The sequence below is a fragment of the Corvus hawaiiensis genome, chromosome Z (genome assembly GCF_020740725.1).
Source record: "Corvus hawaiiensis isolate bCorHaw1 chromosome Z, bCorHaw1.pri.cur, whole genome shotgun sequence".
NCBI classification, from domain to species: Eukaryota; Metazoa; Chordata; class Aves; order Passeriformes; family Corvidae; genus Corvus; species Corvus hawaiiensis.
Window position 1 is genome coordinate 56,435,092 of NC_063255.1, and position 72,089 is coordinate 56,507,180.

A 72,089-nucleotide genomic window follows, 5' to 3' on the forward strand; every position below is an offset into this window, starting at 1 on the left:
GGGCTTAAAGGAAGGTTTAATTCTTTTATCTCTGGAGGATGAGGATAAAACCATTTTCTGACGCACACATCATTTTTTGGTGACATCTTAAAGAAATGTATAGAAGAAAATGTGAGAGTGTGGGCATGTCAGTGTCTTACCTAACAAGTCCCAAACCCAAATGTAATTGATAATTTCCTATTAAAATGATTTGCTAAACCCACTTATTTTTTGTGTATGTTGCAGAGGGAAGGTTTGGTTGCATTAATACTTATGGTGTATACGTCTTTGACTTGCTTCACAGCCATTTTGCCTATTCACTAGGGTGATAGCTAGAGGCAATCAAATGGTGGCCAGTTGTACAATGCTCCGTTGAACAAGGTTCCACAGAAATGACATCTGTTGTGCATGCAACCCATCTTTCAAGAACTAAAAGAGGTGTTACTAACATTTCACTTCCTCATGTAAATCTCTAGGTTCTTTAAATTCTGTATGTATTCCATCATAAATAGCACAGTTTTCTTTGTGAAGACACAGCTTGATTTGTTTATTAAGGACATGTTGAAATTCATGCATCTGGACTGGATAAGACATTTCTAAATCTCTAGGGCCCAAATAAATATTGTTCTAGGGGAGGTTCATTTGAACCAGCAATGGAGAAAACTGAGTCTGCTGAAGGCAAATGTATTTCTTATTTCTTGGCTACAGTATTAGTAATGGAAGTGTGAAATTCCACTTTAATGACATGGTATTTGCAAGTAACTCAAAGCAAAATATTTGTGCTACATTGTGTTCACCTTACTCACTCCATTAGTCCTACCACCTTCAAGGAGACTAGTGCTGTGTGTACAGCAAGTGGGATTTTGATCTTTATTCTATTTCAGTCTGCTCCAATTTGGTTTTGCATGATGACAGAGCAGAGAGACATGCATGCAGTAAGTTTAAATGGCATTGAATTTCCCTGGTTCTAACTGCTGTTGATCTTCAGGTTTGTGCTGAAGTCTTGTACAGCAGTTTTGTCTCTACAGCTGAGGCTGGTGTTCTGTTCCCAAAATGTATGGGCATTGGAGGAGTCCCATTTTCCAACCTGCGTTGGCTTTACCTTTTTACCTACCTGAAGACAAAACCTCATTTTCTGCAGGGTCAGTGGTAAGATGATATTATGGCAATATTGAGGGGTTTGAAGGCTAAACTAGACAGCAGTGCTGCAAGAGAAATCAGAAAAGTACCTACGTTTAAATTAGCAGGAGGGAAAAGGTCAAATCCATACACAGTTTGGTACTGACAGAGAAATGTATGTTTATAAATGTAATGGATACCAGTGGCCACTCAGTGATTCCCTCTGCTAAAAAGCACCTTATACCAACAATTACCAACACAATGTCTGGTATAAGGCCAGTGTTTTGGAGATTGAATGCACTTCTGAGGAGCGAGTTCTTGCCTCAGAAAAGCTACAGCTTTCTTATTAAATAATAATTTACAAAAGATTTTAACCCCTGTGGGTTTCTACAGTATCTCGATATAAGTTGTCAAAGATTTCTTTTGTAAGGCGCTTTCCAATATTAATCTACTTAGTCAGTATCTTACACTGCTGCATATGTATGTGACGGTTTCTAATTTCAGCTTTAAATATGTATAAAATTTATTCTGACTTTCCTATCACAGTGCTCCTCTTCAATTTTCAGCAGAGTGACTGCAGTGGGTGACTACTGCTAGAGCACACTGAGATAAGAGCAACTGCTGCTGAGCCTTTCAGTAGCAAGTGCCTCTAAGCCAGAGCAGCAGCTTGGATGGGCCAAGACAGCTGACTCAGGCAACAAAACTTGAAAGATCATTATAATAAATGAATTCAGACCTTGAGTGGGCTGACAGTGCTGGATTTACAAATCCCTTCTGAAACACACAGGATTGATGCTGTACTTTAATTAACCATGTTGATTCACAACTTCCAAAAGTAGATGTTGTAGCATGCAGAGATTCTGAACAGCACCTTTGCAAGAGCCACTCCTCAGGCTGGTAAAACTAATTCAGATTTCCAGGTTTGCTGTTTGTCCAGCCTGCAGTGTTTGGTAGCTTCTGGTAAAGAATTTTTTTTGTTGTTGTATAAGGAGTTTCATTCAAAGCTTTAAAGAACCTTGGCAGCACTTAAGTGAGCACAGCTCACAGTGCAAAATGAAAGTTAGAGCAGTAAATGGTCAGGGTGTGCCAACAACTGCAAGTTTGGAGGTTTCAAAACTCTGAGGTGCTATATCAGTTAGTTCACATTAATAAATAATTCTGCAGATCTAATATGAGTGATGCATACTGAAATGTTTATGTTCTTTTGGGTCTGATGAACTTACAAAAGAGTGATGCCAGCATTGTGTCAGCAGTGACAATAGCTGCACTATGATTTTCACATACGTATCTGGGACAAAGAAAAAAAAAAAGAAAAAAAGAAAAAAAGAAAAAAAAAGAAAAAAGAAAAAAGAAAAAAGAAAAAAAAGAAGAAAAGAAAAAAGAAAAAAAAGAAAAAAACCCCAGCTGCTTCTTTTTTTAACAAGACTATACTAAAAGTCTATAGGCACATGAATTATCTTTCTCCTCTGATTCCTTATCCACTTTATTAATCCCCATCTCTCTTGCTCCTTGAGCTGGCTGAGCATGTGCACTATAAGCAGAATGCAGACCCTACGTCCTGCCCCCGTCAGGCATCCTGTCTCCAAAGCCTTAGAGCCATTGAAAAATACTTCCACAAGTTTGACACTAGCTTGGGCTTTTGAAACTTGTCAACATACACATAATTATTAAAAGTGCACCATAACTGAGGTAAAAATACAAACTCACTTTGAATTACTTGTCATCGCTGTCTTCTAGATCAAGTGTTTCACAAATAGGACAAAAGAGAGATGACAAAAAAATCGCTAAAAGTATCTTCAGTGAGGATATTGCTTAACAAATCATATTGAATGTTGACCATCCTCTCATTTAAACACTACTACAACCATCGACAAGAAGGAACATCGACAAGACAGGGACACAAATGGTTTGGGAAACCCTCACATACCAACATGTTCCCATATCACCAGGAGAACAATGAACTTAGAATGCAGTATCTATGGTAGCCATCTGTTCCTGTACCTTGAGTTGGCTTCTTGCAAACACTGCTCTACCAGGAGCGTCCCTTTGGAACTTTGCATAATGAACAGTGGACAGTGAAACAGGGAGTTTTGCCAGAAAGGCTTCTTTCTTAAGATGTACACACAGCCCCTGACAGGATGATATACTCCCCTCCAATGGCATTTGCATTGCGTAAGCTCTTTCAACAGTTTTTAAACAGGGAGGGAAATACAGTCTGCTTGTCTCAAACACCAACTGGACACACATAAAATACACTCAGGATTCTGTACAGAGTCACTGTATTTTATAAAGGATTTAGTTTCACACACTCTATGGGGTCAGAAAGCAACACTGAAAGAGAAAACTCCTTCTGGGATCATGTCTTCTGCATTGAGGATTATCACACACAGGCAAATAGTGCGTGACTCATACATGCTGGTTTTTGACTCTGGGTTAAACTTGGAACATAAATTATGTCAATCTGCTGATATAAATCTTCCAGGAATCATGGTTGTCTTGAGTTATATGGCATACTGTTTTCCCCAGCTGCAGGTATATTTGAATTCAAGTAGGGTCTCAAATAAATATTTAAAGGTGAAAGGTATAAATGAAGACAAAACTCAGTGACTAAATGCTGATGCGATGGTCCTTTTTCATGGTGTAAGAACCAGAAGACTGTCATGCAAATATGTAGGGGTGTTTTGAGTAAAAATAACACATGCTAACACAGAGTATATTGAGCTGTGAAGGAAGATCTCTCATTTGAAGAAGTTATGGTTTAAAAATTTAAAATATTTTCTAATTGAAGACTGTCTTTGTTGCCAGGCCACAATTATGTCTCTATTTTTAAGGATATTACTAATGCCAGAAGAAGCAAAAGAATTAGGAATCAATTAATTATTAATAGATTGCAATCATATTTGAAGACTGTGGAATATAGAAGGCGTGTAATAAGAATTGGTTAGGAATAAGGATGAAGAAGATATTGTTTAAAAATTAATTTTTTTTTTGAGGCTGTTTCCTTTGTGCTTTTTGATCATAGGCTAAGTTACAGCCATCTGTCTGTTTCTGCATCTATCTAAATATGTGCCTGAATATATTTTTGGAGGTAATGTCTAATTTACTGGGCCAGCAGAAAGCCCCCTCCACTCTAGATTCATTCACTTCTTAAAGCTTCAGATAAAGAGGTCAAGGTCATAGCTATGCGAGCTTGTAGAATAGGAATTGAATCACAGTTACTTTCTTATGTTGAGAAATGTAGGCAGGAGTTTTTCTTTGTGATTCGTTTCTTTTTAAGTGCATTCAGTTCCATCTCTCATACTTGAGAATATTTTTATGCTATCCCTTTGTTTTAGATCTTCCCAAGCACAACTTCTTGTTGGTGCAGAGAAAACAAGAATACATTTAAAACTGCCCCTTAAATTTTGAGTGCCTTGTACTAAATTTCAGATGATCCAGGGGAAAATTCTCTCAATGGATTCTTGGAAGTAGAATCAGTCCAATCGCAAATAAAACTTAATTTTTTTAAAAGGAAGAATACCTCTTAATGAATAGCATTAAACAAGGATTTTTGAAATTTCAAGTTCCACCTATGTTGTAGAATTAAATTTTACTTGGTAGCCAAATGGTTCTCTTTGGTATAAAATAAGGATCAATTATCTGTTTGTAAACAGTCATTTAGTATTAAAGCCTTTCATCATCATAGATGAAGTACTGAAGTTAACCTGTTGCAAAGTTTGTCTTTAATTTAGTCATATATATCAAACAGGTCTGAAATGAGAAAAATAATTATGGAGATTAAAATTTCAGTTTTTTTGAAGGCTGCCAGTTGGAAACCATGCCAGGTTCATTGCTTAGGTATACAAACCTAAAGAAATTAGGTTTTCCATTAAAGAAAATGCTACCACTAGCAAGCAAAACCCATAATTGACATTGCATCTAAAGTTCTTAGTGATAGAGATATAGCAGAAGTGAGAATTTAATTAGTAAGGTATTCTCCCTCTATAGTTCCAAGCAGACCACTGAGATTCAATAAAATTGTTTCTGACTTCAAAGGAGGGTACTATAAAGGACTGGGCACTAGAGGGTCATCAGACATACAAGACACACACTTAGGTGAATTTACAGTGCCTGTACTATGCATTGTTAGCTGTGCTATATGAAACGTGCATCACAGTTGTTTGTAGAATCCACAGCTTAGTGGCAGCCAAGCCCACCAAAACTACACTATCTGACTGTGCTAAATATTCCTGGAAAAGTGTTTCAGTGCCAAACCTCATAAAACAAGCAGCTCCAAGAAAACACATTCTATGGTGTGCATGATTATTTTGCTGTACAATTTCAGATAATTTGCCAGTGAGATTTAGGCATAAGCAGACCAATCGTTTTTAAAACTTCAGTTCAGGGCTGGTAGAAGTACGTATTAAAATTAAGTAAGAGAATAATCAGCTTATCTGCAAAGCTCTTTGTTCACTTACTTCTACACAACAGCTTCTTTTCCTGAAAGAAATCATAGCAACTGAATGTTAGATGCTATTTTTATTTTGCGAAATGAAGCATAATTATTTAGAACATTTGCTAAAAGAGCACTTTCCAACATAAGAAAAATATATTCCAGTACTGGTATAATATCTGCAGATATTCTCTTATTCTGACTAGTACTGCCTCTGTATATATTCAAAATAACATTAACCAGAAATACGAATGATTCACAATTGTGTTACCTCCATAAAAAGACTCAGGAACCTATTAAAGACCAGAAGTCCTCAAAAAATCATCCTGTAACCCCTGTGAGGCTGTTGGGTATAGGATGTTATTCTGAGACTCCACCACCTTGGTCTATAACTGTCTTATAGCCCACATGCCAAAACAACACTAATTTAGTTTTGATACACGTGGTCATGTAGTTCCTTGGAAATTATTACTGCTTTTATTTGCTAAACTGGGGAGAATGACAAATCATGCGTGTAACACCCCAGAACACTTAAATGTGAAGGGTTTCACCAAAGGTTCCTTTACTGTGGGTCAGTGCATGGGAGAAATACCAATCAGATATTCTCAAGAGGTCAAAATTACACAAAACTTTACTGGCAAAATACAGAAAATCAAGGAACTTTGGCCAAAGAATTAATAAAACATCCAATTCAACATAAAACAATTTTCAAAGCATTAATCTAGTTCATTTAACCTAGAAACCTTTAAACCAGTCCAATGCTACATTACCCAAAATGTTCCTTGAAAAGAGAATTAGAAGGAGAAGAAAGAGAGAAACTTGGAAAAGATATAGAAAAACACACATATATCTATGAACTCCTGGGTTCCAGTGACAATGAGGCACAAACTCCAGAAGGCTGATAGGATCAAGACCATGTACTTCCCTCATGGTCACCTTTTAAGCCCCAGGGCCTCTGCGGACTCTCCTCCTCGGTGGTCACTTGGCCAATCAGAAGCTGTGTTAGGCAAGATTGCCAATGATTGACAGGCACTGCAGGGCTGGAGGCCTGGGGGCACGGCAGTGCCCCACCGCCTTCCCCCATAGGCATCCCAAAATGTCCAGATCCATCCATCCATCCATCCATCCATCCGTCCATCTATCCGTTCACCCATCCTTCCAGGCTCTGATAATGTGGCGCTTGTTTCGTATGTTCAACCTTGGCCTGGATTCACTGCTTATATTTACAGTCTGTGTTTCACAGTGTATGCTGCTACTTCAACATTTTATTTAGCAAAATAGAAATAGAGGTACGAATAAAAGCACCAAATATGAAGTATAGCCAGAAGGTTTCAACAGAAATAACATCAGGGCTACTTCATCTTTACAGCGTTTGAATCAGTGACATTGCAACTGACAAGGTTTCTGCTTTGAGCATTTAATTTTGTATTTTAAAGTACAATTCAATACAACATAAAAGGGAGGAATGTCCAATTCAGTCACACACATGAATCCAAAAATTTAAAGTGGTATGAACACTACTGTACCTTATTGTGTTTTTCATTTGAATATATTAGACCATACCTGTGACGTGCATGTAAAAATAGTGGTACTCAGCCAATAATATATTTTGACGATGTCTGAAAATTAGCTAATACTTAAATTTTTTTTTGAGTTGAGAAAAAAATTTTAAATTCGTGTCAATTTAATAAATTATACTGAAATTCAGAAACTGATCAAAGCATATGAGTAAAATTCCAAAATAATTCAGAAATAACTGAAAAATCTATTTGGTTGAGGAATCTTTGTCCAGTATATTATGATATTCAGTTTCATACATTAAAATATACCGTACAGAAGGTGCTATTAAATTAGATAAACCAGATGTGAATGTAAGAAGTCAAAATTTTTGAGTGATTCTGAATAAAGAGAGGACTATAACCTTCTTATTGTTATCTGTGTTTGCTTTCAGAATACAACATTTTGTCACATAAACTTTTGATTAGCTACACATATGGTGAAAAATTATTATTCTCAAACAAGGTCATAATCCCCACCTCCTTGTTGAAGACAATGTGATTACTACATGTGTTTTCACTTACCAACTCTGAGGATGTAGAACCTGCCATAAAAACAAAATGCCTGAACATTCTTGAAAGATTTGTCTGCAGTGTATTGTGAAAAAATAGAGAGAGAGATTGACTGGAAATAACAAGGCAATAACTTCATGGCAATCATGAAGGAAGAGAATGGGGTAATATTCCTAGCCTGCTACACCTTGTGGTGTCTCCAGTGAGATCTAATCTCCCCGTCTGACCAGGTCTATTGTAGCATCATTTAAAAAATCAGAATAATTGGATTTACTCCTTGTAAAGCTGGTATATAATAAAATAAAATCCAGATTGCAGAGGGGTTATTTAGTGAAGATTCAACTGATCTGCCAGAAGCATGAACTTCACCATTGGTGGAGATGTCCTGGCTGTCTATCCCTGTGGCCCTATATAACAGAATATCTGGACACTGGAGGTGCCTGAGCTATAAGAATAAATGAATTTGCCAGAGGTGAATTGACTATATCCTCTGGGTACACCTACTTTGTGTCAGCTGCTCTGTCTGTGGGAGTTTGTTATTAAATTCCATCACCTCTCTGACATGGGAAGTAGGTATGGTCATGTTCACTTTGATCCTAAAAAGAATACTCAGAAATATATGGCGACTTGTAAAACAATATTGCTTTAAAGTATTGAATGAAAATGCTTGGGACTGTTTACCTTAGACAGGAGATGTATGAGAAGAGACACTATGCAAACATACGATGCAATATGTGCTCTGGAGCACACAGATCCATGCACTTCCACTCTTTCTTGAGTGTGAGAGAGCATTTAATAATGCTAAAAGGTGGAAATTAAAGAATGATCAATTAAAAAACATTCTTTCACACAAGATACATAAATACTGTGAAATCATGTCACAGAGGCTCTTGGAGGACAGGAAAGTAATAGGATTAAAAAAAAGATTAGACGTTTATACGCATACCTGGAAGAGTCAGGGCTATAATTAAAGATACAAAGCATTTTGGAAAGGCTATTAAGTCTTGCATTCAAGCCTTATACTGTCCTCTATTAATGAAGGTATTTCTACACAGACTCTTGCAGGTAGAGATGCCTGAGTCTGCTGATACCCTGATGATGCTAGAAATGAAACAGCTTCTTCCACTTCAGCACAGTTAGAACATCATGGAGCTAAGGGAAACTGAACAGAGCTGCCAGCTTACAATAAAGAGCAAAACTTACAGATCTGACACTTTGGAGCACCTGAGGGTGGTACCAAGACCCTGGGTCTGAATAGCTTTTTTAATGTTCCTGAGTGCTAGTGTTCCCCTTTCCAGTTGTATCTTTTCACAGACATCATTCCTATGAGATTTGGCTTTAGCATCTGTGCAGTGTATTGCAAAAGCAGAGCTATCCCAAAATTTAAGAAATTACTGAACAGGCAAATTCTGGAACTTTTGCTGTATTATATTTTCTTTCTTAGTGTTAGGAAATTTATTAATGCCACTTTTGTACACTGCTGCAAAGGTCAAATAGCTGCTATGGTAAACACTACATTTTCAAAACTTGGCTTGAATTTATCAAAAATCAAATTAATATTTAGTTGCTTCTGTAATTTATTCTCAGTGGGCTTCTTCTGGGGTATTGTATAGACAAGGAGAGTTTTTTCTCTCTCCAAATTGTTACAACCATGTGCCTGACAGAAAGGAGGAAATATAGTCACACAGACATGAAAATAAGTAATGTATAACTTGTTTTCTAGGTTTGATACTCTTTCCAGCTGATGAATCTAACTGTATAGAGGATGGGCACTCTGTTTCTCTGGAGGTGGTAAAGAGTGATTATTTCTTTCTTTGCACCATCTGCATCTCATCACTGGAATTCAACACAGGCAATGAATGATCTGGGACCAGGCTGAACCATGCTTTTTCCTGCAATCCTATTATAGGTGTGAAGGTAGAAGCGAGAAACCTATTGTAATGTCTGTTGGCTGAAGATATTGGACAAGACTTTGAAAACTGGTGGTTCAGTTGTTGGTTTAGGAGTCTAAGCAAGACAACTGATTTTCAAAAGATAGAAGAGTGTTTCACCGTGCTCTTTGACATGCCCAGCTCTCTGTAGCACCCAGACTATAACTCTTGATTGTAGTTTCAAAAACAATTGGATAACTTGGGGTCTTATCTTCCCTAGTCACCTCTGTGAATATCAAAGAGTTGTAAAATTATTAAGTTTGGAAAAGACCTTTAAGATCTTCAAGTCCAACCATGTGCTTTATGCTTCTACACTGTTGTTTCCTTTGCAGGAGGACCTGATAAGCAGTGTCCTGCATACTGTCATTAATGTGGGATCAACTCCCCATCCAAGTTAACTTTGACATCCTCAAGCAAACAAAATAATGGGTATTACCCTGGCCTTAGATCTACTGCACTATGTTAACAGCACATGGCATTGTACTGTTAGCTGATCACGCTGTTGATTCATAATTTCTGTATTGCAGAATTAGATAATTCCATTTCATAATTGTAGATATAATACATGCGTGATGATAAAAGTGCTATTTAAAAATTATACCAATATTACCGCAGTCCTAGGGTATTTCACTGCGTCCTGCAGCCATAGGGAGGAGGAGAGAAGATCCAGCAGGCAGGAATTGTGCATTGATTTATTTAATTATTTTACAAACTCTTTTATAGACTTTTTTCTTCATAGTCTAATTGGACAAGGAGTGATTGGCTAAAATCCTAAAACATCCATTGTCAAAATATTTTTCTACAATACTATAGACAAGACTTCTCAAGGTTACAGGTGTTTGGTTGTTTACATAACTGCTACCTCTTCTGTGAGAGAGAAAAGTCTCTCACAGGCTTAGAAAATAGCAAGAAAATCCTTGCTAGCAGCATTTTTGTATCCACATACCATAACCATACATTGAGGTAGATGAGGCTTTTAATATGGATGTCTTATATACAAAGGATATAATAAAACATAAGGACTTCTTTGGAGAGTACTGTTTTTGTAGATTATAAACCAGAAGTCACACTAATGAATAAGTGTGATACACGGCATTTTGTCAGTTTACACTGCATTCAGATCAAGCTTCCAGCTTTAACCTGTCAGGGTTAGGATAGCCCAATGGTTAAAATACTAAAGTATTCGTTGGATTCAGTTCCTGGAGCTGTTTCAATCTCTGTGATTAAACTGGGGCAAATATTTTAACACTTCAATGTTTAAATTCTTCATCTAGAAGATAAGAGTAGTAAAAACGTTGACCTTCACAATGATGAATATATATATGATATAAATGTCTGTGTATCATTTGAACATCACAGTAACTGGGAGCAAACAAGCTACTGGGGACATATTTACTCAAATCTGCAGTAACCATGGCAAAAGCCATGATGGCAGAACAGTCAACAAGGTCTGAATAACTCAACACAGAAACATCCCAGAAAAGAGAGAGAATGGTAGCAGAAGAAGACAAGGGACTTTTTCCCTCGAAACAAGATAGTATTTAAATGCATTAGTTCAAATTTGGGCAGTGTTGACCTACTGGTGGATCTTCTATGCGACATGGATGATCTCAATCATCAGAGCTACAAAAGATGAGACCTTTCATGAACATTAACTTTTTTGTTCGGTTTTTGTTTTTTTTCCCAAAACATGGGCACATTTGGCACACGTGTTCAGCCAGTACCTCAGATGTGGATGTGATTAAACACATGGCTTGTAGTCAGACTGCTGGAAGAACATGTTCATAGTGAATGTCCTCAACTTCCTCTCAGTTTCCAGACCAGACTTACATTCATGGATACTAATTAGGATAGATTAGAATGTCTTGATGCTTTATTGAATGCAACACAAATATAAGAAATGATGGTCTAATTACAATTTTTACAGGGGTCTCTGCAGCTTGGTAAAGACAAAGAGGTGTTTAGAAGACCATGGAAGAGATTTGTACAACATATTAAATATCCCATCTGGAAATAAATAACTTTAACAGTTTTCACTATGAATTTGGCCACAGAACATAGCTTTATGACAAAGCCCATAATTCCCATCTATCTACTTCTATCATGTAAGTGTATAACTACCACAGTTGTCTGTGCAGGTAAGACACTTAAAGAGCAGTAAATAATGTCAAAAACTGTTGTGGCCAAGGGAGGCCCTCATGACAACTACCTTGTGGGGGTCTAAGCTTCATTTTCTCCAAGTGTACTGCCAAAATTAATAGGAAATTCTTGAATATGTTGATTGAAATATTTTGGTGTATAGGGAGAGGGATCCAGTTTACAAGTGAAAAAGGACAGAAACCAGAAAATCCTCGGCTTGCTTACAAAACCCCCTTTCCCCTTTTTGGAGCACTCATTGCTTTCTCATGGGTTAATGTTTTTCTTCCTACTGATGCTGAATGTAGATAAGACTTTTCTTGGTTCAGCCCCTGGAACTCACTTCGCTGGCGAACTAACCCAGGGGTTTCTCTCTACACTACATTATAGCAAATTGCCTGATTTATACATACCTCTGGCCAAATACCACCTTAGTAAAACCAATATAAATCCCAAATAGTACGCCTTATGTTGGTGAATATGGCACAGGATTTGCAAAGCAATTTCAGGGTGGCAACATAGCATTCAACCAAGTCAGGTATTTTAACACCATATTTGAAAATATACTTGCTTTCTATTGATACTTGTGTTTCTGTTGCCTTCTATAGCATGTCATAAGTAACAGAAATGTTTCTATACCTGCTTTAATAAACATTCAATAAGCATGTCTTGCATATTATAGCTGCAGTTATGTGAACTTAAGTCTGTCATCAGGCAAAACTATTATACCAAATTACTGCATGATAGTTCAAAAAATTTTCGTTATAATTTACATTTACTTATTTATTTTCATATTAAATACAAGCAAGAATTGTTGCAGTTGTAAGTCTTTGTGGAGGTCAGTATTGGGAAAGGCTACAAGAGCCTGGTGTTTTAATGGTACTGGCAGATTTGTATTCCTCTGACTGTATGTGATAGAGATAATGCACATCCAAGCTCCACTAAAAATCTATGTCAGATGCAAATGGATCATATTAAAACAAGGACATCATTTTTCAAATGTGAAAGGATTTAATTCCCAATTTTGCACTGATCAAACCTTCTATCAGAGTAAGGCAGGGGATCTCAACAAAAAGAAACCCACCGAAATGTAAATCTAGCAGAGCAAATACTTAAAATAAATGGCTCTTAGTTGAGTACAGTTCTCCAAAATGGACTAAAGGATCAGGTCACCGAGTTCCTCAGGACAGCTTCTAAAATCTGAAATACTCTGGTGTTCACTGTCAGGAAACGTCCTGATGGAAGCTCCTTAAAAAAGGGGAACCCTAACTGATCATTCCCTCTGGAAAAGTACATAAAAGTCACAGAAACAGTTTAAAAAATAGTAATAAAAGAATAGGTTATTTACAAGTCAGTCTTTGACCAAAGGCTAAATCTCCATCTGCTGATGTGGAGTGGCAGTTCTTTAAACCTTAGGCTAACATGTAAACTCCCAAGCTTTAAATATTTTTCCTTTGAAATGGGGAGTTTAAAACCCTTAGTAAAGCATGCACATGCAGCCTTCACACTGAAGTCTAAATCAGAAGTTCTTACTCTGCAGAGAATTTTGTATTGCACACCTGGGGCATAACACACACTAAAGGCTCTATATGATTCACCTGACCTCCCCACATAACCTTGTGTTTTTAAAGCTTTTCACTTAGCAAGAACAGAAAGATCACTTTTAAAGATAAAAGGGAAAAAAGACAGAATCTAGAAAATGGCATTTTTTGCTTTAGGAGTAAACAGGGGGTGGCTAAATCTGATTGTTTATCTCCAGTTTTATAACAGCTTTGCCAAGGGCTTGCTCACAGATCTCCCCTGTTATTGGCATGAACCAAAAAGTGTCCATTTTTACAAGCATATGTCCCAGTAATGAGTCCTAGGGCTTCCCCTTGCAAATAACATCTCACCCCCTGTTAATGGGACTAAACGACAAAAATGACTGATGCAAACCTTGAAAGGTAAGATGTTAAACAGACACATGGAGAATAGGATGGGCAGTTTACCATACAGACAGCTGTTATCCTTTTCCAGCTCAGAGTTAAGCTCTCTCAACCTCAGAAAACCCTGTTGATGTACAAGTCAGTTTGAATAGATGTACAATTTTATGCGGTTTGTTCTTTGCATTCAGTAGCAACTGTTTTTGGCAACTAATGGACTGCTAATGAAAGGGTCACTTCCAGCCCAGTAACTATCAAGTGAAAAAATAACAGAACTTTATTTTCAATTGATAGGAAATGTGCAAATAGATCACCTTTTATCATTAGAAGAAGAAGTTATCACCTTTTAGATGATAGGTTGTTCCTCACCTTCACTTCAAGTATGAACAGTAGTTTTATCCAGCCTATAGCTCTTCTATGATTAGACCACAAAGCTGACAAGAGAAGGGACAGTTATTGTCCTGTTATTGAAGGGACAGTTATTGTCCTTCCACTGCACTCAATACTGCTGAGCTGTCCTGTGTTAGAACAACTTCAAGGCTGATAGTGCAACAGTGGCAAATAAAAAAGTGAAGCCAGCCCTGATATCACCATCTGGCATTTAACTATGTTTCCAGTTACAGAAGCCACAACACGGGCTCAGCTCTTGTACAATACAATATTATACAAGCTTTATATGCACCCTTGTGTGATGCGTGTGGGTGGTTGAATACCAGAGATTCAGAATGCTCTTGATTTCAGCCCAGGTTATTTTGCCTATGGCATTCTTTGCTAGTGGTGCAGAAGCTGTCCTACCCTTGGCAGCACCAGAGTTGGGAATACTCCCTGTGCCTGGTAATGTTGCATGAAAAATTAAGGATTGAAGAAAAAAACGTCAGGAAAGGGGCTTTAAACCCCTTGGCATTCCCTCCAGTGGGCGACAAATTACTTTAAAAAGAAGAGCCACAAGAAAAAAGATCAAAATCAGCGACAGGCTGCAACTGACTGGAATTCAGCAAGGCTCAGGGGTAGGAATGAGAAAGCTGTAAACTACCTTTGCTGCTCTCTTAATTTAGTGCTGATCTTGCTCCAGCTTAAATTGGAGAATCCTGACGGCTGCTCTGAGTTATAGGGTTTGCCAGCATGCTCAGGAGGTTTTCTTCTTTCTGCTGTTTGTGAAGTGAAAGTCACGCAAGGAAAGTACCTTGTGTCAATCACAGGCTGGGATTTCTTTGATGCTGGCATTTACTGAAAATTCTATAGTGTTTTAATATTTCACAGCTAACTTGTGACAGTGGCAATAGCAATTAAATTAAAGCACAAGGAAGTGTTTTGCTTTAGATGTACCTTATCAATCCCACTCCTTCCATACATCTCTTAACAATTTTGCCATCGAAATGCCAAAGACATGGTTAAATAAAGGCGGCTGCTAAAACTCTTTATGCTGATGAATTTGATCCTGAGCACTCTATCTCTACTCAGCACAAATGCTAAGCAATTAATTCTTAGCCATGACTTATGCCATTGGCAATTAAAACAGGGTCTGGCACAAGAATTTTTGAGAATAGAAAAATGCAATGTCTAGCAATGTGTCACCACATTATGCTGCTTTTGATCCAATAAAAATAGGAACTGTATGAGTGAAATGGATGAAGAAGGGAAAGAATAACAGACATGAAGGTTAAGGCTGGTCATCACACACAGTTGACCTCTGTATTATTTTTTCTGGTAACTTACAGTCTGCCTACTCATTGCCCTGCAACACATAGAGTGCTAATTTGATTATCATTGGTACATGCAGATGAAATACAGCTTTCCCTTGGCTCATTCAATCCTATGCCTCATTTCAGCACTGAAATCAATTCATTATCCAGTTTCAGGATTATGCTCTAATTCAAAAACTCAGTTAAGCATACAGAAGGGTCCTAAAAGCTCTGTGGTTTTAGGTATGTTCAAAAGGCAGTGGTTTTGGTGTGGTATAAAAATGCAGTTCAGTGTGTTTCAATATCAAGGATATTGTCAGGAGAATGCCAGGATCCAAATGTCATTGATTTCATGCTGCAGTTTGAGTAGCTATGTACCAGCATATCCTGTAGTTAGCTTTCAGTTGTAGCTTCTAGACTTCCAGAAGCAAGGAAGTTGTGTTTTCTGACTGTTGGCATGAAAATTGAACTAGAGAATTTATATTTGATGCTACTGGTAATTCCCAGCTCTAAAATTTTTGGGTGTTTTCTTTTTTTCCCCTGCAAGATCTGGATTTGGATAAATCACAGGAAACATTGTTTTTTAATTATTTCACAGGATTGTTTGTGGAGGCAGGGTGATATGGGAATCTCTTCCTTATTTATGTAGTTGTTTTCTTTTAGAGATTAAAAGAAGCACACTTAATTCACCAAACCCTTGTGAAAGGCTCTAAGAGAGTCAGCCTTCTGGAATTTCTGCTTATGTTTCTTAAGGAAATAATTAGACTTTACACTTATATAGCACCTTATATGTGAGGAAGAAAAAAAAGGTAAAGAAAATCAGATTCCTGAGATTTTGACAGAAGAAACCAGAGGAATTCTCATGGGACTCTGAGAGCTGCTGAGCAGGAATATAAAATAAAAAGAGTGAGAAGATATTTCTTCAGGTTCTGCATCTTAGTGAAAATAGAAGTTCTCTGGGGGCCTTCTCTGAAACTTGTCACAAAACTGAGATCTAGCCATCCTAGGCTAATGACAGTCATCGATGAAAGTAGATTTTCTTTCAACTGGCAGGTTGAAGAAATAGCTAAGAGCAAGACTGGAAAGATATTTTTTTATTTTCAGATTTTTGGTTTGCTGTTAAATGATGATGATAATTTTGCAGAAAGCATTCAACTGATGCCACAAAACAGAATTTTCAAGGGTGACCAGTCTGTCATGATTATGATAGTTCCAGGCTAATCTATGAGATTGCACAAAGAAATAATAACTTTTAGGATTCCCACTTAGATGGTAAGGAAACTTGTGGCTTCTTGGAGGTTCTACCTCTCTTTTGATCCCATTTTGATCAAAATGCAATTTCTACGTTGACATAAGAAAATATTTTCCCATTCTTAAAATTTCTAAGTATAGTTTCAGAGCCCAGCTAATACCTTAGCTTTTACAACAGAAATAATTAAAACAATAGGCATTGGAAAATTGGTACTACATTATTTCAAAACATTTCAGAGTTTGTGTTTACCAAGAAGGGTTTTGGATTTTTTAAACTTAGTGCCTGTTATCACAAGTATAACAAATTCAATTTCCCTAATTAATCATCACTCGAAAAATTTACCATTTCTAGAACTACTTTATTTTAACTCCACTCATTTTTAACAGCTTTTACAATTCAGAAGAGTTTGATAAATAAGTACAATGCGCAATTTAAAGGTGAACATTATTCTGAACCCCCTGGTTGCAAAGTAATATTTATGTACAAATATGTATTTAATTTAAAAATATTGTCCTACAATAACATTTAGTGTCATATAATAGTTAAATTAGCACCCTAAGTTTTGTTTATGAGACAATTTTGAAATTTTGAAGTTAAAAGGAATTGATAAACTATTTCAGCTATTCTACAACTCATTGGATATGATACAAAACATATGGTTCCTTTAAAAACATCAAACAGGCTCCACCTGCAAAATACAAAATACATACTGCTTGATTCTTCCAAGGTTAGCACTGCCCCATCTGCTGTAGAACTAAAGCAAGATGTGAAATCAGACTGTAGGTTTGGATTCAGAGCCTTGAAAAAATGAGAAATCCTGTGTTTGGGACATCTGCATCCATATCCAGTGTCACTAAGGAGGATTTTGATCTGTCCTTTGTACCTGATGTGGTGTAAATTCTCTCTAGTACACCACTTTTGGGGATCCTGGCTTATCAGGATAAACACAGAGCTCTGAAGAGTAATCTTTGATATGCTGTGATGGATTACCCCTCCTTTTTTTGTGTTTGTACACAAAGGTGTGTGAGACTTGAGTGGGAACCTCCAGGATATTGCTTTATCAGGCACGTGCACCTTCATTCTACAACACTGGAAGAAAGCACTGATGCAGACTTCCAGTGAGAGGTAAGACATACTCTCCTCAAAAGACTTCTAAATGCCCACCATTACTTTGCTGTCTTTTTTCATTTTTGCCATTTTAGCAAACTGTCCCTCTTAATTCCTTTTTTTATTTTCCTGATACCAAACTCAACCATCAGCAAGAACAGATTATCAGTCAGTCAAGGGAATTCGCTTTTGGCTCCTCTGAAGTGGAACCTTCTTCTCACCCATTTCTGCTGGGCTTTTTTGGCCTCTGGAGGTGTGAGCTGTCATGGGACGGAAAGGCTGACATGATTGTGGGTTTTACTGACGGTCTGCTGGAGAGAACCAAGCAAGTTTTCACACATACTATGTCATGCTGATCTGTGTCAGAAATAGAGGGTCATTTACCCCTCCTCCACTGTTGTCTCTTCCAGGTTCTTTGCTCCTGGGTCCTATCCTTTGGTGGGCTCAGATCCTCAGCCTGCTCACTTCTCTTTGTTTCTTTCCATGTTTAACCTCGTTCGTTGCACAATGGCAATTTCCTAGAGTTGGGAAGAAAGATATTGATGTTGATGCACGGGTCACTACCACGCCCCCCAAAAATGCAGATCTCGGCCTGCCTGTTGTGTTGCTCCATATATAAATGAACCAGTGTTTTGAGAACTGCCATAGCAAAATGGGTTTTGTTGATTTCTGATCTTTATCTTAATGCAAATGATGTCCTATTGAATATGGAAAGCCAAATGAAATTCAGAGGTGCCTGAGTACCTGGGACTCCAAATAACAGCAGCAGCAGCAGAAGAAGCATCAGGACAAATAACAGTAAATAACAACAACAGTACAACAAAACTAATCCCTTTTAAACCCTTTTTCCCTATTCCTTAGAGCACTGTAGGTGCACAAGTGTCAGCAACACGCTGTTCTTGCCTGGCTTTGGTTGTGATTTGGTTGTGAAAAGTCAGGACAAATTACAGTCCTGACATCATCAGCTCCCTGAGTCATTGGAGTTGAGGAGAACTTTCTGACATGCGCATGTTGGACAGAGGGACTAGTGTGGTGAGGAAATACTGAGACAATAGCATGCTGGATTATGCAATAGTATGCTCTGACTTAGGAGTGATAAACACAAGAGTTCCTTTTCTATGCAAATGAGGTTGAAATGTGGCCAATGAACCTAACACTGAGCTTCAATAAAGCAATGAGGTGTTTTAAGGGCAGGCAGTGTCTCTTTTCTGTGTGCAAATACCCTGGCTCTGAGCATGAGGCCTTCACCTCTATGCCTGTAAGGCAGATGCTTCCTGGGCTTTATTACTTCCCATGAATTGATGGAATAATGTTAGGTCTCCTCACATCTTACTGTAATTTCTGCATATCTGTTAAGCACCATCACATTTTACTGTCATTTCTGCATATCTCTTTCACCTCTCCAGACATGGTATTTCAAAACCCGGTGTTTCAAACTGGAAGTGTTACATCAACACTATTTCACCAGCGCTTCAGCATCATTACTGGAACCTGTTTCATAGGCTTGGTGTTTCTGGAATTAATACTTGCAATGCAGAAAAGGTTCAGATGTGCAATCTGAATAGCAAGAAGCACAGAAGACTTTCAGATGCCCACATTGCAAAGGAACCAGGAAAATAATTTTCCAATGTCATCTAGTGAATGTTCACCTTAGCATCTTACTGGGGTCTTAAAGCTGCATGACCTGGGGTCTTCTTACTAGTGACATTGACTCCAAAAGCACCAAGATCAGCCCCTTTCACCTAGATCATAGGAAGATCTTGTGTCTATTGTTTGACTCCCAGAGTTTGGAAAGAGATGTCAAATTTTCTGAAACTGACATTGGTTTTATAAAGCTTAACCTACCCAAGAGACTTGTGCACACTCCAGATCACTCAGTTACAGTCAACTGTTTAGGGCATGTTTCAAAGAGCATTAGTTTTCCTCCCATCACAGACATAAGAGGTAGCAAGTACACTCAGCAAGAGCTGAACCCTTTCTACCATGCATTCACAAACATGAGAGACCTTTGAAAGAAATATTGCCTACTAGCAAGGGCCAACAAAAAAATGGCATTTCTCAGGCACTGGACCAAAGAGAAGAAAAGTATAACAGATTCCCTTTAAAAACTTGTCTGGAAATGAACTAAATTTTTTATGTGAATAAATATCTACTGAGTCCAAAGATGAAATTTTTAGGTACCTTGAATAGAACAAAAAGAGTAGATCAGCTAAAAATTGATTAAAAAAAAAAGAAAATTACACTAAAATATTTTTCAAAAGCCAGCTGAGTCCCTGACAAAAAGAACTGAATTAGTTAAAAGGAATAATCTGATAAATAATACAATGATGGGACCCCAAGTTTATCTGTTTATCAGATTTCTATTGTAAACTATCTTCTCCTTATACCTCAGCAAATCCTTCCCAATGGTTAAAGCAATTTCTCTCAGCCAATAAGTGACCTTCCTGCATTTTTCTATGGCTCAGTATTTCCTCATATTTCTGCCATAACTTTTTAGTGCAACAGTCTGAAGTTAGAACAGCAAGAGACAGAGAAGCTATTTCCTCATTTGGAAATGTACAGGTTCCTTTCTCATTTTTAGAACTTTTTTTTAAAACCAAAATTTCTATGATTTCAGGTCAGCAACAGTGAGTCTTTGAATAGCAGATGCAACAGCCAGACCTGTAAAAATAATCTGACAAGAAAATCCATCTATTGTTATTTTAAGTGCATATATACTTAATAATAATAGCAACAACAACAACAGCATCATATGAATTATTTAGAATTGTGACATGTATGCATCTGCATGGCTGTAAATTCCTAGTTGCTTTTACACCATTTGTGTTCTGGTTTTATCCGCTTTGGAAAAATGGGCTGGAGTTATAAAGAGGTTGATGGTTCCAGCCCTGTCTGCCTGGTGGTTTGTACAGATGAGGATGGGAGCACACCCTGCCAGAGAATCTAATAATTTTTTTCTTCTTGGGGTGACCATTGTCTCCTGCAGGTTTTGTACAGAATGAGTCATTAATTAAACCTGGATTCTTTGCAGGTCGCCTATTGCAGGGCTGTGGTTTATTCTTGCTTTTTCTGCTCCTGCAAGCAATATTTTAGGGGATTTCAGGTGATGTTATTTTCGTGATTTCACATTTTCTTCACTTTTCCTTCTGCCACAAGTATTCCCTCTAAGAGACAGAAAGTGAAAGCCTCCGTTAAGAAAAACACAGCCACCTCCAAAGTGCTAAAACTGCAATAAACCCATCATCTCTAACAACAGTGGCATGAAAAGATAAAAACCAGGCTGCCAAGAATGTAGTAACCACCCATTCATTCACTTTTAAATGCTCTCCACACTTCAATGCACAGACCTAATTACTTTTCTGCATTCCCAAATCCACTTTGCAGGGCTGCAACTAGAAACCTGGCGTTAAAATATTTTAGACTCTAAGGATCAAGACTAATTATGGGCCTAAGCTGCACCTCTTGGTTTCCTTATGAAGCAGCCTGCCCCTTCCCCCATCCACTCCACCTCCTTCCCTTCTTTTGGGATGTTTTAAAGCATGCTCCACTAGAAGAAAGGCTGTCCAGTCTCAGCCGGGGGTGAAGTAAAGAGAGAATAAAACAAAAAGCTACTCAGTCCAATTCAGTAAGCTTCAATGAAGCTGGTATATTTAATGTGGGCCCAGGGTTTGCCTACAGAATTGTGACAGAATGCAATATTCTCAACAAAAAAAGATGTGTTTAAAGTCGGGCAAGGCCCCATAAGGCTGTTGTTGGTGTTTAAGCAGTACACCGAGGTATTTAGCTCTAAGGGTTTCTAAACATTCCAGCTGAGAATAAAACCACAGCTTTACAGTAGCTTCTTAAAGGTTTGGGGGGCTGGGAATGTTCCCTCCCCCTTGCATTGAAAAGTCAATAAACAGTAGGAAAGATCATGTCATAACAAGGATGAAGCCACCTATTACAGGGTATAGTGATGGCTAATGCTGCGATCAGAAGGACTAATCCCATATATTAAATGCTGTAATTATTATAATAATATCATGTTTATTTTAATGTCCAGGCATGGGGTATTTTTCATTTTGTGCAACATGAATCCGCTGCCGACCATTGACCCTTCCTATGGCTGGTGCTTGCTAAAATACGGAACTATTAGATAATGACATCATCGTTGCAGGTAGCAGCCAGCACTCCAAGCACGTTTTCTGTTACATGTATTTCATATTTCCTGGCATTTACCAAGCTGCTTTAGGTCATTTTGTCTGGAGCTGCAGTCCTAAAAACTTTCATTCATGATAAACCTTTATCTGCAAAAGTTGACACAATTGTTTTTCCTCCATGAAGAACTTTTAGATCCACTTATTAAATAACAGTAAAAACAACATCATCATCATCATCATCATCAACAACAATAATAATAAACTGAAACTATTTACTTATTGCAATGTAGGTGGTGAGTCACTTTCAAGGATCTTCTTGAGAAAAAACCCCAAAGAAATAATTAGTTCTCTGATGTCTCACTCTCTTACCTTTACACAATTCAGGATGGGCTCAGATTAGTGCAAATCATATAGTTATGGGCACATAAATGTTTTAAACCCTGGTCCAGTTTAGGACAATTAAAAAAAAAATTAAATAGTCATCCTCAGCTACTGATACGAGGGAAAGGGTTAAAACAACAGGACACTGATAGGCAATAGCTCACATGAAGTTTTAAGAAAAATAATAAGGGAATTAGCAGAGACTATGTACATTGGCTTACAACTATCAATTAACCTTCCTATTAGATAGGTAATTTAGTCCACTCAGTAGCATCAAATATAAGAGAAAAAGGTGGCCAAAACAATAATTATTTTCACTCAAAGGCTTAAACCCATAATTCCCAAGAAATAAAAACAGAGTTCTTTTCATAGTGTATGCTTCACCTAAAGACTGCAATAAGAGCTAGGCCCTAGCTGTGACCCTTTACACTTCAAGGTGAAAAAGTAGGTTAAAGAAAGTAATGACAATAATCACAGGGCTCTTCTACATAAAACAGCCTCTGAGTGGAGGTCAAAGATCAAACACTTGGGGCACTACCTGCGTCACACAAAGATCTCTTCTACAATAGAAATGAAGTACAAGACTGGCAGAAAACAGCAAGAAGACTAATCAATTCTAAAATTATTAGGAAAAAAAGAGAAAAAAAGAAATAAAAAAGGGGATTTGAGGAGTCTGGATGAGATTAAAAAGAAGTGTGGCCATTCTCTCCTCAATTTTTTTGAAAAATAAGTCTGAGGATTTCCTGCCCTTCACAGAGAGCTTCTACCACGAATGAATGTTAAATATTTCCATTTCATCTTCGTCCCCACCTACCAGCTACATTCTTTTGCACTATCTGAAATGGTCCTTACCTTCCTTTTTGTACCAGTTTGGGCACTTTTACAGAGAACCAAAGATGTCTATTCTCTCAGTATTAACTGTTGTTAAGCTTTTGGATTATTTTTACACCACAGCAAGTAAGATCCCCACTCTGAGCTTGTGTGAGTTACAGGAACAGATTTGATATTACGAGTCATCAAATGACATACTTCTCCTGCCCTCCTTCACTTTGACTGAGAGTTCAAAGGTACTGCACAATTGCATTCAAGAGCTCTCTGGACTTGCTGCATATCCTGGGAGTATTTTGTCAAGGATTTCACAATAAAGATATTCCTTATTTTCACTTGAGAAGATTAAAGCATGAATCCATTTGCCCAGTTAAAAGAAGTCTTTATTTTACAACCAGTTTTAAGGCTACATTTTAGCATGCCAACGCCACCCTGTTGACTTTGCCAGTCAGGTAAAGGCTTTCTGCCTTTCTTAAGGCTGGGTATATGTAAAGATTTTGTTGGAATCAGAGCAAACTGCTCAGCAGTGAGCAGGATTCAGTGCCAGCAAAGCGGTGGGAGCTGCTTCATGAATGCACTGCATGCATGCACATTGAGGTTACTTGCCTGGCTATTTTTTGCCTTTGGTCTTTCTTTGAGTTACAGTTGTCTAGGTATGTATTCATTCCCCCCTTAAAATCTTGAGAGAGAATGGAGATGTTTATCTGCTCTACAAGCTGGAAGGTGGACCCACTCTTCATCCTTGAGTTTTGCTATGACATATAAAACTGATGAGTAAAGAAATTCAAATAGTGTGCTTGAGTACAGAGAGCTGGCCATCAGCATGATACTGTGTGTTTTTGGCTGAAAAGGTAACCACCAACATAATATTTAAGACATAACAATGATGAATACAAACAACATGTAGCATTAATTGACCTGACTTCTCAATAGATAGCAGAATGTAAAATTTAAAAAGATTAACAAATATTAATAATTTAATAATAATTTAATAAATTCTCTTAAATCAATAATTAATTAATACTTTCTGGCACCAGAGTGTAGCGCTATTTTATGGGAAACTTTAGAAGACAGGTATAATTAATGCTTCCTATTCTCTAAAATGAAACAAAATAATAGGTGTATACTGTACAATATTCCCCCCCACCTTTTTTTTTTCTTCAGTGGTAGTAATGACAAAGGACTTCTCTCATTCCTTTCTGCTACTATGGAACAGTCAAGAACTCCTTGCATGTCTGAACATTTTATATAATATAATCTAATAATTCACTATAGCATCAGGTCACAGAAGGTTGATTCATCTATCTGACACATTCAGCTATCTATAAGATACATGCTAACCCTTATGCCCATACTGTACACAGCACATTCTGTAAAAACTGAAGGAAAATATGACTTGATTTTATTTTTCCTAACGGATCAGAGAGGTTGCAGGAGTGGAAGGCAGAAACATAGGTGCATTGTTCTTGTAATATTTATGTTGAGCCCTGAACTGCCTCCCCAAGTTTTTAAGCTAGACCAAGAGGATCTGAGACATGAAAATATGTTCATTTATTTTGTATTTTTGCAATATTGCTGTCTAAATTTTCTTCACATACCAGTCTTAAATCATCCTCTAATGTATGTCACCACAGATATATCCCTGATTTTTAATTGCCTTTAATATGTTTAAGTCAAATATTTGCATTCATTGTCAGATATCAGAATTCACTTCCTGGTGACGTAGTTTCAATTAGCAATTATTGTCTCATTGACTCCTTAGAGCCTCAATAGTCCCTGTGCTAGAAGGTATAATGATGACTACATTGGCCTATTGTTTAAGATCTTGGTCAACTAGCAATAGGTCACCGAGCCTCATACTATTGATGTGAGCTGACTGAGCATGAAGTTAAAATTATAGTTGCACAATGATGGTGGTGTTTTGAGTTGCAATGTTTGCAATTAGCCACAATGTGACCTTCCTGTTTCATCCCTTAAAAGAGGAGTCACGTTATTGATTGTTATTCCTGGCATTGCTGTAGTTTATTAGTTTTGTCAGATTTATTTTATATTTAGTTATTTGTCACATGAGGATTATGTGGCTGTCATGGTGTATGTGCCACACATTTTTTATTGCAGCAGATGTTCCTGAAATAGATGTAAGCATCTCTGCAAAAAAGCAGCCACTCTGTGCCAAATTCCAGCTTGTGCTAATGTGAGAACCCAGTAGGCTGAGAGAAAGAGTATAAAGAACCTTTATCCATTGCTGCTGCAATGACAGTTTCTGAGTTTTGAAAATGCACTACTGATTGCAGCGAGTCGCAAAGAGAACAGGGGTGACCGAGGCCAAGTCTTGGGTTTTCCCCTCTCTCTGCCTTGCTATATTGCAGAGCACAACTGGTGCCACTTATTAGTGCAATGCAATCTCTTCCTGAATGTAACATAACATTATGTTAAAATTCAAAAATATATACTATGAAGTACTTTTGTCCACTATGCATAATCTTCAACAAGTGGCTGCATTTTCCCCAAGGTGACTCTTCTGGGATGTGTTGAAAGTACCTGACTCTGAATTCACATCTTGTCCTACCATATTTAATTCTGTTATTCTCCTGCAGTCTGCAAGGTAATGAAAATATTTCAAAATTGTCTTTTGTTTTCCATCTGTATTGAAGATGCAACCAAAGCATCTGTAATCAGCACATACCAATTTTTTTCTTTAAACTTAAATGAGAGATTTAGATAAGTTTGTTCCTAAGAAATAATCTTGAGAAACTTTCAGAAACAACTTTTCCCAAAATTAATAATTCACTTTAAACCATTTTAGAATCTGAATTCAACAGAGATCAGTTTTTCTAACACACCAGCCCCTGCCCCTCCAGCTTCACCAACGATTTTTATGTGTCACACTATCAGGTACTTTACTGAAGCCTAGTTAGTGATTTGTCTAATTTCTTTAGTCCATGTGAGTCAATTGTCTTTTCCAAAAGATCTGTCTGGCATGAGCTTCTTTTGGTTAGTCAAATTGCACATTTTTCATTTGATATAAACCTGTTTTTCATATGATAGACTAAAATCTGTTCTGATGTTTATGCCAAAATAAAAATAAGGCTACTTGATAAAGCAGTACTTCAGGACTGACCAGGGACAACCTAGTTTGCTGGGAGGACTAGTAGAACTGATTGGACTAGTAGTCTAGTAGGCTTTGCTATGCCCATTTCTGATTGGGGGGGTGGAAAAACTAGTTTGAACTTCAAGGGAAGTTTTAGCGATGAAATAGAGCTCATGACCCTGAGCATATAATTCATTTGTCCCCCACATCCTGTAAGTGAGAGCAGAAACAAAAACTTTTCTAATTTTACATTCAGCTGCGCTTCCCTGTTTTTCAAATTCTGTTACTTTAGTGTGTACCATCTTTCTGGCAGGTTTTCAACATCTTCTGGGAAATGCTGTCTTTTCCTGCAATGAAATACTGTCCAATAGGATATGTTGCTATTTTTAGGATATTTTTAGCCAGAGAAAACTTGAGAAATTTTGGCCAACAATGTGATTTTCTGGCCCTGTCTGGAAATACTGAGCATCCGAGATCAAACCTCTGCTGTCCCTAACTCAAGGTGTGGTTTAGAAAATAAGGAGATGAATACCAGGTTTAAACTCCCACAAACCATCCACATTTAAGCTTTTTAAGAATCAGATCTGGTGTTGGACAAGGTCTTGTTTCATGGAGGTGCAGTCAGGCATAACAGGCTGAAAAGGGAATGCAAGTGAATGTAAAATATAAAGTAAGAGGGGTAAACAGGAAGTTATACTGGGTAAGTGTGGGATAAGATGTTTCACCTGTCCTGGGTTGCAGTGTATTCTATTACCATCCCCATCAGCCGTTGAAATCAGGTGGGGCAGTGTTTCCTTGCCTCCTCCCCTCGGACTATCTTGCTGTTAATTGCCCATCATTGTCCTGCCGCCTGACTCAGAGATAACTCCCTCTGGACTATCTTCTGTTAATGAGCCTAATCAACACTTGGCCTCATGACTCATTACCCCATTGTGAGATGCTCCACCCAGAGGGAGGAACCAAGCATCCCATCGTGGATATAAGCTGGGACTCTGAACACCAGAGACAACCCTTCCCACTGGATTTCCAGAGGACAGGAGCTACACAGCCACCACTGGACTTTCTGAGGAAGAGCAGACCCTTTTTTCTACAGGATCACCGCTTCAGAGGACTGCAGCCACCATTCTACCAGACTGCTACCACCACCCTGCCTAACAGGGACTCAGGTTGTATCTTGACTCTGTCAGTTTGAACCAGTGTTTTCTTTTAGTTTTTTTCTTTCCTTTTCTTTAACTTCCCCATTAAATTGTTATTCTGACTTGGTGCCTCCCACTGGTTTGTTTTCAAACTAGTACACACCAAGAGCTGGGTATTGGGTCAGAAGAGTTTTTGTAACCAGTTACTTCAGTAGAGCATTTGTGAGTTTTAACAATTTTTAAATAGGCAAGTGGAGAAGCAATGACAGCCCAAGTATATGCACAGTAGTCTCCCTGATAGTCAAAAGTAAACATTCCTCAAAAAGAGAGCATGCCTACCTGAGACCTCACAAGTTCCACTTGCAGTATTACTAATCTCCGCAACAAAGGAAGATATCTTTAGAGTAGAAATTCTGCCAGTGAGACTCACGAGGTAATGAGGTAATAGGCCATGTGTTGTGTGACAAACAAGCTCAGGTTGGAAGGGAGCAATGACACAATCCTCTTTGGCAGCATGGGAGGCAGAGAAATTACATTCCTCCTGTTGTCACTTAAGCTTTTGCATTACTTTACTTGTGTTTGCTAGGATATACACAAGCCTATGCCAATTAAGATGAATAGGTGTTTTCTTAACTGAATTGTAGCATTTTCTAATGAGTTTATATTAAGGATTTAGTGAAAGTTCTTCAATTATTGCTTAACAGTACAGTGCATTTCATTTTTGGCTGCTAAGTTATTCATGTTCAAGTGCATTTCTCACATCTGCCCCCAGCTTATGATATTTTTCTTTTGTCTTTGCGTCAAGTTCCAGGCAGATGCTCCAGGTACACATGCATATCTTTTTGCACAGATTTGGTATTGCCATGCACAAACAGCCACCCTTGCAAATGCCTTTCCTTGCAACCTCTGTGAGAGAAAACTTTCAAATGACATTCAGACAAATAATAAGATTCACCTTTTTTATCTCATATGGACACTTTTGTATGTTGGGATTCAATACCAGTTGCAGATGCTCAGCAGCTCTGAAAAAGTAGGTAAATTATGGAACATTGAATTATTGGAATTATAAAAGCTCCAAAGAAATGCTTGTAGATTGCTTGTGGAGCCAGCTATAAAACAATTGTTATATTGAAACCTCAAATGCAACAGGATATTGTCTTAAACACAACAAAGGCAGCAGATTGGAAGAAACCTCCTCTGGTACACAATACTCCATGAAAATTACTACATCTGGACCCTGGTGGGTATTGCTTTTGAGAGCTGAGGACTGCTTTCTGCAAAGTGCCATCACTTGTAACTCTGTGCCGCTTGTTTACAGAAACCGTGTTGTCAAGTGATCCAGTGAGTCACTGTAAGAAAAAGTAAAACTCTTCCCAAGCTCATGCATGCTACCATTCTAACTCTCTTTGGAATACTGCGCAGCCAGATCTTTCCAAAGTTGGTCACTGTTTTCTAATTTCAAGACATATGTAGTCCTCTATTTTGCTGCTTAGGCTAACAACCATGCCAGGCTGCAGCACCAAGGAAGGTCAGGGAAATACAGGAATCCCATACTATCAGTAGGATGTTCAAAGTCAGCCCTGAGATAAACTGTTCTCCATGGCTTCCAGGAGCTCTGAATATGCAGTCCTAAAAGAGCCTGGCCAAAACCTAACCCCTCCTCTGCTGACATGAGAGTGCTCAAGAATAAATGGCTGTGACAAATAATTCTGTGTTGTCTTTGCTGATCTGGTGTACAACAGAGTATTTCCAGCCAGAGTGGGCTGAGGATGCCCCTTGTGTCTACTGACATAGGGTGAAAGCAGCAGCAGCATATCCATAATCTCAGTGACTCTTTTCCCAGCCATTCACTCACGGGTAATGTGATGAGCTCCTGGGAAGATGCTGAAGGACCTAGGTGCTCTGTCAGCCTAGATTGGAAAGGGTAAAGGAATTCTGTGCTCTGCAACTATATTTGTTCCTTAATTTTTGTTGTCGCTGTCATCTTCCTGATTAATTATTCATGTCTGATAAGGCACAGGACAAAGAGCAGTGGCCTTTAATTGCATTCATTTTTTATTTGATAGTTTGTAAAGGAAATGATGGTACAAGAAGGATACCCTCATGTTGGGACAATGCATTCCAAAATAGGTGGGTAGCTATGTGTGCAGAGACCTCGGGCAGACTTCATTTTCATGTAATTTTTCAGGTGGTTTTCAAGAAGGGTAAATATCACACCCATTGATTCATAGTCTCATGTTTGGGTTTTTAAAATAAATTCGCTTACCTGCACACAGGGGCCATTTGCAGAATAAGCACCCATCACATATCTTTCATGTGCAACCTTAAAGGTTTCCAGTAAGGTAATTCTCATGCTAGGATGAGCTATCTAGCACAAGTTGTTATATCTGCTTCATTCTGCTAACAAATTGGCCTCTGCCTGCTGAAGACTGCCTGACTTATACTTTCCCCATCAGCAGAAAGACTCATATCGTCACTGGGCCCAAGGTGAATTGCTTGGAGACAAAGTTAGAATGAATTTTTTGCAATCCCATCCCACCAGGCATTCAAACCACTTTGTCCTGGGGAGAGAACACCTTTAATGGTCATGTTATAATGTCCTTGTAATGACTTATAAGGACAGAGCATCTCCTCCCTGCAAATCTGCTCCAGGTGAATGTATCAAATTAGGTAAACCAGAGTAAAGTATTTTGTTTCTCCTACCTTTTGCTCAAAATCAACACAATCACCCAGATGAAGAAGAGGTATAGAACACCACTGAGGTGGTCTGGAGATGATGATCCCCATGACTGTTAGCCTCTATGGAATCAAATGTGCATAGCATATAATGCATGCTAAAGCACCCAAATATTCAAATTCACATACAGCAGTGGGTTATGTGGGTAGAGCAAGGAGGGGAAGTAAGGAATTGCATGCTTGTCTGTGGCTTCTGGTCCAGAAAAACATAAAGATGTTTCCAGTCAGTGTCAGTTTTCATTTGAAGAGTTGCTTTTTATTTATAGTTTTCTTAATCCCTAAAGCAAAAGAGTGTAATATTAATTTAAAACCAAGAAACAATTAAAATCCCCAATTACAATTAAAAGCTACAGAGCTAGATCTACAGAGCTACAGAGCAACTGCTCTAGCTTTGTTTATTGCACACATAAATAATCATACTTCAATTGACATCTTAGTGTCTATGATCTCTTCCCAGATTAAGGTTGCCTTGAGACTGCTTGATTTGTCTACTGTAAATATGACGTGAATTCCTCTCAGGAAAATGAATTTCACATGCTGTTTTTGAAGTAAATTATTTTCTTCTAATATACCTACACAACTGTCACAGGGAATTGCACTGCAGATTTAGTGATGTTAAGTGTCAATTGTAATTTGGTGACAACCATTTTATTGGCTATGCATATTGCTCTGCGAGGACCTACTTCTCAGTATGGAGGCCACCGTATCATTAAAACCCACTGATCCTTCACTGATGACATAATTTGACTGGCAGAGAGAGGAACAGTGAGGGGCTTGTTTCCACCTGCATGGAATCTGCTGTGTGTCAGAGATGAATTTGCCTTCAAATTAGAAACAGCATAGCAGACTGGTGTCTGTGATTTTGCTTGATTTCTTTTAAGGAGTTTTACTGGAATGGTTACTGAGCAGCTGATACACGTCTGTTTAAGTATGCCAAACATATATACTATGCAAGCTGTAAACAATTCAAATATTTTTAGCCACAGAGTTATCAGTGAAACACTTTCAGCTTAACTGAGCCATATACTTTTTCTCTCCCCTGCCCCTCCTTCTGTGCCCTCATCTATCCATGCTTTGGTCTGCAAGTCTGCCTTTGCAATAGGCTCAGAATATTAAATTTTTGTGTTAAAAAAGTGGAAAAAATGTGTTAACATAAACCCCATGTTTCAACAGATAAAATAAGTCATACAAGCTGTGTAAAAATTTAGAGTAAGAACAGAACCACAATCATACGTTCTGAAAATTTTATAAACTGACAATTCAAGTTATGTGTTTTATGCTAATACACATAGTGGTAACTTCTAACAAACTGTGATTCACGCAAAAAGAGTAGAAAAGTTGAAGGTATTATATATGTAATATTTATTTTTCACATGCATATCTTTATATATACATTATGTACTTATTCTGTGAAAGAGGAAACAGATTCTGAGACTTCCTTAGCAAATTTAAATCAATATAGCTGCCTTTCTATCTCCAGTATTTAATTTTTTTTTTTTTTTTGCAGCACAGTATTGCAAGGAACAAAGCAAAGTATCTTAAAAGGAAGTGTATCCCTAGTCATTTCACCTCATTTCACACCTATTTGGCAGCTTTTCTTAGCCAACTGATTTCATGGAAAATGCTGACAATGTTCACTTATTAGAATTGTCCATATGGTAAGTTGTGCTTCCCCCTTTAGATTAACTTTATTAACTTTAAATGTAGAAGATAACTTTTTTTTAAAGACAACCAATATTCCTTGATATACACTTTTGTCCATCTCCCATTTTTCCACAGTGCTTATTCTATTTTTTTTTAAAAAATATTTATTGAACAGTAAACAGCATAAATTATTCAGTCAATTTCAGTCCAGTGGCATCAGTAATACTCTAGCAGACATGCTACTTATGACAAATGCTTTGTGTAAGAGAAACATACCACTGAGGTTTAATCAGAAGCTCTAAACATTTCAGACCTGCTCAATTTTATTCTTGGAAAGAAGCACTGGTTTTTGCTACATCTTCCAAAGCTTTGGGGAAATGTTCATTTTACCCATGAGAATAGGGAGGCCATTTTTACCCACTTCAGAAAGAGGAAGGCGATAGTAAAAGAGCACTTAAGCAAAATTTTTTGCTTTTGAAAGCTAATCGTATAGGAAAACTTGAATGTTTTAAATGCTTCCTATATGATGAACTGTTGGGACCTGTACACTGTCTCTTTTGAAAGCATAAATAACATGTATGAGGACATAAGTTTTTATGGGATAGAAGTTTTCCTAAGAACTAGGAAAAAAAATACAAAAGAAACTCCCCACCCTGAACTATCACCCTCCTGTTTTGTGTGTTTTTAAAAAGAGTCCATGAGATTCTTGGCAACAGTTGTCCTTCATCTGATTTGGAATAATGATTTTATACAGCTTGCGAGAGTTGAATAACTGCCTTATTCAGAACCAAACTCTGGCTTTAAATATTAAATTGCTTCTGAGGATTTTTTAGCTTTATTTCTAGCTATTCTGAAACTTACTTTTGAAAGAGTATCTACTTTGCTATTAGGATTGTCTTTTTCATATCACTGATGTAGAAGCCTGGAGCCTTATGAAATAGCTAGATTGTACCCACCATGTTCCCAAAATTAGTATTTATATTCTAATAAGATATGTTGCATCAGGGATTTTATTTCAGCATCATCTAAAATGTTGTCTGAGGTTCTGGAATAAAGCACAGCTTCCTGGATGGCTATTGGTTGCATAGACAACAAAAATGCATTTGAGTCAAACATATAAAACAGTCACCTGAAAAAATGATGGCATAACAGAAAGGTAGGAAGAGAATTAGAGATGAACTAGGGTCATCAGCACAGTGCAGAGCTTATGCAGAGTTGTGTGGACTCAATTATTAATAGTTTTCAACTAAAGAGCAGAACATTTAAAACATGCAGGCATCCACCAGATGAAAACAATCTGAGAGGTAACTGTATAGAGAGGTAAAACAGCTAACATGTCCTTTTAAAAGAAAGTTTTGTTCCTTTTATGTTCTGACTGAAATCAAGAGGTCTGAATAGAGAGGCACCATATGCAGAATGCATATGCCAGTTTTTGTTATATTTGGTCATTCTAGTCAGCACCAAATAAAAAGGGACATAAGTATTGACATCCTAAATCAAAGCTGTTGTCTGCTGAGTCTCATAGATGCTTTAGCATAAGAAAAAGATGTGCCACTAGACACAGTGAATGTCTGTTACATATTAGTGCTTCTTTTTTGCTTCCTAAGAGTGGTGATTTATACAAATGCTTGAGTTTGAAACAGTGTATTCATTCAACAAACATCTCTGGATTATAAATATTTGGATTATTAGGAGTCTTGTTGGCATGTACCCAGTCAGTCCTTTGTGAGTCTTGCAAGACGCTTGGTCTCAGAGATATCATGCATTGAAGCTTCAAAGCATCATCACAGAGCAAGAGTTTCTCTTTTTTAGTTCACCTTACTCATATTGCAAAAAAGAAATTCAAAAGTAGCACAAAGCTTCCATTATAAACCCACTGTCACACACAAAAGACAAAACACATACTCTTCTGTTGAAATGAATCTTAGTTAATTGAAAAAAAACCCACAAGCAGGGAGAAAATGAAAAATCCAGGGGGAAGCAGGGAGATTCTCTGACACGTCTTGGTTCTCAATGAATGCTGCAGCTGGGTTAGAGCACACTCCTCTAACGTTAGAGGACTGTAAAGAAAAAGTTACATTCCCTCTTGGTTGCTTAGTTGGTTGTGCCAAGTCTTACAGCCTGTGACTTTCTCCATGAACTGTTTTGGAGAACAGACCCTTATCCTTTCCTAGTCCTGCAAAAATCACTGGACAAAGTGCTGCATGAGGGTTTAAACGTAGACGCATCTGAATGAAGAGACAGAAGCCTGGATCATGCAATCTCCACTTTGTAAAACATCCTTTGCACAAAACACTGTTTAAGTCCCTGAAGTGAGAGCAACAATGCACATCTCCAGCCAAGCACTGCTCATTCATTTAAACGCAATTTCCCCTCAGCTAAACATGCAGCATAGGGAGGGAAATACTAAGATTTCAAAGTACTAAGATTTGTACCCTGAACATTTTGGAATGTTTTTTGTATTCGGACCTGATTGGAAGGAAGTGAGCCATTTATCCTTCTCAGAGCGCTGTAACTCAGTCTTGAGTGTAAAAGATTAAGAGCAGGATTCTTTTTTTTCCCCTTTATATTAGACATGGATATAAGAATAACCTAGAAGGTTATTGAAGTTATTGACTGATCCTCTATATAAAACTACAAAGGACCAAATCCTAAGTGCAAAATTAGAGCCAAAGATTTTGGACATGGTCTTCAGACCTTTTAATAATTTTAAATACCATTTTAATTAATGGTGATGTCAGAGATTGTGCTCTAAATTTGAAAACAACACATGTAAAGAGGCCAAAAATCATGTGAAAGGGGTCAATCCTGATTTATTTAATACATTATGTGTAGACTTTTACTCATATGTATAGATTGGTAAAGGTGAGGTGTTTGAAGTGAAGAAGACACCACCCAAATTAGAGTGAAAGCTTAATAAGGTGGCATTTTCTTGATTTTTTTTTCTGTTTTGCCATTTGTTCTTTTGAAATGCTTTGGAAATCTCTTCCAAGTAGATGAGTTCATGAAAGTCTAACAACTGTCAACATTAGGAAAGGCCAGGACATAGACATCTAGTGTAGGTTCTATGACATCAAACTACCTGCAGGGTTAAAGCAAGTTCAAGCAAGGTCACACCTTTCTCCTGAAAAGGCTTTAAAAAAAATCCACCCCACACCATGCTACCACAAACTGTCACAAAATCCACATCAATCCATTTTGTGTAATGAAAGCATCAATTCACAGTCTGAGATTCTTTGTAGCTTTCTCTTGAAACCTGAACCCACAAAACCAGCTGCTGAGTTGGCATGACAGCTTTAGAAGAGCCAGAAGACCACAATCACGTATTAGTTCTGCTTTTCACAAACTTGTTCAAGATATAGTATTTCTCCTGATTGTTGTATCATGACTTAAGGTAAGAAAATAGGTTATGGGGTGGGTTTTTTTTTTTGTTTGTTTGTTTTTTGTTTTTTGTTTTTTCTTTCTTTTTTTTTTGGCTAGAGTCTTGTCCATGAAGTGAGAAACCCAGGACTTGCTCAGAGCAGTGCAATCTGTGAAGAATTGTATTTGAATGTTTTCTGCAACAGCCCATTTTCTGGGATGGCGCAAATACTAATTTTTTTTCTAGGCAACCTTCCCTTTTATTTTCTGTGTTATAAATGAAAAGTATATAGTTCATTACAGTCTCTAGAAGGGTGCTTTTGCATACTAACACCAATTTTGTTCTTGCTTCAGCTTCTGTTGATATGTTAACACACAATTCTGTTGATATGAGGCACAATCCATGACAGTCTCTTCACACTGGCAAGCAAACCACTCTCTTCTTGCAAATCCCACATTTGCCTCATTTTTCAGTGTTTTCTCAATTACAGCACCTCTCATTCCAGTAGATCCTAAAGCACTTGCCAGATTAACACCCCTTGATGTACAAATGACTGCATTTCTCATAAAAGGAGTATGAGGTTTTAACTCTCTCATAACAAGATTGACAAGGCAACTTTGTTCTTTAGCTAATGTCTTTAATTGGGCATACCCTAGCTGTTAGGGTAGGATTAATTGTGAGCATATGAGCATGTATTTATTTACTGTGCTTTTTCCCAAATAGAGAGAATCTGAAGTCTTTGCTATGAGAAAATTCACATAAAGACTTGGCACTTACCTTGAATTTATAAAGGCCTAAGAACACTTAAAGGGGGATTACGTTACAACAGTATCTCTTTCAATTTGTGCAAGTTATGTACTCCAGAAGACAGTAAGTTTGTATGATAACTGGACAAATAAGAACCTTTATTCAACTCCAAGTGCTTTTAAAAAGGTGGAAAAAAGACAAAGGTACTATAATAGTTAAGTTTTATGAAAGGGAAGAACAACCTCCTGAAATGGAAGGTTGACCTTAGCCTTGTCATTATTGAGGAAAGCTGTCTCTCAAAGATTCTATACTTGTTTAAGTGCCACAGGGTAGGTCTGTAGGACATAAGTTCTATACCAGCAAGAGGAGACCAATGTGAGACCCCAGTGTCTAAGCCGTGATCAGCAAATGAGATATTAAAGTATCCAGCTGTATTTTGTATATGTATTCGTATACTGCCATTAGTGGACCAAAGTCACCTGGGGAGAATTGGTGAACTACACACATGCTGGTAGTACTTAATAGTGTTTGGCATGAAAAAGTGACCAAAGACAGGAAGGATGAGGGAGTTTTTGGTAAGATTGGTGATCAGGAAAATTTATAATCATTAATCAATAGTGTGCATAGAGATAAGAAAAGAGCTGTGAGACGAGGACAGCTGTGTTGCCTTCGGAAGATTGACAGTGACAATTTAAGTATGTTCCCTTTGCAAAGCAGTTGGAGATTCCCAATCTACATACTAGTAGTCTTTCGCTGGAAGATGGCATTCCCTACAGTACAGATATGGGTTAAAGCTCCTGACTTGCTTCAGCAATGGGTCAGTGGTATCAGTTTAAGCTCCTCAAAGAGGTGCATTAACTTAGGGGCTACTGTAGTGAATCAGGATTAGCTCATCTACCTGAAACATCTGGCTGACACATGTGGAACTCTGCTAACTGTTCCCAGATAGCAACAACCACTTAAGTGGAGTGACTCCTGTAGCCACACAAACATGTGTCTATGGCTTGGCTGTCATTGAGAGTAAACCCTGACAAATTTCAGTCCATGGTATCTCATAGAAATAATCTTAACTACAATGTAAGTGTTAATCAAAGAATGCTTTAACTATGCAGATATTCTAGTATCTAGTCATAATCAAGTAACATTTTCTAAAAAATGTACCAAAGCATTCATACATATTTTGTAAACTTGTTCACATTAACTTGTTCATTAACATTCTCTAGACCAGAATACATGACACTAGGCCAGGAATATGGACTGTAAAAGGGCAGAAGTCCTGGGATGCAAAAACCTTCAAGGAAAAGCTGTAATTCTTTCGGTAAACGCCTTCCTTGGCTTCCATTTTCAGAGAGAAAGTGGCATGGATTTGTGGGGCAAGCTTCAGAAACCCTTAGCAGAAGGCAAAAACTCCTACTAAATTCTTCAGAAACAAAACGAATTTATTTCAAGAATGAGATTATTGACGATACCAATGAACCAAGACTCTCCAGCGCATATGTTTGCTAATTTTATGTTATATCCTGGAGCCATATAGTGGACTGATGTAAAGTTTGGAAACCCCAAAAGGAACGATTTCCATCAGAATGCCGTAGACATACATACCTTGGTCTGAGATCCATTGGCAAAATTTCTGATTTTTTTGGGTGTTATTTCCCTGTGTATCTTATGTGCATCCTGTCCTAAATGTAAACATACAACAATTACATAAAATTAATGTTTCCCTTTAAAATCTCTTGACCAAAATAAAGTCTATTTCAACAGCTATATGGATGTAAATACATTTAATAATGGAATTGAAATTGCTTGGGACTAACAGAACAAAATACTTAAGCTTTCAGGAGAAATAGGTCGGCATTTTAAAAATTTTCCTAAACCAAAGGATTTATGTGAGGTTATTCTTCTAAAGGTAGTTTTGGACTTGTTCCCTGTATTTTAATAGTCATTCGCTTTGCATCAGGTGTGATATGCTCTTTTCTGATGAAACTTGGAAGTTTTCTCTTGAAAAATGATGTGCCTATTGGTAGGAGGAACTAAGCAATTTTAGCTTTGGCAGAGTAATAAAAAACCTTCTGACCATGGATTCATTGAAGATGCAAGAGCAAATAATAACCTTGGTAGGTCTGTTAAAGCACGTATTTAAAAAAAAGAAAAAAGGAAAAAAAGAAGGAAAGGGATTCATATTTGAGTTGTGTCTATGTCTTCATATGAGGAAGAAAATTTATAAACATACATGGATAAAGGTTTAGGAGTAGGATGCTGCTGATATGTTTAAAAGTATTTTAAAAACAAATATGAAACTAAATAACAGTTTGCACAATTTCTAGAATCTTCTTGCTCATTTTTAGTAATAAAGAGATAGATATTTTACATATTTGAGCAAAAATTAATAATTTTGTTTTGCTAATTTGATAATGATCCAGAAATTAGCAGTTAATAACACTGATTCTAAACAAATAATGAATATAAAAGACTTGTTCTCTTATGTACAGTAAGAACATAATTGACTATCAAATGTAAAAAATAAAGTCTTTGCCTGTCTGTAGAAATGACATAAATGCAAATCCTGTTCCTTGTAAGCAAACAAGAAACCTATTGAAACCGATGAAACAGTTTCCCAGAAGAAATGCAAAAAGGATTTGGCCGAGGCACATAATTTAAAAATGACCTGAATCCTGCCATTGCAGGTGCAAAAGGCAAATGGGTACACTCAACTATAGACATCCAGTCTACACTTCACACCTCTTCCATGCAATATTGGAATTTTTATTTACTATTTAGGTTTTGTTTTTGGAGGATGGCAGGGTGAGAAAGAATTTAGGAAATGTTTTCACATTGAACTAGGGAATCTGACCATCCTGTCAGTGAAAGGAGGCAGTAATGTTCCTGTGGTCCCTTGTTCCCATCCCCACTGGGATTTCTCAGTTGCTCAAAGTCTATGGACTACAGTTTTAGATTTTTCTTCAGCCTGGACTTCTAGTTGATCCTACTTTTAGAACTGATGTGCAGTATTTAGAGCCTGGCACAGAGCCACTGATATCATAAATCCTCTCTGCTAGCTCTAGCAGAGAGCAGTTCCAGGCTCAGAGCTGTCTTCATGTTAGCACAATTTCTTAAATACTCCCAAGATGGAAAAAAGAAAAATAAATGAATTATTTGGGAATAAGTTTGGTAATCAAAGACTGAGAAGTTTTATTAAAACAAGAACAAAGATCTTGTCATCAAAACCCTTTCATCTTTATGTAATTTTATATAAATGCTAAACAGAGAAATGATACTGTATCTAGTCCTTTCTGAAATGCATGGAGGATAGCATGATGAGTATGCTAAGCCTTCAGCCCTGATGGTTGCTCTGTGTGAGAGGATGCGCCTGCCTAAATAGGAGCCATCTACTCCCACCTGTGGGATCTCAACATCTGATTTCAGCACGTGTACATTTTGTGGAACTCCAGTTTGGCTCCAAAACATCACCAAAATTTGGTCTTGCTTTCCCTTTACCTGGAGACAATGAACAGAAACAAACACAGTTCTCAAAAGTAAAGCTGAACTATTTTAGCATCAAGACACTAATGAACTAACTGTTCAGAGTTTATTTTCTTGGGGTGCATTAAGACCATTACATTAAATTGAATGTATTTTTCATTTTTAGGGGAAAAAAATAATAAGATGCTGTTTATTTGCTGCATTTTCTATGCATATATGCTCGAAAACATAAGAAATAATGGGCTAATTCTTCACTCTAAGTATGAAATTCACAGATGGCACTGTTTCTAGTTTCTGAAGGAAATATTATCAGGTCACCATAATGCTAAGCAGTATTACATTTTAGTAGATAATTTCTGAAAAGTGCTTACTTTTGAAAAAAAAAAACCCAACCAAAACCCCACCAACCTGAAAGAAAAAAAACCTGGCAACAGTTCTGCAAAAAAAAAAAAGTTTATATTTATATTATTTATATTTATCGTTATATTTTTTATATCAATCCCCTCATCTACATTCTTAAACACATCACTGCTTAAAATGCAGTCACCTGACAAAAACAGTTCTAATTATTACCCCCTTGGGCTAACATTTTTCAGAGTGACTGGCTAAAGTGCACTCCAGCTCATAATTTTTTTCTCTGACAGTGGAAGACATAACCTAGTTTCCTCTAATGCAAAAGTCTCTCTAATCTAGAGGGCAAGACCCTTTTCCGTATAACACTGAAGGGAGAAAATGCAATTTGAGCACAGGGAAATTGCCCACATAGTTTGATAGTTCTACTGTTCTCATTTTTTTTTCCCCAGGATTAAATGTCTTGTTTTATTTTATGCTAAATTATGACCTGGCTCAGACTTGTATATATTCTTCATCATGTACTGGGAATTTTGTACTGTAAAAGCAAAGGGGCCTAGAAATGTGGTCTAGTTTTCTTATTCATATTTTAGCCATTAAAATTTCCAGATTTCCTCATGGGGCTAAGGATATTTTTTTCTTAATAGATAGTCCTTGCTTCAGCAAGTGGCACTTGCAAACAGTTAGCTTCATTCACCTCTGGGTTAATCCAGTTGTGTATCAGCACCAGGTGATTGATTTCATATTGGTGTAATGCAGTAGTGAATCAGGCTCCAAGGTTTGAAAACAGAGCTCTACATTAAAATCTACATTTGTACCCTGACACACTGGGGAGCAGACTTTCACATGGGCTTCATCCCAATGTTGTTTCCTTGCAGCACATTTTTCAGCACCAAAAATAAAATAATAATAATAAAAAAATCATCCACAATTTTGTGCTCATGAACACCACAGGGAACAAAAATTAGAAAGTCTCTTGGATAGCGAACTCCCTGAATTATACATGTACCTACCTGAATTATACATGCAATTGAGTAGTTAGATGCTTAACTACTAGTGTTTGCAATAGAGGGTACCTGTCAAAATCTGGGCCTCGATGTGCAAACTCAACTGCTAACAGCCTCTCAGCTGAGATGAGCAGATTTACCGGTGTGCACAGAGGGGGCTGCCTCTCTCCAATTAGCACCCAAATGGTACAGTCTTCCCTCCCCCCTGACATCAGGGACACTACTGCATCTGTCCCCAGCTGAGCCTGGCCAGAAGGATTCCTGGCAATATTAGGAGAAATGAATTAACCTTTTTCTTTTTTTTTTGTTCAGTTCACATAGGCAGGGGCTGAATAATAAATTGTCCTGAATCTTATAAAGCCAAAAATGCTGAAGAGTTTCAAAGAAGTGAGTCAGGAAGAGTTGTTTTTGTGCTGTGTTTTTATTAGTAATTTTTTTTTCTCCCAGCCTAAGAACCACCTTTTCCTTTGTAGCTTGACAGCTACTGCTAAACACCTTTTTTTTTCAGCTGGCAGGGCAGCAGGGTGAGCATGTTTGTGGTTAGTATACATTGCTTTTGTGAGCAGTGGGGGCACCAGTTCCCTCCTGAAAATGCACGTCACCCTCACAACTCATACATCTTCCATCACTTTGAGGACTACCTAGAAATACCAGACGTAAAAGTACTGTTCAAATAAAGGAGAATCAAAGCTATCTTTTGTTAAAAAACCAGTTGCTGCAGTGATTATGTTAGTCCACATTCTTCTTTAAATTGGACTCCATTTTTTTTTAATACTGATGCTCGACAGAGTTTTCAGTGACTTATAGTACTTTGCGCCGGTGAGTCAGTGCTGGATGAGTGGTCTCCTTTGCCTTTTTTTAAGGACAGGGAATGAGTGAATGTGAGCAGGGCAAACAGGGGCCTGAGGCCATAATAACTAGAAAGCCTAAATCTATGAAAATCTCTTGGGTTCATATTCAGGGCAGAGAGCATTTTTTTTTCTTTTTTTGTATACATTCTTTTCTGTGTATGCACATCTGTTTGCAGGATCTCATCCTACACTTCCATAGAAGATCACAGTATTTTTTAGCATCCATGCCGCAGGCTGAAATTGTGAAGGGAACACTGTCTCTGAAGGGTGATTTTGGTTGCCTGGCTAGGGCCTCATAGGACATGGTACATGATACAGTAGCTACTGCATGAGACCATAAAATGTAGGATACTTGGTGGGTAGACTCTTGCTTAAATGAGGCTAGCCTTTGCAATCAGAAGAGGCAGCTGAGATGTCGAGTACTAAAGCCTGAGTTTAGCTGAGCAGTGCAATCACAGTAAAATGGCATCTCCCCAGATATTACACATTATTAGAATGTTTCCTTGTATTTGTGTGGTTAGTGAGGCAAGCAGGGAGATATAAAGCAAACTATTTATTTTCTACCATCAAGGATCACAGAATTAGCAATTAATGTCTAAATTGTTTTCTAAATTTTTTTTTCTGCCTATGAGAACTTGAGCTCATAAAACATCAGGAGAATTCTGGGGGATTTCCAAGAAAACTTCTATTCTGAAACAAGTCCATCAATATTAAACATATCTTATACTACTGCAGTCAGGCAGTGATCCTTATCCTTATCAGTGATCCTTACTCCTGGCCATGGTGGACCCCTGCAAAGGTCAAAGAGCTTTTGATGTCACCCTGAACCATCAGTCCTTAGGCATCCTGCTCAGACAACTGCTTGTCAGCCTGCCCAGTGGCAGGAGAAGCCCAATTCCTCTCAGATGCTGTAGGAGACACATAATAGCTTTTAGCCAGTCCTGGTGGGTAGGATTGTAGTCAATGAGAAAGGCTTAACACCCATTCACCAAGACATCTGTCCTATGGTAGCTAGGTTTCATAATGGTCTATCCTTTGATATAGACTAACTGATGGCTTGTCCTTCAATGAGGCACAGCATAAATACTGAAAGATCCTTCATAGCGCTGGTGTTTAAATTCAGACTGACAAATGAGCTGTAACCACTACCTGAGGGAATAATTGTACAGCAGCTCCTAGGCAGCTGATGAATTGGCAAGGCAAGAGCTTCCTATGGGCAGGTCACTCCAATAACCTCTCTGAAACCAAAGCTCTCAGCAGCAATGGGCTGAAATATGCCCAAACTCATGGGAAGAGCCACCCCACAGAACACAGTATGGAAAGCATCAAGGAATGCACGTAAAGAGCAAGAGATCCATAATCAGCAAATGGTCCTTAAAGGTTTTTCTGGTGGTTCTTGGAAGGGACACTGAAGCGCATTTACACCTTCTTGGGGTGAATCCTGCTTCTTTGCAAAGAATGCCTACAGGCATGAGCCTGCATTTTTCTCACCTTCCATGGTGCCACAGACTCTTGTCACTCACCAGTCCCATGTGAGTGGTGTTGCCGGTCTTTCTGAAGATCTGCTATTTGAAGCCCGGTGCTTCTCTGAGGTGATGTTGTCTCCTTCATGGAGGAGAACAGCTGAACAGTCCAGACCTCAGCTTCATGTAAATAATTCGTAAGAACAGAATGATCTTGGCACATATACAGTACTTTATAATAAAGAAGATCATTTATCATGTCAGTGAAAAAAACCTAGTCCTTTTTTATTTTTGTTTTTGTGAGAGATGCATAGACCAGAAAGGAAAAAGCCTTTATAATAATTTGTACTACAAGTAGCTGTATAGAGTAGCTGTGATGATGAAGTGTTTTTGAACCAAGCCTTAATGATGCTGTTTAATGATTGCAGAGGGGAGAAGTGGGGAATAGTGAATCAGTGGTCAGTGGGACATCTGCAGTTCACTTCACCAAACCTAGGATTTCATCACAAGTCTGCTGCTGACAGCAGTGTTGATGAACATCTTAAAAACACTGCAGCATTATATCATTGTTTAGTTGGGAATGGAGTATGTCTGTGTCTCGGGAGTAATTCTCTATATCACCTAATCAACTTAATCATCTAAGTTTTTCATGTGTATGCAAGAGGCAGACCCAGATACTTGAAAAGGAGAAATAATATATTTGAACACCTACTGGAGGATACAAAATCCCTGTATTTTCCTAGGGAATTCTTCATTTTAGCTGTGCTGTTTCTGAATTGTAGCTCTGGTTTAGTAATTTTTGGCCTGCTACGTAATGAATTTCACCGTTACAAATTTTCATATTCAAGAGTAGAAACTGAAAGGAACTGAAAGAGGAAAGCAGTAACAGTTTATAGGCACAGTACTGTAAAATGATTGTATTCTGCAGTGGAGTTACTGATTTGATTGCCCTTGTTTTAACAACTTACCTACTTTCCTTAAATATGAATTACACACATGAAGAAAATAACCCCATGTATGTTTCATTTAGGTATTTTCTGTCCACATGCCTATGAAGGAACTGGAAAGTTTCAAGAGGACAGGGCATGAACATGTGAATTAAGTCTGACTTCTTCCAAAAGTAAGCAGGAGTAAAACAAAGAGAAGACACATGCTTAGTTAAGAAGAATCCAATATAAACTTTTATTCACCCACATAATCCTTATTTAGGAGTGCAGTGTAAATAACATCACACTTTTTCACTTGCATACAGATGCATGAAATACTTCAGAGTGGCTTTCTAGAATGATCTTGTGGACTGCAATTTTTTTGAGCAATCCAAACATCCCCATTAAACAAACCCAAACAGGATTCAGAAAATGCAGGATTCCAACACTTTCCCCCAGGATCAGAGGAACACTGAGCATTCTTGTTCAATTTAAACAAAGTAAATGGCATACCCTCCATTAGTATACCCTCCCCTAATGGGCACCCCCACTGGGGACATTGTTCAGGCACCACCACGGACACATCCCAAATGCAGCTGGATATGTAAACAAGGACATAATCCGCCTGAAAGGATACTCACACACACTTGGCAGAGCTTGCTGTGTTGTTAATGTATTGTGCCAAAGCAATAACAAAGCCGTCATTTTAAAGTTTATTTTCAAGATTTTATTAATCAAGAAATTTTCCAGAAATTACTTCTGTCAGAAGGATCTTCATTTGGGGGAAGTCACCATTTGGGGGAAGAAGGTTTTCACATGACATTTTTTTCTTATCTGTAGCCTGTCCCTCAGAATAAATCACAATTTAGTCTGAGTTCATTTCAGACAGAAAACACATTGCTTTTATACAATGCAAGGAAGCCTTCTGGGTTTTTATTTTAAATTCTCTCCATTTCTTGCAAGACCAATCAGGCTTTAGGTTACAGTTCTTTATTAGGCTGGACATAGTCAAGGTGCTGTGCCTTGGCTTATTAGCAATGAATTAAAAACATTAACAGTTATAAATTCAATATAGGCATCCTGTTAATGCACAAACCAATATTTCTGAGTTTGGTACTGCAAGGAAAAAAAGTAACTTGGCAATTTTTTCAGTTTTATTGGTTGATAGTCTGGATTTCTAAAGTTTTTCTTGTGTTTTTGTGACAGTCATAAAAATGGCAGAATAATGTGGCAGGAAAAGATGACATTTTGACAATCAGATTTCCATGAGCCTTCAGTCAGACAGAATCAATGGTCTGAGGTAAAACTGTACCCAGAAGTACTAGCAAGATTTATTATGGATATGACTAATTAAAACTAAATACTAAAACTTTTTTCTTTTCTTAATTTAAAAAAAGGTCTTAGAAATTAAGGAGGAAAGTTTTCTAAATGTATTACATATGAAAGAAGTCCAGAATACAATAGGGAAAATGATGACTGGTTAATTTTCTCATTGCATGCCTTCATTATAACTAATATTCACAGCACTTACACTGAAAAAGTAATATTTTTCAATAGTCAGTTAGTGTTAGAACAAATTTTGTGTTTTTTAAATTTAAAAAAAAATTATTGATTTTTTTTTATTTTTTATTTTCTTTCTTTTAAAGTTACACCATATGTTCAATATATTTTGGTGGATCAAAAAAGAAATATGCGTACACTTTTTATATGTGCTGTGGTCAGCTCCACTTAAAAATCATTGTTAGCCCTATATTTGTGGGTAAACTTTTGACCATTTGCAATGCTGCTAAAGTGGACACTGCTACAAACATTTCTGGATACAGGATCTCTGTATATCCCAGATAAATTATTACTATGCATGCACAGAATAGATGTGTATACACAGAAAAAACTCAGTATGCTCCTGCTGCATTTAGACCATTGGCTTGTCCTGTGCCATGATGACCTTCCCACAAAGGTCTGGCTCAGCTGAGCATGTTTGGCAGGTCCCATGGCTCTGCATTGCTATACCTGTGCACTCCAGCTGCCACACCTCAATTTATCACTTTGATACCTGTTGAGCTCAACAGGTGTGTGTTTAAGCTGTTTTCAAGGAAAGTGTAACTGGAAACCCTTATCTTTCATATAAACCAAATCAGAACTAAGAATTGTTAAAAAAAGGTATTTTGGTCTGGCTTGACCCTGATTCCTTTGCAGGAATTCCTTTGCTGAATTCGTTTGCAGATGAGGTGCTGGTAATACTGCTGCATATTGACCATTCCACTGTTTCTACAGATCTCTGTTACGGAAAAGATTCCTGTACAAGGTGTTATTTACCTTAAAACCCTCCTACACCTCAAACACTACAGTTGCTGTCTATGCTGATACCTTCAAAGGAAAAGTTCAAAATTCACTACAGCCAATGCTTTCAGACCTGATGAGGTAGGGCTTTCAGCCTTATAGCCTGTGGCCAGGCATAGTAAAACTAGAGCAAAGCCTTTAATTTGTTAGATGTGATACCTCTTTCTTCCTGCTAAGGTGCACACTGTAGGTGGGAATGGTGAGCCTCAAGTTAAGTATTTAGATTGTCTTGATTTTTACAGCTGTCAAACCTGCGATTTGACTGGCTACCAGCTGACTTTTCTTCTGGACCAAACCCAAAGGGCCAGGTAAAAGAATTCTCTTTTGTCAAGGATGTTTTCTTCATTTTTGAGATCTATGGATGGAAAATACTGTTATCACTGATCACAAAATATAGATGTTCTTATGTCACAGCCATTTTCATTCCGTTGTAGCTGTGAGAGGTTTATTACAGAATATTTGTGACAGATGTCCTTTATGTGATATTCAACTCAAGGAGAGGCACTGGTTTAATATCAAATACAGGTGTGTCTGTTATTTCAGATGCTGCTGACTTTGATTCCTCAATATAACAACAACAACAACAACAACAAAAACATCAAAACCAACAATAACTTATGAATATTATAATTTTAAATCAAGGAGCTTATTATTTTTCATATCCCTAACAGTTTTTGTTCTATTTCTTTGGTGATCTTAAAGCTGCCTTCATAACATCACAATCTCCTAACAAAATGCTATAATTACATATTAATTATCTCGATGCTAAAAAATACATCTGTCTTGGCCAAAGAATTGAAAACAATGGCTCAGCTGACAGTGACATGTCATTTTAGATCAGTATCCTGAGACAAGTTGAGCCATGAGTGAAGCACAGAACAGGACTTATTGCAGCTACCTGCAAGCATAGTCCAGGATCTCTGAATCCCTGCATCAGTCAAACTGACCCTTCTCTACTTTGGAGATGGTAAGCATGATGTCACAAAATTAAATAGGGAAGAAAGCAAAAAAACCCCAAAACAAAAACAAAAACAAAAATACCCCCTGCCACCCCAAAACCAAAAGCAAACACCATAAAAGAAAAAGTATGTTTAAGAGGTCTATGTTATACCTTCCACCTGGAAATGCCAAAACTTAGTAAAGAGAGGGAGATTTAAATTTAAAACGTGCTTATTTTTTCCCCCTCTGAAAATAGTTGGTAAACCGTGAATTTATACCTTTTATTATGAGGTACTACAGAACCTAGAGAAAAATAGATACTCAATTCCTACAGCTATTCTTCTTCACCAATGTCAGTTCTTGACACATGTGATGAGGATAGGGGTCTGTCTGACTTCAATCTCTGAAGCAGACTACTTGCAGATGCTACGTATAAGAAGACTGCTTATAAGAATATGTGCATGTTCTTTTCCCCCTGCCCCCCAAACCGCTTGGAGGAAACAAGGATTTAAAACTTATCTATTTTCTGTAAAAGCAGTGGAAGGGTCACAAAGAACCATTACAAGCATACCAAACTTCTGAAATAATAGGTGCCTTTTATTGCTTTATGTTGGTTCCACAGAAGTGAAATAGTTAAATAATTTTGCCTTCTGTTGAAACAATATACTTCATTATTATGCATAGCTTTCAAGCACACTATTATTTGATGATATAGTGTATGCAGCTGACTGCTTATATAATCTTGAGGTTTAAATTTATATAGTAGGAGTTTTAGTGTATTTATGATGCTTATTAAAAAGGTATTCAAAAATGTATTTTAAAAGTAACTTGTGCAATATATTATACAGTCTTGCTTAACACATACACAGAAACTTAAGAACTGATCCAGATTTTCTGCTCAGAACTTCAAGAATAAGTAAAAACATAAGACATTGCCAAAATACCTAATTTCCTGTAGACATGGCTTACATTGCGAAACATTTTAGTTCTATGTGAAAAAAAGATTTTTGGGAGACCCCTTTAGCTGAAAGGAAGTAGTACAGGAGATCAACTTGGTTTTTATGGATGAAAACCAAAGGACTGTTAATCTAGGTGCCTGATTAATTGTCTGAGTTGATCTCTTTGACAACTCAACTCTTTCTCTCAAATTCCCTGGAAAAGCCTAGCATGTGTTTTGTAATGTTTTGGTGTAATGATGGCCAATTGTTAAATGACCTACATTTTCATAAGAACTACATTAGAAAATGGGATGGTTTTACAGCAGTTGAAATAATTAGAAAACCTTTTATTTACTGTAGCTTGCACATATCATTCCTCTGCATGCTCCTAATCTGAAAAAATCTCTAAAGCACCATTGTACACATAAGTAACATTCTCCAAATCACTAAAGACTTCCAAGTCTATAAGCACATTTGGGCCGTATGTAAAGCTCAAAGATATCTAGCTCTAGAGACGCTTAAAGCTTTGGTTCAGGATGAAGTCCATGGTGGGAGTCTTCACTGAGGTATTCCCTTGTCCGCCTTGTGAACAGAGAGGAAAAAAAAAAGTAACATGGATTAGCCAGGTGTTAAACTGTCTACACGCAGTTTTGAGAATGGACAATCATATCCTGCCAGGAGAGATGGTTTTGCTCTGCTAATGACTAATGTATACCTGATCACCCAGGTAACATAGAAGCATTGAAACCTGTCATCTATAGGCTCTTGGTTAGTTATATGGAATTTACCTAGAGCACAAAGATTGAAGGTAAGGATTTGCCTTATTGCTTAGAAGCAACAGAACTGATACCCTGCATTTGCAGCAGTGCAGCTCTTTGAAAACAGCCAGGCTTCATGGTATAGTCTAGAACAGCACATGGTCCACAGAAGAAAACAAAATTCAGCTTTAAATTGTACAGGTTTTTCAGCCAATGGCTTATCTAACAAATTTTAGTAATAGATGTGAGAAAAAGAGAGAAATGAGCCCTTCACATTTAAACTAAGGACATAAAGATACTGAGTCAGCAAAAATGCTGTTCTCAAACTGCTGGTGTGTCATACTTGCTGGTGAAAAAACCTGCTGGTGTGTTGAGAAATCATTACATATCGTGGACTAAGGTTTCTATCACACTTCACTGAGTCCACGTTAAGCATCTGTGACTTTCACCTCTGAGCAGAGATATCTGTGAGAGGGTGGAGTGGTAATTTTTGCTGTATGTTGAAGAGCAAGTGAAAAAGCAGAAGCAGCAGATCCTTAAGGGTCTGCCTATTCAGTGCTCTGAAAACTCCATTTAGCAGTCTCAGTGAAGGTGATGGTTAAAGCACTGCTTGAAAAATCTGTGACAAATCCTCAATGATCCTCTGAAGTAAGTTGTGCAAATTACATTGGTTTCATTTTGGAAACTGTTAAAAGTAGTCAACAATTAGTACAGTCAGGCTGGGACCTGGATGGTGCCTTAATTTTGGGTGGGATGAGCAGTTGAAGAGAACTGGGCACACAGTACAGTGTCTTTCCTGGAGCTTTTACAACATAAGGAATGGGAATAAAAACTAGATCGTTATATGTGGTGTTTTAGCCCTCCTAAAGTCTCCATCCCACGCCTTTCCTGTGCTATCTCAACACATCAAAAGCTACAACTTTTTCTGATTAATTTAATAAAAGATCAAACTTAGTTCAAAGATCATCCTGTCTTGTCTGAAAAAAATAGAGCAAATGAAAGCAAATCCCTCATCTGGCATACAAAGGTCTTTGGAATCACACAAATACTTTATTCTTTCTCTGTATATATTATAGAGCTGTTTTATTTTAAGGCCTACTTGGGAATTATTGGATCTAAAGGTTCATTATCGGTTCCAGTTTGGGCAGGCACAGTCCTATTTGGATAAATATATCGTGTTCAAAGGGACCAACAAAAGAAAAATAGCCCTAACTTGGTAAAATGATAGTGATTCTTTCAGTTCAGAACACAGATGGTCACATATCACCCCAATACTTTTTTGAACCACTTTAAAATTTTTTGAAATTGGGGATAAACAATTTAGTCTCTCAATTAAGCATGTAAAGTACTGAAACAGAAGTTCTGAAAGCAACATGATAAGTAAACTGTGTTGTCAAATCCCCACCAGAAAGAATTTATTGGTAGTCTTTTATTCCTTCTGAATAAATCTTGCTGACCAATTCTTCTGAAATATAAATAAACAAACAAATGCACAAGGAGAACTTCCATCATATGAGCCTCTTGCTGAATTACAGCTCAACTCTGTCAGCAGCTGTAGCTGGCCACAAACCCTATCTAATTGCACAAGGACATATTTCCCAGTATGTCAAATAAATAAATATATTCTCTTACCCAGCAGATATGTATTGGGAAATTTTTAGAGCTTTTATTTTTTTACAGTCCAGTGGACTCAATTGGTTTTGCATTTTTTCTTCCTTTCTTCCCCCCACCAAGGGCTCATAGTGACTACTACTTACACAAGTCTTTTATTGCTTTAAAAGACCTAAATTGTTACAGAAATTATATGCTTCCAACCTCCTCTCAAATACCATTTCAAATTATGTTTGGATGAAAGTTTATAGCTTAAAATACATGATAAATAAAAGCTGCATAAATGTTCACAAATTTTAGAAAATGGCCTTTGTGTCCCTGTAACACACTTTTTTATTATTCAGCCACACAAAACTTGGCATTCTCCCTAGGCACATTATTTTTTCCTAGACTGAAAAGAAGAGGAGGACAGAAAGGTATGAAGGTTTAGTTTAGTACTTTCTAATTTCTTGTGAGATGCTTTCCATTATGATTATAGGGCCAGTTTAAATACCTAGGACAGCATGGCAGAAAGACAAAATGAAGATAAACAGTAGGGGTTGAAAAATTATAATTAAAAACCATATGACCTGTTACTGAGACAGAATACTTATTGTGAGAGAATGACGTAAGCTTATGATGAGGGCTGCGTGTTCATTTGATAGAGAGATGGGGATCAAGACATCTGAGACCTTCCTCCCTTCCCCTTCCCCTTCCCCTTCCCCTTCCCCTTCCCCTTCCCCTTTCCCTTCCCCTTCCCCTTCCCCTTCCCCTTTCCCTTTCCCTTTCCCTTTCCCTTTCCCTTTCCCTTTCCCTTCCCCTTCCCCTTCCCCTTCCCCTTCCCCTTTCCCTTTCCCTTTCCCTTTCCCTTTCCCTTTCCCTCCCCTCCCCTCCCCTCCCCTCTCCCCTCTCCCCTCTCCCCTCTCCTCTCTCCCCTCTCCCCTCCCCCCTCCCCCTTCCCCCTCCCCCCTTCCCCCTTCCCTTTTCCCTTTTCCCTTCCCTTTTCCCTTTTCCCTTCCCTTTTCCCTTCCCTTTTCCCTTCCCCTTTCCATTTCCCTTCCCTTTTCCCTTCCCCTTCCCCTTTCCCTTCCCTTTTCCCTTCCCCTTCCCTTTTCCCTTCCCTTTTCCCTTCCCCTTTCCCTTCCCTTTTCCCTTCCCCTTCCCCTTTCCCTTCCCTTTTCCCTTCCCCTTCCCTTTTCCCTTCCCTTTTCCCTTCCCTTTTCCCTTCCCCTTCCCCTTTCCCTTCCCTTTTCCCTTCCCCTTCCTTTTTCCCTTCCCCTTTCCATTTCCCTTCCCTTTTCACTTTTCCCTTCCCCTTTCCATTTCCCTTCCCTTTTCCCTTCCCCTTCTCCTTCCCTTTTCCCTTCCCCTTCCCCTTCCCTTTTCCCTTCCCCTTCCCCTTCCCCTTTCCCTTCCCCTTCCCCTTCCCCTTCCCTTCCCTTTCCCCTACCTACCTTCAGCATTTCTTCCATTCGTATGGTCCATTGTTTTTTCAGCTGGCATCATCCATTTTAGCTCTTTCCTCTTACTCTGGACTATTGCAGGGTCAACAAATTCCTGCAAACATTTGAGTTAAGCTGGTGTAAGTCTGGCAGTTAACTGCCTGTCAACTCTCACCAAACATGGGAGCTCTATTGCATGCTTTCAGACCGTGCAGACCTGGCAAACAGATTCTGCAAATCCTAGTTAAGAGGCAGAAAAAATTAGAAAGAATTAAGGCTTCATCCTCTTGAAAGTCTCCTAAGGAATGCTTTAGATTTGATTGCTCTAGATCAACAAAGTACTAATTGACAAAAGTGCTGTCTAGAAACTTAGGTGTCTTTAGATTTGAATTTTTATGCTTCTAACCACCTTATTATAATCATTCACCAACTTTTCTCTACACAAACATATATAAGCTGTAATAAAATGTTTAAAGAGAGGGCTAGCAAGCAGCTTATTAACATGCACTGAATACCTAGAGAAAAAAAAAGGTTGATAAATATAAAGAAGCTATTTATTCATAAGATACTGGTATTTACGTGAAAAGACAAGCCAAACAAAAATCAAAAATAATAAGCCTGTGCTGTCTCCTCCTTTCCTTTAGGCTACAGTCATGGCATGTGATGGATTACAGTTTAAAGACAACAAACAAGGTTGACAGTTTTTAGGGACATACCCAGTTGCTTTTTATTTGCATGTACAATGCCTGGCATGTGAGAACTCTGATGCTGTAATTGTCTTGTGCAAAAAGTGGAGGATGATAACAAATACAATTGGCTGTATTATTGATATGTGCTGTGTATGTACTAGATGTGAAACAACAGAAAACACGCAGGCGGGAATGAGGAAAGTTCATAATCTAAAATTTTTAGGTTAGAGGTTTCCACGGTGAAGGTATGTGGGTGCAAACAAACTTGACATTTTAAGTAACTATTTTTTTAATGACCTTTTAGCTCAAAACAATAATCTAAAGCCTTAACCTTTGATATCTGATGTATAAATAAGTCGGGATTTCTATCTCTCCAAGAGGTGCTAATTTAAATTTCTTCCACAAGTGCAACATTGATGTTTCCCCATCAAAATGTTTTAGGGCTAGTATGTTGCTACTGCTTTAGAATTTATCAGTGTTATGATAATTCCCTGTAGAATGTTTTTTTCCTTTTGCTGTTTCTGTATTTTGAAAAATAAAATCACTATTTATACTTTTTCCTGAAAACCAGGGAACATATTCCACTCATTGCTACCACCCCAGATATTAGTTTATGTTGCACTGGACTTATATAGCTCTATGGTAAAAGTAAAAACTTTCAGTAATAAATATTGAGTAGATAACAACATCATCATTCACTTTTCTTAAGAGTTATAATATTGACCTCACAAAAGTAAAATAAAATAGACCCATGAATACGCACCCTGGAACAGATTTTCAATACTTGAACAGCATAATCATATAGAGAAATATTTTATGACACTCAGGATACTTCCTTGTAAACAGAAGAATGAAGAAAATAGAGAGGAGAAAAGGGAAGAAATTATGCATGGCAAGTTAATTAAATGGGGTTTTTATTTTAGCTAAGTAACCCACAGAGCTGTAGTTAGTTCCATTCTTTCCTTCAACCTTTTTTATCTGAAGCCATATATCTGAATTAAAACAAAACTATGAACTCATTCTACTAAAAACATAATCAATATCCAGCTAACACTTCTCTCTCCTTACCTATGAGGGTTATTGTAACATTTCCACATGAAATCATAGCTGGGAAGAAAGAATTTTATGGAAGATTGTGAGAAATGCAAATAAAATCTGCAACCTAGCTGCTTCACGCTGCAACAGTTGAAACAGAGTTAGCCAAGGTAGGAAATTTTATGGACCCTCTCCTGTAAGATAGGTATCTTTACTTCTGCTATGTCTATGTACTGTTTAGACTACATGTTTTACTGCATATATATTGATTCTATGTAGGTATCTAAGTGTCCAGGGAACCAAAACATTTGCTGCAAGTCCAAAACCTTGCTACTGTCTTCCACAGTTGAAGTGCAATATTGTTGAATTTGTTAATTACTGTAAATGAGGCCATAAGCACTAGCTTTTTTTTTCCCCCTGAACCTATTGTATTTCAATGTCATTGCTGCACATCCAAGTCTACTATTCAGGCATTAACACCATTTTCATCTGTAAGGTGACAATGAGACACAGGCCTCCTCTTGCTTTAACATGCATTATAGATAAAGAATACATCAAATCTTCTCAGTCTCCATTTTCTCTGACCTGCATTTGAGAGATAGCACAACCTGTGAGAGAGTACACAACTTCTCCAAGGACTTTGCCATCCTCCTTGATAGCACACATTTTCAGAAAAAAATCCCAAACTAAAACAAAAAGAAGAAAAATCGCCAATTCTGCCTGGCAGAAAAAGACTGTGATGGCTAAAAGGTGGCAATTATACATTAGTGGAGGTGTTAATTTCCCATCGTCCTTTAAGACTCACTATTCAGAGTCTTGAATAACAATACTCCATCTGTGAACCCATACATCTCATAATTATCAGCTGATTGATACTTCTGCCTATATCCAAAAACATTAGCTCAAAGAATTTTCAGCTTCTGCATTGTATCAGCAACAGCTTGCCCAATGGATTTAAAAGAAATCTTCAAAAGGCTTTTCTATTTAAGTTACTTATTGATTCAATTCCTGTTAAAAGGTTACCCAGATCTATTCCTGTTGCACTTAATATCCTCTCTACTTATTATAAATTCTATCTGTATTAACACACCTGTGTGAGAGAAACAGCATGCAGAGGTCTACAAATGTTAGACAAAGTGTTAAAGGAAACATTTCAGGTGGGTTTTATCTTGATGATCTTAACAGCTATACTGCTCTCTTGGATGCTCCATGCCAGTTGAATGCTTCATGGCTGAACATTGTTTCTGTAAGAGAGGACTTTTCTGTAAGAGAGGTCAGTTTTTGTTATATATACATACCCCCACATTATTTATTTGACCTTTTGGTTGATGTCGTGCGGTCTCAAGTTTTTTTTCAGAAACAAGTATTTTCGTTTTTTTTCTGAGGAAGTGTCATGTATCTGATTCTGCTTCCTATCTAAAGCAGGGAGCAGAATAAAGTCTCAAACTCCCAGTCTTTTTGGGAAATAAGATCCAGGATTATTGTAAATCACCCGATCAGCAAAAAAAAAATGTTTGGTAAAGACTCTTGGTTACCATAACCAATCTAAACCCTGTTTAGGGCAAGGTGTATATCTCTCAGAGAGGCTAGGCATGCAAATATATGAAATGTATATGCTATAGTAGAGTAGTTGTCTGTGAAGACTAATAGGTGAATCTCACACTCGGGATATGAGAGTTGACAAGGACTTAGTTTAATTTAAGAGGTTTCTGATGTAGACTATAATTTGAATTTTGTGTCAAGACACTTGGCATTTTAACTCTATAGTGACCTTGCTTTTTTACTTTTTTTCTTCAGGATCATGTCTTGATAGCCTGTCTTCAAGATTTTATCCAAAAAATTTGCAAGACAGAAGAATTCTCTTCCAGTAAAGTTCAAGTAGTGAATGCTCTATCTTTCGACTAATGAACATAATAAGAATCAGTTAGCTTAAAAATATCACAGTATGGGAGTACTGAAGTTCTCCCATGGTCATTGTAAGTCCTTGAGAATGTGAATTTGCATTATGAATCATATATAATATGATTCATATCATATAATATTCATATTATATATATATAATATATTGAATATAATTGTATTATGAATCCTGGCAACTTCTCTTGAAATAGTGCACTGCCACTGATAATGGAAAAATTTGCTTTTAAGAAGGTTTATTCCTGCCTAAGCTTAGGCAGATGTTCATAGAAAATAGCAAACTTTTGTAAAGGAGATAATAAGAAGCAAACAAAAGTCAGGAAACCAAGGGAATACTTTCCCTGTTTCCTAGTGAAATTTTTAGAAATAAATGCATATTTGGCATGACCTAGCAACCAAAAAAAAAAAATAGTGTAAAATCTATTTTGTAGAAATAATTTTTTCATATTTGGCATTTATGAACTGTTGTGAACCTACAAGTAAGACTTGGAAACAGATTTATTGTAGAAAATTTGTTTGGGAGTTTGAGTTTTCATAATTTTTTAATTAATTAATGGTCTTAGACTTTAAGTAAAAGTGAATAATTCCAGGAAAAATTGTATTCAACCTTTCTCTGAGGGGTTTCACATCCAGAAATGCAAGATCCTCCAGTGAATATTGACCAAAAATTAACTATAAGGTCAAATTCTCAAGTTCTCTATTAAACCGTGAAATTAGGAGTTTCACAATGCACATATTCAGCTCATATTTTTGCAATTAACTATGCAAATCTTCTCTAAAAACTTCCCCATAATATGCTATGCACCAAAAAGAAAGTCTAAAGTTGTTCTGAGCAAGAGCAGCCAAAGGTGTCAAAGCACATCAGACAGCTGACATTTCCTCAGAAAGATGAGAAATGGAGGTCCATTGTTCATCTCCAGTTCCCATGTTTACCATCAATGTGCAACTTACATGAAAAAGCTAATACACTCTTCTAACATGAAGAGTGTATCTTGTATATCTCTTTTTCCTATCTATCTGTCTTATAAATGATGACGTCTATGGGTGGACATAGATGATAAGTGAATGTTAACACCTATCTTATCATCAACTATTTTATTTTTGACAATTCTGATTCCTGTTACCCCATAAAGAAGTTTTGATGATTCTGAACTCCTGTTACCACATAAAGAATCACCAAACCAGGACAAGGGCAAATTCCTTGCACCACATTTTCATATGGGGAAAATAGAAGAAAAGGGTAGGAAGAGAAATTTCTTGAATGTTTCGTGTGAGACCATGATTTGAATGCTTTATGAAGATGAAAATGGCTCTTCATCTCCAGTAAAAACATTTGCTTTTTCAGAGTTGTTGAATACTCAGATTTTATAGCTAACCTCAGTAGGAGCTGAAACAACCCAGGCCCTTTTGAAGTCAATACCATAAGAGTACAATACCCTCTAGAGGAATGGAAAGCAACATGCATAAACACAGTATTCTTGTGTATTTCATGTCTAGCACCAGTTTTGTTATGAATACATATATATTTTTTAAAATTTCTGAACTAAAGTAATAGCTAATAATGATCTAAATACATTCTATTACACTAAATACCTTACCTATGCCACCTTTTCTACTTCATTTGCTAAAAATGGCACGTATCCTTTTGCACTGGAAATACCAGATGGTGATTTCCTCAACTACCCATAACTCCTTCTTTATTCTCCCGGCATTTAGTTCAGTCCTTTTTGATGGGCTTAGCTCATTTGCTACTACTCAAAGTCTCTATATGATCAGCTTGGACTTCTAAGATTGGTATCCTCCTCTCCTGTGAAAAAAAAATAACCTACAGTTTCAGAATTGTAGCTTTTTACCTCCAAACTATATTACCTTTTCCGCTGATATTTTTCTTAACTTCAAGAGTGATTTCTCTTGAGACATGTGAAACTGAACAACCACAGCCAACCTAAAGCCAGAGGCATACTTCTTCCATGAAAATACGATCTGATTTTTTCAATCTTCTCCATCTTTCCATATGGCCTATTTTTCCTGCCTTGTGATTCTTGTGCTGTATATGTTTTGCAGAGCACTTAAATATCTTCTATTCTACACATCTGAATTCTTCTTGTCCAGCAAGTGTAAGAGAGAAGATTTTCCTACAGACCTGTGCTCCTTCACAGATACTAACAGGAATTTCATTGCGGCTGTAAGTCCTTGATGGTTTTCTACAATACCATTAACTTGTGCTTGACACAGGTTTTGTCCCTGGCAGCAGCAGACTTATCTGGCTAAGGATTACCTCTTCAAGGATGATTTTGAAGTTACAGCACTTATAAAACATCTGTTAAAATACATTGGGAATTCAAACTTGACACTGGAGATGCAGTTCTTCTGCATCTCTGCTATACTTCCCTCCACAGACTTATTATCTCTGCAGACACAGCCTAGTATAGTGTCTGTATTAATTTATTGTTTAAGGTATATAAATAAAATATGGTCTAATGTTCTCTGGTATTGAATTTGCTAGGGAAGAATTTTTACTAGCTATTTCTCTGCAATATCTAGCAATACCTTTAACACAAAATAGAGAAAAAGGATTATGTGAATCCACATTTGATCACACTAGGCCATACATTCAAAAAGCAGAAAAGATGAAGTCCAAGGACCTGGTGAGGCAGAACACTAATATTAATATTTGTATAGGGTTGAATATATCTTAAATGAAGAATGCTATGCTACCATGACAGTAGTTACCCACCTTTATTTTTTTAAAAAAAGGGAGAAAGGAAGGAGCTCCTTGAAAGACCAGTGCACAGATTCACAACTAGTTTATTTTTCACAGGAAAAAAATCACATTTTGTACCTTTATGTTATTTTTCAAGCTTCTTTAATCTAAATTGCTAAATGTTGAGGTCTATCAGGAGAACATTTATTCAATTGGTACCTATAAGTACCACTGGCACTCTAATATAGGCACTTTTAATTTATTTATTACAATAAACAGCATCCAAGTAAGCAATGTTTAGGAGAGAAAAGAACTAATGTCAGAGAGCTAGGATACATGCAAACCAATGTTTACAGCTTGGGATGCTTTGTCCAGTTTGCAATTATATTGATGTTGTATATTTGATTATGGCATAACTCTTGAGATATTCTCAAGATTTCTTGGCAGTTCAAAGTAACGGAGACACCAATAATTTCCTCAGAAGTGAAAAACTGTGTCTTATGTAATTAATAGTGCATGAAAATGCTGTTTTTATATTTACTCCTACATCCTGACTGCCAAAAAATGGCAGTAATGAATGAGAAATTTTAGTTCATGCAGTTTCTTGAACTTCAGTAGAATTGAACACATAAGGAAAACATCACTCAGCTCTCTTTCTTCTCAAGCAAAAATTAATGATTTTTGGAAATGCATCCTGAAATGTCAAGACTGTAGCAAAAGCCTGATGAGTTTTGGGCAAGATTTCGTTGCTGAAGCCCGCATAGCTTCAGCAAGAGTAAATGGCTGACATTAATAATGTACTGAAGATGTCTTTCCAGATCAGCTGATGTACAATTAATACTAGTGCCATTTTCCTTCCTCTTCTTGTCAAGAGAAAGAAAAGCAGGGACTACAGCTCGAATCCTCAGTCTTTCCTGCCACTGCTCCCACCACAGCCTTACAGGAAAACATTCAGTTCATTTTTACTGGTAGTTACAACCAGAAAATGAAACAGGTATTATAGGTTTCCTGCTTCACCTCAGCGACCCAGCTGGTAAATCTCTGGTAGAACAGGACCATCACTGGCTGGCCACTTGTAGCCTGATATGTGGATTTTATCGTCTCTTTTTCAGTGGCTAGGAGTGTTTCAAAATTTTAGCATTATGATGAGCTTAATGAATCTGAGTGAATAACTTTATGAAAGATAGATGAAAATTAATCTCAGGTGTGCTTGCACATACCAAAGGTTGGTCTTTGTTACCTCTCCCATCCCAATGTGCCAGAGGAAAGCTGGCCAAGAAAATAATGTCAATCTGGAGTTCTTATGGTGGCAGGTGTGGAAAAAGCTGGCATTTCTGACTGGATGTGCTTCCTCTTCCAATGCAGAAGTGCCGTGATGACCATTGGGAAATGCAAGGAAAGAAAATTTCTAGTTAGTTCAATCTGTCTCATGGGTGCACTTAGTAAAATTTAAATTAAAAGTACACTCTCTTTATGGTGCTTATGTTGCAGATGTCTGTATTTTCATCCATTTTAGTTTGAAATAGAAGTCAGAGTTTCCTAAAAAAGATTTGAATAAAATGTAATCAGAAGCTAAATATTGATTAATATTTTATCATGTAATGTTTTCTATATCGTAGAGATTTGAAGTTTTCAGCTTAAACGCTTATAGGAGTTAAACTTGTGCCCTAAGTTTCAGCTCAGTGCAAAGAGCAAGTAAATGCTTAAAATCAGGATTTGCAATGGCTACCCAAGCCATCCTTAACTACCTACACCTCTATAATGTCCTATACTGGCTATGCAACTGTAGAAACAGACTTAAAGAAGTAATCTGTCCTTTTAGCTAATAACATCAAAATGAGACCTTTTTCTTCACTTTGCCTGGACCTCTAACCTTTAAAGGTGAGTTAGACAGCTGCACAAAACCTGATCTCATTTTCTGCCCCTGGCAAGATTTTTTCAAGTTCATCTTCTTTTTTTTCCCTTCTCTCAAAATCTGATGAAAAATGAAATGTCATGAAAACAGGCTCTGAGGCTAAAAACCCTCTGTCTGTCTCTGTGACAGATGTCAGTTTGAAAGGTTTCAGGTCACCTGTCAGAACTATGTCAGTATGATCCATACAAACATCTACTCAACCTCTAACACTAACATTGAGTTCTGCTTTTTAAAATACCCCTTGAAAAAGAATCAAATGATTTCAAGTCACTGCCTTTTCCCCTTTCTTTTAACTCTGATTAATGAGCCAAACTCTCAGGCAAGGGAAAAAAAAAAAAGAAAAATGGGTGGGGGAAAAGGAAAAAGAGAGCCTTTAAAAAAGGACAGTTTGACCTTTTTGTGCCCCTGGCAGTGAACCAATCAGCATTCTCATAATCCAAACACAGATGCCTGGAGCTAAACAAATCCTATACTTGTGAACAAGAATTCAGTTTGCTGTCAAAATACAATGATGAGCAGCAAAGTGCTGCTCTTAAGAAAAATATCCTGAAATAAATTAAAATGTTTTTCATTAATAAAGGGAGTAACATGAGTAATGTCATACATCACTAATAGCATCATTTGGAAACATGTATGTTGAGATACTTATATATATTTATTCTACATGAGTACATTTAAACCACATCTCTACATGAGACATAATCCCATAATATTTTATGACACCAAAACCACTGCTCATCTAATGCTGCAATTCAGTACTTTGTAATGATTAATTAACAGGCTTGCATGTTATTTTGGTCCTTGCTTAGTGTCATAGTGTTTGCATTATTTCTCACACACATGATCTGCCCTTTTAAAGTTAAAGCCTCTATTTTGGAAAATAAAAATTATTGCAGTATTAAAGAGAAGATCCCAGCTGCATGACAGTTTTCATCAGCGTGTTGTATTAATAGTCCACAAAATAGATATGATTAGAGCTTTCTGCCAATTTCTGTTTTCAAATGTCCCACAAAGGTCCTATCAACTAGGTTCTTGATGTTGATGGGCACATTTTTGGATGTTTCTTAAAAATCTGTAATGTCAATTTTAGGCTCCAATATAATAGTTGGAAAAAAAGATATGGACATCACACTGCACACCAGATGCACCAGATCCAAATTTAAATGTAACCACAGAGTAATAGAGTACTAATTTTTTTTTCAGAGCTAAATATGTGATTTAATTCATGCATGAAACAGGTGAGAAAGAATAGGTAGTCATTTTATGCTGTGTTATTGTGGAACACTGTCCTCATGTGTAGAATCCTCTTTTTAACATTTATCTAATAGGTATTTGAATGCTGTTGCTCACTACATGTCCATAATCTTTTTTCTCATATATGCCTACAGCATATGTGGAAACAAACTTCATCAGATTTCAGTTCCTCCTTCTTTTTTTTTTTGCTTTTAAATGCTTAATGATGGCACTATACCACTCACCAGCAGTTAGTTTCATTAATATTAAAACTGAGTCATTCCTGAGTCACAGGAAAACAGTCAGCTTGATATGAAATGATTATAGCTCTTACAAAACAAGTATCAACTTCATTTTGGGCCATCCTAAAGAGACTTGGGAACAATTGGAGACAGAATCATCCACAGAAAACTATCAGTATTGTTTAGGAGAAGATAGCCACAAACATCCTGAAATACTTAACTGTATCTAATCTCTTAGTGACTCATGTTTACACTGTTTTTTTACTTTAATGTCAATTTCTTTGTTTTTTATTATTTAATCCTCCTGTGGAACATTAGTATTTAATATAATTTTAGAGTGGAAATAAAGAAATTTACATGTCATGTTAGACTGCAAGGTGGACAGTATGATTATTTCAAAGCCCTGACTGGAATGGATAGTTTCACTGAAAACCCACCAGCCGCACAATTTTTCTGGTCACAGTAGCCACGACTCAGATATGACCAGGACTTAACACTTTAAATTCTTATTGTTGCTGCTCCAAGTCCACTTCACAAATGAGGGTAAACCTCTTCAAAAAGCAATATTCCTTGTATCTGCAGAATTGTAAGCAATAATTATGGATATTTCCTTTCCAGTCTTCTCATAACTTCAAGGTTTGCAAATAAATCTGCAAGATATAATTTTTTTTCTTGTGCCAAAAAGCCCATTAATGCTACGGGTTAAATACTAAGAATGTTTAGCAGATGATAAACCATTTAACATAACTTCCTTGCCTGTAGCTATTTTCAGCACTTAGTTTTTGACACTGTTCCTCAAAATAAAACTGTGAACTAAAAAGTATACACAGCCCTAATCACACAGTAAGGCCTTTTTGAACCTAATAAATTAATTATATCTCTAAAGAAGCCTTTCACTTGCGTCCCTCCTTTAGCATTGACAGCTGTATCTGGCCAGTCAGCAAGATACTGAGGGCACTATTGCAGATAAGTCAGAAATGTCGAAGCAGTTATTGGTGTCACACTAGAACAGCATATTAACATTGCCGCAAACAGTCTTTCCCTCGTAAAAATAGTGCTTTGATGTTCAAAACCCTAGCAAGAGTATTAGGGAACAAGCTAAACAACAACAACAAAACCTAGAAAACCAACCAAAACCCAACCAACCAATCAAACAAAACAGAAGGGAGGGTAAAAACAACGATTGTGAAGATAGATTTCCCAGCTGAAATTAAGAATTCTGAGCAGCACTAAAATTAATTACTCTGTAGTAGCAAGCAGGCAGCAGATTTATGGTAAATGACAGAATGTTTGCAAATTTTCCTGACTACTTGATTAGAAAATGCACCAACTACAGGCATCAGTCAAGTATGCGTTATTTAAGTGGTTGGTGTCTGGTGACAGCCTGGAAACTGGAATTGTTGTGGTTGCCCGTAGGAAAATTCACACTTTCTGGGAGAAATTCTTTCACCTTTGTGTGCCCACAGCACAGATTTCTCCTCATGGCAGCTGAGGATACACTGGAACTTTGTGACCTGGAAAATGTGGGACAACTGACACAAGGTGACCTCCTGAATGCTGGGGTAGGCCCAATTAATTTAAAATTTTGCTTGGCCTTGTCTCTTCCAATTTTCTAAATCCTCTGGAAAAATGATTAATGCGTACACTGCCAAAGCGAAAATATTTTTGACCCTATTAAAGTCGACCAAGGGTAAACCAAGTGTAGGCTGGCATTGTATCAAACTAGCTTTATTAAATTTGATTTGAGGTTTGTATGAGGAAGGGACAGACAAGGACATTATTTTGCACAGCAACTCCCTTTTAAATGAAAATACTGGGAGGAATACCAATTACTGGTGTACTTTGGTACAGAGCGCTATTTAATCTAGCAGAATTTTACCAAAAAAGTGATTGTTTTTGAGAAAGCTTAGTATCTCTTCACTGGGAAAGCATATTGTTGGTAAAGTTGATTCATTATATTATGAGGACTGTTTTCCTTGAAGTGGAGAGATTCAGACCTTGCTTTACTTCTTGCCTTTTCAGATTTTTATTCCCCAAATTATTCTTGTCTTGCCAACTCCAGCAGCTGGGAAAAGGGTTTGAGGATATGATGTGCAGCAGATGTAGGCACCTCAGACATAGAAAGTGCTATTTTCAACACTTTTCCCACTTTCTACAGCACTCCTTTTTGTTGTTGTTTTTGTCAGTGAAGTGCTCCAAAGTTCTTCATAAACCAAACATTACTATGTTTCTCAGCATTTATTCTGGTGCATTAATGATCTTTAAATACAGGACCATATTCTCACCTCCCAGTAATCTTTTAAGGCTGCAAAAGGAATAAAGTCCAAATGCTATCCCTCACTGCAATCACTGTAGCTAAAAAAAAAAAAAAAAAAAAAAAAAAAAAAAAAGGAGCCAGAAGTAAGAGCCAAAGAGGACATTGCAGTTTTTTTGAATTGAAAAGAATGATAGCTGCTCTGTTTCTCAGCCCCCTAAAACCTAACAGAGGATTTCAGATGCCATCCTGTCTTGATTCTCCTTGGCCTGGTTATCTATCCTGTTGGCAAGTTTGGCTAGTTTAACACAATTGCACGCAAGTTTGTCAGCTCCCAGTCCACTCTTGTCTAGTTCCAGCTTGGAAACTGCAACTCCGTTAATTTAATTTGGTGTGACTTGTTTGTAGGGAGGGCCTGCTAGCTCTGATGCAGGATCTCCAAACTGACTTTTGCTTGCCCAGTGGCTGGACTGAGATGTGTGCAGGAGCCTCTGTGTACCTTGGGCTGCTGGGTATGGGGTACAGATTTAAGGCTAAGATAACACATAGTCCCTCAGAGGATTTTTCTGCTTTGTATCAGTTGACAATAAATCACAAACAAAATCCCTTTAAATGTTGTCATACAGCTAATGCAGAGGAGAACGTTCCAAGCTTTTAGAGCTTTTGAGCAATGTAAGGGTCATAGTTGCAAAGTGTTCTATACTGACAACATGAAATGATTCTTCAGCCACTCAAGAAAGAACTAAAGCAGAAACTGCACAGCCTAGACAGCCTTACTTAGAGTGAAACTACAACTACAGTGAAAAAAATAACCAAACTACTGTCTTTGAAGAGATGGACAAACTGATACACATGTATGACAGCCTTATTTTGGTAAGATGTGAGCTGGCTGGAGACCACCAACAAGTCGTCAGAAGATAACCATTAAATGATTTTGATGAAATGACTGAAATTTTGCTTGCATTAAACTTAATTCACTAAAATGAGGAGTCCCCTGAATGTCCTTATTGAACTTCCTCCAATGCAATTTTGGCATTCTCAGAAAGCATTCCATCACATCTAGATGTAGTATAAATATGTAAACAAACATATATATTTTTATATATATATGCATAAAGTTTTTAATTTGGACAAATTGTTTTTGTCTACACTAGTTTTAACCTATTTATCTAGAGTCAGAGAGACTTCTCTTCCTCCAGACCTGTCCGTTTCTCCAGATATGTTGGTAAAAGTTAGATAAAAATCAGGTGTGATAAGCAAAGCTTGGGTCTGACTATCAAACATGTTTTTTTTCCAAAAGTCAGAATATGTAGGCTTCATCCATTTATAGCTAAGGAATCATTAATATAAGCAGATCTCTGAATGTCTACTTACTGGCATAAGTTTAACTTGGCTGGAACTAACTGGACAGTGTAAGCTTGATGCGAAAGACCTTAGGCATGTGAAAGGGAAACATGATGGTAGTTTATCCCAATCTAATAAATGAAATGGTTACAAGGATTGTTGAAATGAAAAATACATATATAGAAGTGCACCGCTGCTATACTTGAACTATTTCATAGTTTTCCTGTAAGTAGACTTGGTAACTTCTTCCATAAGTTAGTTTTTCTAGAACATAGTGGACTACCTACAGCATTTTTGAGAGCAGTATCAGATCCAAGTATTAAAAAAACCTCCTCCACAAATCTGAGCTAATTTTAATACTGCAACTTCAAAGATGGGTTCACCAAAGGGTGAGAGGACTCATAAAGTGAGCAAGTCTAATTTGCTGAAGAGATGCAGACAGTTTCCAAAATGATTAAACAAATCACAGTTATTTTATTCCAGTTCCATTTCACCTCTATGCTTTATCTATTTATAAGACATCTATCATTTTCTACTTAACCGTGAAGCATTTTGAATCAAATTCTCATTAAATTTCTCCCTTGGTAAATATAAAGAGAAACAGAAATACCTGTAAAGTGGTTCAACCGAGTATTTTACTTATCTGTAATATAAACTTCTGATTAGAGGGCAATATCTGTGGTTGAAGTTTTGGAAATACTACTCTGTAGATACATCAAAACCTTCTTTTGTTCAGTTCTTTGTTTGCATTGCTTCTAGGGCTCCCACACCTGTGGCCTTTGCCTCTACCTTGCTATTTTATTTTTCATTTCATCCTTTCCTGGAGAAGTCAGCTCTTTTGGTGAGAATTACCCACACAGGAAAGAACTATGCTTTTCTGTCAGGATGTTTGGGTGTTGTTGAACTACATGCTTGATGATTACCTGCCCACTGTCAAAGACTGTGGAATAAAAAAGTAATGGAGGGATCTAATATCCTGTAAAGGGAATATGAACAATACCTGTGTACAGAGCAGGTACACTTGAAAGCTCATATATTTTCTTTTGGAAGCTATGTATTGAACATCAGAGAAGGAGGCTTTGTGTTTGACTGACAAAACACTACAGGAATTGCAAGCATAACAAGCTAACTGTTTTCTGGTGTAAATGGAAAATGAAAGATCAGGTCTGAGATTTGTTATAGGACTGAAGCTACTTGTCTTACAGATTAAATCCCAGTCTGCTGGCAATTAGGGAGTCCACATCATTTTCCTTAGGGAGAAAAAGTGGATATGCTCTGTCAAAGTCAATTTGGTGCCCAGTTTGTGGGAGGGCTGCTTATGATTTATGTGGATTCAAGGGTCACAAAGTAAAGTACATGTTGACTTTAGCTTAGATGTTGCTGTGAAGATTTACTTCAACAAACAGAAGAGATGGTCAGGCATCTAGATAAGATGAATAATAAGATAAATGCATCCAAAATGTGCAACATCATGAGTTCTTTTCTCTACCTTTCTCCACAAACTTCACTGGAGCTGGTACTCAAGATGTTGTGGTTTCAAGGCTTCTTTAATCTTCAGACTAGGTACTTTCTGTTTTTAGTCTCTTTTCATAGTTCTCAATTTTTTGCACTAGGCACCTCTGATTCTTGACTGCCTCAATTTTTTTTTTTTTGTTTAAACTAAAATCTGTGATTCATATTTCCCTTAGGATGAGAGAACCAGGATCCTCTCACTTATCAAGAGAAATGTTATCTTCAGACATGGTGACTGTGGTGACTGTGTTTATCAAAACACCCCTATCAGACCAGATCTCTTCCATTAATAGTTCTCTATGTTCCTGCATGCACTGTAACTTCCAGAAGAATTTAGGCTGTCTCCACTTTGTGGTGTGAAAAGTACAAACACTAGACTGGCAGTTTTTTGAAGACAATAGACAGTAAGGGGAGGAGAGCAGCTGAATATCAGTTTACAGAGAAAACAGCGTAATTTTAATGGAAAAAAGAAGTAACAGCTCATTTGAACACCTGGCTAAATGCAGACGCTTTAGTTGCTGGATAAGATATTAGAGATGTGTCTGTTCACGGATAGCTAACCATATTCATTGCCTAAGTGGGAATGCAATCATTGTTCATGCTGACAGCTGGTGTGGGATGAGGTGAGATGTACAGGAGAGATAATGAGGAGTAGATTGATAGTGCCTCCATGTTGAAAGACAACAAAAGACTAGTACAATCTTGAGTTCAGTTCAGCTTATCTCTTTTATTAATTTTCAATGAGGACCAGACACAGTTTTCCAAGAAAACTGTGTCTATAGGGTAGATGAGCGGAATAACTGCAGATAATTTTCTCTTTTACGACTAAAGATGCTTATATTTCTATATCAAATAGAACAGCAATACTGTAGCTAGAATGGTAGATTTCGTGTTTTATCTTGTGTAAAGTTGAAAAGTTTTCTAGCTAAGGATTCTGCAGAGGCAAAACCTGCACAAACTGGTGCCCAATTAGTATAGTAATTCCCACATTTCCAAAATTAAGTATAAATGTTGAAGTGATTAGTGGTTATTTCCTGTACTAGGCACAGTAAAAATTAAGTCTTTCATAACACCACAGTTCCTAAGTGATTGAGGATTACCTTTTATGCAACATTTGTTTACAAGTCTTACTGTGCTATTGAAGTTGCATGGTTCAGTCAAGACAGGAATTAGATTCTCTGCATCCCAGAGATCCAATTGCAATTACAACATCTTTATAAGTCACATAATGGTAATGTATCTGATTGGTTCTGACTCAGTACAAGTTACTGAGGGAGACACTATCCAGGATAGAAAGTTATTTAAGACAAGTATCTACTCTACAGCTTAACTCTGATGGAAGCAATCTGGTTGGAGTACTTTCCATTTCTATTTTTCTCTGTTTCTCTATTTAAGTGTCATGACCCTTCCAATTTAGTATTTTGTGTATTGTGTGGGCAAGCAGGTATTCTGATCATTATGAAGTGTACACCTTTTTCAGTGTTTTCAGTTCACAGCAAAATTGTGACAACTTCAGGGTCAATAGCTTTTCACCCTCAGGTACTGCTTAAAACCTTTCCCACTAAACACATGTTAATCATCCAAATATAACTCAAAAGATGAGTAGAATTTAATATCCTAAAGCCTTATATTTATTTTTGAGGTACTGTACCACACCAGCACACTTCTATCATGTCACATTTTGTCACATAACCTTAGAGTGAGAAAAAAATTAACAGGAAGTGACATGGTTTAAGTGATGCACTGACATGTATAATTTAAAGACTCTAATTGTCTTGGTTTTGAGACAAAACTTGAGGAGGAAATACTCTGGAGTGTCTCCTCCAAAGGGAAAAGGGCCTCCCCTTTTCCTCCGTCAATGAGACAAATGGGTCACAAGAAGTGAAAGTGGGAAAAAGAAACCAAAGTTTATTAACACACAAACAAAACAGGGTAGAACAGGATAAAAAACCCCCTCAAAATACAACAAATTCCCGGAGAGGGAATTGGACCCAGGCTCGGACCAGCCGGGGCCACGGCCACAGGCTCCCCGGACCGGGGAGGACGGAAGGGAGGCAGTGAGGCAAGGGGAAGGGTAAAAAGAACAAGAAAAAAACCCCAACAGAACCTTTTTCCCTCTAGCCGGAACACAAAGGAAACCCAAAGAGCAGCACAGTGCTCCCGGCGCGCTCCCTCCCCAGCCCTGCTGAGCCCCTGGAGCCGCAGGGCCCCGTTAAACCGCCCCGCACTCGGCCCGTGGCCCCGGCCCTGGGTCCATCTTAGAGAAACAGCGTCTCTGGGCATTGAGCGGACGGGTAAGGAATAAAGCGGCTTCATAATGTCGCCCCAAGGCAGTAATCTTATTGGAAGCAGACACCTGCAATTAATTCAGATATTGGGAATTCAAAATGAAACTTCCTAAAGCCAGAAGGAACTTATGATGCACATTAAGCTCATGCACTGGTGAATATATCGGTTTATCTAGAAGAACAGCACAGTTAGAGCTACTAAATCTCTTCCAAAAATTCCTCTGTGGAGTACCATTGCTGTTGCTTTGATGAATCTATAAAACACTTAGAAATTAATGTTTTTTCAGGTCCTACCCTAGCGATGAAGACCGAGACTGATTTGAAAGCAGTTTTAAAAAGTGATATCTTTATTTTCCTTACACTTAATATTTTCTATTAACTCAATATCCAAATTGGTGACTAAATTAATGTAGGAAATTACGCTTACTTTCTATTGCGTTATGTTGGTGAGTGTAGTGGCTACTAAGCAGAAATACTGTTTCATGGATATGACCAGAAGTCCTAATTCTGTATGAGCAATTTTGCAAACATATGATGTCTCATCTTACAAATACCTCTTCAAAACCAATTTTAATACAACAAAATATGCAGGCCTTAACATATGCCTACCTATTTTCTAGATTTTTTTTTCTGTAGTTATTGAAGTAGTTATTCTGTAGTTATTCTGTAGTAATTTGAAAATAAGTATTTTGATCATCTCTAATAATTGGAAAATATTTCTCAGTTTAGCTGTACTATGTACTACTAGCCCTACTATGAAGGCCATAAATGAGCCAGCAATTTGAGTCCTGCATACTAATAGTAATGAACACAGTGGTTGTAAGGTTGAAGAAATTTTATTTTCTGTCTATTCAAATGATTCAGCATAAGGAGGATATAGATATCTTTGCACCTATTTGCTTAAAAGACTGTAAAAAAAGCTACTGGAACAGCTCTGAAACATACGTAATATGAAAAACATAAGGGCAGCAGCAACAGAATTCATCTTATTATGACACCAGTAGTTTCCACTGTAAGTTTATATTTACTAATTTTATGGATAATTCATAACGGATTAATTTTGTGTTTATTACTGATTATGTTTGTGTATTATTTTCCACTGGATTACAGACAATTAATCAAAAAGAGTCTATCGATAGACACCTAAATAAGTAAAACCGAGATTAGGATCTTTATTTAAATCTAATCATCCTGTGGATGTTAATCCTCTGGGTTCTGTAAAAAGTTTTGGCTTTTTGCTCTAAGTGTAAACCTTTCTTTTCCTGAGAGAATGAATTTTGACAGGAAAAGTAAGAAAAGTACTTGGAGTGTGCCCTGGCAATAAGAGATTACTCTGGCATCAAATTCTCACACGTATTAAGGAAGCCCAACAGTTAAATAATAGTGTAGGGATACAAAATGCATAGCAAACTCTGATATGTCTGAGGTGGGCTCAGAATGGCTCAGGAACAGAAATTCAGGTAACCATTGTACTGCAAAGGACATACAGTTGCCAAGATCTGCCCTTCCGAGCTGAGGCAGCCTCACTTTCAAAACTGCTGGAAAATGCCTTTCCTTGACATTGGAAATATATATACCTGTATTTTTAAAAAATCACTTAAGCATAGGCGGTCTGTCTGATGCTCAGCAATTTGACAATTATTCATTTTTCTTCATCCTCTCATTTCTGGGACTGTTTGATTAGGCAATTTTTTTTTCTTTTTTTCTGGTTAGACTACTTCTATCAGCCAATAATGGGGTTTGAATTGTGAGGCTGGCTAACCCACTACAACATACTTGCTTAATTTTCCCTGAAGAGTTTGGCAGTCCTGAAAGCCATGCTCAGTGTAAACGAACAACTGAGAATGTAATTAAGAGGCATGTTAAACTATAAAAAAGGGGTAGTAACCAGAGTATGCTTTCATCAATTAAAGCACTTTCTAATATCAGCCAATTACATCAACCTCCTCTGGCCCTTATATTTCTTAGGCTTTGTGTAACTGCTCCCTTTATCTCTAATGGGATCCTTATAATGCTGACCATGTGGCTTTAGAAGAACACCAAAATGCTAATCTAATCCCCAGTGTTGCCCAAAGGCATTACATGGGCCCTGACATGGATCCAAGATTGGTGGCACCCTAATTCAAATAAAAGCAAGAATTAGGGTTGATCAGGTGTCTCGATGACAACAGTACAATGAGCGATTGGGGGAAGGTGGGGGCAGGTTGGGGAGGGGGAGATGGCAGCAGCAAACGATCAGGCACATTTCAAAAGTAATTGGTCTCCAGGGACGGTGCGGGTTGCTTCCTAGACCACTTCCACAGAGCCCTTTGCACCTTGCCAGCTGGAGGGAAAGTGCAGCCACTTCCAGAGAATAGCAGTGGGGCTAATGGAATTGCACATAGCAAATGAAGGGCCGGCAGCCCGAAACTGAAGGAGTCGATTAAAATGGGACTTCCTTCCAGATTTTCCTTTTTCTTCTTCTTTTTTTTTTTTTTTAATTTAAATTTGGTCTTATCATTATGCTGACTTCACACAGAACTAGGTTAAATGCAAAAACTTAGGATCCCTAAACAAACAGTTTAAAACCAGAGAGGTACACTTCCATCCCTGTCTTGCTGCATATGTGGCATTAAATGAAATAAATTAAAAGGAACATTAAAGATTTTCAGTATTTTTTTGTGTGGTTTTATTTCTAAACATTTGTGAAGAATTTTCCTACTGCAGATTTTGAGGCTTTCTCCAGTTGTATGACAGCATCATCAGCCCTACTTTGCACAAAAGGGAAAGATGCCAAAAGCTGGTGTTTTGTGTTCAAAGGCAAAAATGTCCAAAAATGACATCTTATGTGCTCACCCCACTAGATTTCATCTAAACATTAATAAATAAATTAAATCTTTGCTGCAGTTCTAAATGGAGAAAATGAACATGCAGTGGAATAAGAAACCAAATAACCCAGGAAATATTTCAGCTCATTTTAGCTGTTAGAAACGCCCCACTAATTCTCTTTGTCAGACCTGCCCTGGCTTCTTGCTCTGCCATGTCAGGTGCCAGCAAGTCTCTAACTTTAGCTTGTAATCGCTATTCATTAAGCTTTTCCAATGTGGCTAAAACACAGCATTTATTTGGTGGAATTTAATACTCTCTTTCAAGACCTATGTCTCTGTTGTTGTGTCCCAGGCAGCTTGTCTGATCCAATC